General features: G+C 29.9%; 10 protein-coding genes and 1 non-coding gene across 14 annotated transcripts; 9 read left to right on the plus strand and 2 right to left on the minus strand.

Annotated features, from left to right (window-relative positions):
- Positions 1-15,566: 15,566 nt before the first annotated feature.
- Positions 15,567-17,273, minus strand: LOC108465296 (cytochrome P450 94C1-like). The gene has a single exon (XM_017765617.2). The coding sequence runs from the start codon at positions 17,236-17,238 to the stop codon at positions 15,685-15,687; it is 1,554 nt and encodes a 517-aa protein (XP_017621106.1). The 5' UTR covers positions 17,239-17,273; the 3' UTR covers positions 15,567-15,684.
- Positions 17,274-24,706: 7,433 nt separating this feature from the next.
- LOC108465298 (60S acidic ribosomal protein P2B-like) lies at positions 24,707-27,114 on the plus strand. Of its 2 annotated transcripts, none has more exons than XM_017765620.2 (4): positions 24,707-24,911; positions 25,797-26,023; positions 26,110-26,173; positions 26,996-27,114. In XM_017765620.2, exons 1-3 carry the CDS (start codon positions 24,824-24,826, stop codon positions 26,134-26,136), a joined length of 342 nt encoding a protein of 113 aa, XP_017621109.1. In that variant the 5' UTR covers positions 24,707-24,823; the 3' UTR covers positions 26,137-26,173; positions 26,996-27,114. The 2 variants fall into 2 exon arrangements, with proteins under 2 accessions (XP_017621109.1, XP_017621108.1); XM_017765619.2 differs by having other exon boundaries at positions 24,708-24,911; positions 26,110-26,177.
- A 1,112-nt stretch (positions 27,115-28,226) lies between these two features.
- Positions 28,227-29,945, plus strand: LOC108465299 (60S acidic ribosomal protein P2A-like). The gene is made up of 3 exons (XM_017765621.2): positions 28,227-28,470; positions 29,463-29,686; positions 29,773-29,945. Exons 1-3 carry the CDS (start codon positions 28,383-28,385, stop codon positions 29,797-29,799), a joined length of 339 nt encoding a protein of 112 aa, XP_017621110.1. The 5' UTR covers positions 28,227-28,382; the 3' UTR covers positions 29,800-29,945.
- Positions 29,946-31,589: 1,644 nt separating this feature from the next.
- On the plus strand, positions 31,590-33,269 carry LOC108465293 (uncharacterized). 2 transcript variants are annotated; one of them, XM_017765613.2, is made up of 3 exons: positions 31,590-31,724; positions 32,745-32,901; positions 33,017-33,269. In XM_017765613.2, the coding sequence occupies exons 2-3, from the start codon at positions 32,746-32,748 to the stop codon at positions 33,062-33,064; spliced, it is 204 nt and encodes a 67-aa protein (XP_017621102.1). In that variant the 5' UTR covers positions 31,590-31,724; position 32,745; the 3' UTR covers positions 33,065-33,269. The 2 variants fall into 2 exon arrangements, with proteins under 2 accessions (XP_017621102.1, XP_017621103.1); XM_017765614.2 differs by having other exon boundaries at positions 31,600-31,724; positions 32,742-32,901.
- Positions 33,270-34,919: 1,650 nt separating this feature from the next.
- LOC108465292 (uncharacterized) lies at positions 34,920-36,642 on the plus strand. Of its 2 annotated transcripts, none has more exons than XM_017765609.2 (3): positions 34,920-35,062; positions 36,069-36,225; positions 36,342-36,642. In XM_017765609.2, the coding sequence occupies exons 2-3, from the start codon at positions 36,070-36,072 to the stop codon at positions 36,387-36,389; spliced, it is 204 nt and encodes a 67-aa protein (XP_017621098.1). In that variant the 5' UTR covers positions 34,920-35,062; position 36,069; the 3' UTR covers positions 36,390-36,642. The 2 variants fall into 2 exon arrangements, with proteins under 2 accessions (XP_017621098.1, XP_017621099.1); XM_017765610.2 differs by having other exon boundaries at positions 34,951-35,062; positions 36,066-36,225.
- A 1,193-nt stretch (positions 36,643-37,835) lies between these two features.
- Positions 37,836-39,690, plus strand: LOC108465297 (protein LURP-one-related 8-like). The gene is made up of 2 exons (XM_017765618.2): positions 37,836-38,348; positions 39,214-39,690. The coding sequence occupies exons 1-2, from the start codon at positions 38,109-38,111 to the stop codon at positions 39,574-39,576; spliced, it is 603 nt and encodes a 200-aa protein (XP_017621107.1). The 5' UTR covers positions 37,836-38,108; the 3' UTR covers positions 39,577-39,690.
- A 782-nt stretch (positions 39,691-40,472) lies between these two features.
- On the plus strand, positions 40,473-42,014 carry LOC108465295 (UPF0481 protein At3g47200-like). Its single transcript, XM_017765616.2, has one exon. It carries the CDS (start codon positions 40,482-40,484, stop codon positions 41,970-41,972), a length of 1,491 nt encoding a protein of 496 aa, XP_017621105.2. The 5' UTR covers positions 40,473-40,481; the 3' UTR covers positions 41,973-42,014.
- Positions 42,015-43,931: 1,917 nt separating this feature from the next.
- On the plus strand, positions 43,932-44,581 carry LOC108465294 (stress-response A/B barrel domain-containing protein At5g22580-like). Its single transcript, XM_017765615.2, has 2 exons — positions 43,932-44,153; positions 44,218-44,581. The coding sequence occupies exons 1-2, from the start codon at positions 44,035-44,037 to the stop codon at positions 44,414-44,416; spliced, it is 318 nt and encodes a 105-aa protein (XP_017621104.1). The 5' UTR covers positions 43,932-44,034; the 3' UTR covers positions 44,417-44,581.
- Positions 44,582-46,541: 1,960 nt separating this feature from the next.
- Positions 46,542-49,755, minus strand: LOC108465291 (probable 2-carboxy-D-arabinitol-1-phosphatase). The gene is made up of 9 exons (XM_017765608.2): positions 49,323-49,755; positions 48,755-48,860; positions 48,387-48,603; positions 48,148-48,266; positions 47,652-47,747; positions 47,524-47,577; positions 47,349-47,447; positions 47,157-47,264; positions 46,542-47,062 (listed from the first exon to the last, which is right to left on the minus strand). The coding sequence occupies exons 1-9, from the start codon at positions 49,676-49,678 to the stop codon at positions 46,688-46,690; spliced, it is 1,530 nt and encodes a 509-aa protein (XP_017621097.1). The 5' UTR covers positions 49,679-49,755; the 3' UTR covers positions 46,542-46,687.
- Positions 49,756-52,746: 2,991 nt separating this feature from the next.
- Positions 52,747-55,803, plus strand: LOC108465288 (arogenate dehydratase/prephenate dehydratase 6, chloroplastic-like). The gene has a single exon (XM_017765606.2). It carries the CDS (start codon positions 54,322-54,324, stop codon positions 55,612-55,614), a length of 1,293 nt encoding a protein of 430 aa, XP_017621095.1. The 5' UTR covers positions 52,747-54,321; the 3' UTR covers positions 55,615-55,803.
- Positions 55,804-69,092: 13,289 nt separating this feature from the next.
- TRNAL-UAA (transfer RNA leucine (anticodon UAA)) lies at positions 69,093-69,175 on the plus strand. Its single transcript has one exon. It is a non-coding gene; the product is annotated as a tRNA-Leu (tRNA).
- The last annotated feature ends 1,366 nt before the right edge of the window (positions 69,176-70,541 follow it).

Here is a 70,541-nt window from a genome sequence, read left to right on the forward strand (position 1 = left end):
TCTTCTTTTTATTTAAATGTTTAATTAATTTTAATTCAATTTTTAATTTTACATAATGAGATTCTTTTATTTTGTGTTTTGAAGCTCATATTTTCTTTTTTAATATCCATTCGTTAAGCATATCTCAAAGCACAATTTTTAGACACGGACTTCCTTTGATATTAACAAAGTTTTTTTTGAAATTGAGGCCTTTGTGAAGACTAAGTCATGCTTTAAGCATGATGTCTCTATCGAATAATTCTTAACCCTAATGAAAAGTTAAATGTAAGCATATTTCTTAGTGAAACGGAGGGAACTTCAAATAAATGTAATCATTTTTGCCATTGAATTTCATATTATTTGCCATATGTTGATCATACATTAGATTTTTCTATCCCTTAATAAAATAAAATAAAAACTAACACCGCTAATGTTGGGGGTAATTTTTATAGCATTTGACAAATTTAAATACCAATTAGTAAAAACGAAAAAACTTAGATACCAAATTAAAAAAATGTCAAGTTCGGATGTCAAATATTATATTAAACCTTTAAAAATAATACACATACAAGAGTAGTATTCATGATTATTTCTTAAATCTACTATTTGTTAGATGATTGTTTGTAGTGAATTCGAAATCCTAAATAATTTATTAATTTGAAAATTTTAATTTATTTATAATATATGCATTTCATTCTTACAATTTTATAGCATATGAAATCTGGAACCCATCATTAATTTTAACTTAATTTTACATGTCAAAAGTCAAAGCACTAAGAAAATAAACATATTATTTTGTAAAAAAAATTAATTAATTAATTACTTGTTCACGACTAATTATTAATTTTTTATAATTTCAATTTTTGATTTTATAACTCTAATTAAATCATTAAATCTATCAATTTTCGATTCAATCAATTAATTTAAGCCGATTTTTAATAAAGTTTAAATTTTTTGTTCTCTTCTAGAAGGAGAATAACATTATTTGACAATTTAACATGTGAAAATTTATGTAATTCTCATTTCAACAAAATTCCAAAATTGTGAAACAATAAAAATAATTCCCAAATTGTGAAAGGGACAAGAAAAAGCTAAGCAATTTCTATAGAACCAATTAAAGAAATAATTTTGTGTCACATTTATTGCATTCTTTATTAGTGGAAACAAAATATGAAAAGCATTTAGTTTCATTTCAAACCCATGACTAGAATGTAGCCTTAAACCTATAAATTATTTTTAATTTATTTTAAATACCATTTATATTAATAGAATAGCTCAATAATATAATTAATTACGTTAAATATTTATTTGTGTCAAATTATAGAGTAAAACTTAAATGTTAAAATATGCTTTAAGTCTCTATACATTTCAGTATATTTAAAATTTAGCTCATCCACTTTTACTTTTAGAAATTTAGTCTCGTTATTTTTCAAATTTACAAATCCAGGTCCCCTTATTATCGTCATTAAAATTTTTCTATTAAATTCATTGTTGTAGATTTTAAATTTTTTTTTAGACTAAGTAATGGCATCGTAAAAATAAAGAGACTAAATTATGTCAAAAATCAAAGTACATGTATTTAATCCAAGTTTCAACATGGTATAGGGTCCAAAATTGAAATTTGGCCATTGTCTTTAATGTCAAAAAAAGGCAATGCAAACCTGAAAGATGTGTCAGTCTCTAAGATCTTTAGAACATTCAAATTATATATAACCACGAAAATTAAAAAAAAAAAAGAAGTTAACAATATTAACTATTTGGACTAACTAATAACATTATAAAAAATAAAGACCAAATTATATTAGAAATTAAAGTATAGAGATTAAATTTGTAACAACCCGACACTCGACCCAATCGTCGAGTCCGAGCTACAATGTGTCACATTTGTTGCCAAAGCAACTGCAATTGTAACATTCAATTCAATGATCAATATACATTTAATTACAAGTAATTCATACATATTAAATGTTATATAATCAATTCTGAGTCTTATACAAGCTTGCTAAAGCTTGTTTTCCAATCTGAAGTCAATATAAACCAAAATATAAAGAATACAAAGTTTTGAGCCGATGTCGCAACTTTAGGGTTTTCTCATCGTGACGTGACTCTATTTAGGGCCCATCATGACCTCAAATCAATGACATCGCTGCATGGACCTTGTTCTGTTTCTCGTCGCGACGTTAGAGGTTCGTCATCGCGACATGACAGTCTATTTCTTCCAAAAACAACATGTTACAAGTTGAAAGGGACCTAAAATCACTTATATACATTCTCATACAACCAATTCATATATCCAAAACCAACTCAAATCCATTCAAACACAAGTTCAAATCATTAACAAAAGACCATTTCATGTGCAACTTAAACATTTGAAACCTTTAGCCTAAAATTCCTAGGTACATGCTAAAAGACTAAAATCAACCACTTATTTAACTATTAGCACTCATTCAGTTCATACTAATTCCATACCGTTCCATGATCAAGCACTCATTTATGCGTTACACAATATGCTAATAGAATCATATCATTCATGTACCAAGACATTCATTTCTTTTGCTTCAGTATTTATACCATTCGAACCGATTCTGGAGTTTGACAACTCCTTCATATTCATTTTGGCCAACAGGGCTCATTTTCAGCTAAATCACAATATAAGTGCATCTTCTTTATTTCAATTCACATAGCTACAAGTTTGGCTTAATAGTATATCATGTTACCTTATTCGAATTATTTACTAACTTGTGATTTATAACTGTTATTAACTTGACTTGGAGCCGGAAGGATACTCAGATCGTCTAACCAACACACCAAACTATCACCGAAATGCATCAACAAATAAACTGAAATAAGGTAAACTGGCACGTATGTGCATACTAGTGCACGAAGCGCATCCTGGCGCACAAATTTGGCACATGAAGTGCATCCTGGTGCATAAGTGCATAATCTCGTACTCAATTCAACCTTACGGTATGCCAACTATATTCGACACAACCCAAACAGCTAATAGGGTACTATATTCAACTCATTACAATTTAGTACAATTACCATTTATCAAACATATTCACTATCATGGCTCAATTCATTAACATATCATATGTAATTCATGTCATCAATATATATTTTCACTCAATTCCATAACACATATCATAGTTCAATTAATTCATGTCGTTTTACATTTTATTCACTTTAGTCCTCTATTTCGAAAATTCATATTCAAGCTCAAACCAGTAGTTCAATTTATGTAACACCCCTAACTCGTGAACGACGCCGGTGTCGGACACGAGGGGTTAACGGCCAAACCCTCTCAAGATACCAACCAATTTGACATTACCAGTCAGGCTGGAAAACTGCGTCACCGTCGCCTTAAAAATCATATCTCGAGTTTCAAAACTCGGAAACTGGTTTCGTAAATTTTCCCTGAATTTAGACTCATATACCCATCCATGGATTTATTTTTAGAATTTTTGGTTGGGCCAATTGGTACAGTTTATTAGTTAAAGTCACCCATGTTACAGGGACCGACTGCTCTGACCTTCGCGCGTTACAACTTGAATATCTCTCTGTACAGGGCTTTAATACTGGTGCCGTTTGTTTCTAATGAAACTAGACTCAAAATGGAATCTTTACATATAAGGAATGACTCCTAATTCTTTCTGGATAATTTATGGTAAATTTTCAAAGTCGCGACAGGGGACCCAGAAACCGTTCTGGCCCTGTCTCACGAGAACTTTAATATTTCCCAGTATACTGCTCATATGGTCGTTTCGTTTCGTCCATATAAAATAGATTCATCAAGGTTCAGTTCCATAATTTACTCACTATTTAATTCTACTTCTACTATTTTTAGTGATTTTTCAATCTCATCTCACTGCTGCTGTCCGCAACAGTTACTGCAGTAGACTATGCCAATTTCATGAATTTTTCCTTGGCCTTAATCATCCATCATACATGACACAAATTATGGCCACCTTATCAAAATTTGAGTTTCTAAGACTCGTGGCTATAGGTTCTAGCATCCCACTCGGCGACCACATAGGCCATTTTCACATGGCTTAAAGTTTACAACCCACAATTCGACAAAATATAATAGCCTATACATGCCAAATGTTCTTCAACAACAAAAACAATACCACAAGATTTCAGCCGGTGTGATGACTTCAACGACGGTTCCGAGCACGCAACAATACGAGTCCAAGAGACCTAAAATGGGTGACAAGAAAACACCGAGTGAGTTTACAACTCAGTAAGTCATAAGCATTCATCAATCCACCGATAAAGTTACTACTACATGTACAACAAATGAGGCTAGGTACTCGTCCATATCGAATCTATACCATAATACCTCGGACCTTTCGGTCCAATCTCGTACCAATTCATACATCCACATTTCATATTCTACACAACAAGATAATCGAAGCATTTTTTTACACATTAACTCATTTTCCAGCACAACCATACAATTTCAATCATCACATAGATTTAAGGCTTACCAAATTCAACCCCAAGCATGAACGTATTCTCTATTCGTCATGAGCTCGAGGTACTTACCCGATCCGCTGTCGGGATTAGCTCGATAAATGTCGCACACTCAGTGCCAATTGTAATGCAAGAGCATATAGTGAATCCGCACACTTAGTGCTATATGTATTCAACTCGCACACTTAGTGCTATATAATCAAACTCGCACACTTAGTGCTGTACAATTTTAAACCCGCACACTTAGTGCCAATCTTGTCACCGTGTCCATTTATACCCGCACACTTAGTGCCGAGACCAATACCTTATGTATTTTGCTGCCTTTATACATTCAACAATGGCATCATTCCATACACATACATTTCCATTTACACACCAACTCATTTAAACACATTTGCATATATATATTGATCATTTAAATCAACACCAAATATACGCTTAATGACTTACCTTGTGTTGGGTAAAACAGTCCAAGTCGGCTACTCGATGACCTTCGTCTTTCCCTTGCTTGATTCTCCTTCTTTAACTCCTTGAGCTTAATCAATAAATCAACTAGTTTAACCCTCTTGCTAAACATTCATAATTCAATTACACATGCATATGTATGTTTGTATATTCGCAACCATCCTCACTTATTACCCATTTGGTCAACAATCTAAGCCAAGATAAGGCTTCAATATGGTTGCCTCTAACCGAATACATGCACACCAATCTACTTCCTTTGGCCGAATATGCATGTCTATGTGGAGGCTAATTTTACACTTAATACTACACAAAAAAACAGCATACATTTTCCTAATTAACGCATTACATATTGTAGTTCTATACACATCTCTCATTTATTTCATAACCGAAACAACATCACAAGCAAATAGACACCTTAAAATAGTATACATGTCATACCAATTCATCATGTGCAAACATATATTCATGTAGGTGCAATGGCGAATTCTCAAGTGGCTTATATCCAAATATACACACATATCCAAAGCTTAAATCTTACTTACCATGCAACATGCATGAATCATACTTATGGATACAACATGGCGAATACCACAACACCATACCGTTTCAATTTGGTCATGGTTAAACAAAGAACTTAGTATCTCATTCAAAAATGCTAAAAGAAAATCTAAGAATCCTCAATCCACCATCACATGAATCATTATCAAGCTTGATATTTAGCATGCAATGGCATTAACACCATATTCACTTTGGCCGAATTTCATTCCCATGACATAACAAAGATTTGAACCATGGGCTAACAAGAACATCAAGCTAGCAACTAAAATATACATGAATCTCATGGCAAAACATCAAACTTACCTTAATCTAGGTATAAGTATGGCCAAACCTCCTCCTAAACCTCTTCCAAACCAACATGAAACAAGAATTCCTTCCTTCTTCCTTAGAATTTTCAGCCCAAAGGAAATGAAAATGATGAACAAAAATTCTTCTTTCTTTCTCCACACTCACGGCAATGGGCATGCATGAGACCATTTTTTTTTTTTTTTTTTTGTTCCTTTCATTATTAAATTCCCATGCTCACTATTTTATTTTTTCTTACATACACCATTGTTCCAACATGTTTTATGACATGTTTTTACCCATAATCTCTTGTCATGGCGGCCACTAACTATTAGGGGGGGAAATTTGACATGCAAGTCCTCCCCTTTGGCTACATGCACTATTAGGTCCTTATAGATTAGGCTATCACTTTTCAAAAGTGTCACACAAGTCCTACTAACTGAATTCACATGCTATCGGCTAAATCGAAGCTTGAAATTTTCACACATTCATAATTACATATTCTAGACAATAAATATTACGTTCAAACATTTTGGTGACTCGGTTTAGCGGTCCCGAAACCACTTCCCGACTAGGGTCAATTTTGGACTATCACAATTTATCACTAAATACTCATCTTGATACTCTCATATGGAAATAATGCAATCAATTAAAATGGCCTTAAATCATAAATGTGCAAATCGAGATTTTGTACGCCACTCATTGATCGTTTTCGCTTTTCCTTTCCCTCTCGACAATTCAATATTTTCATTAGCTATGAATAAGCATAAAGCATATCACATTATCAAATTCCAGCCAAATCAGAATCAAATAACAAATTTCACATATTTTGTAATTTATTCAATTTAGTCACTAAAATTGGGATAAGCATAACTTTCAATTTAGAGCCTCATATTAGAATCCGATTTCACCAAAACTCATTTGGGACCCTCTATTTTTTATCTATTTTTTATCCTTACAAACAATTCATGATATTTTTTACTTTATTCAATTTGGTCCCTAATGTACGAAACTAACAATTAAGCTTTCCAATTTAGTCATTTTCATATACTAAACTTAATTTCTAACAATTTAAAACCTAATTCATTCAATTCTCAACTGTGGAAACTTTATAAAACTTTAACAATTTTATAAATTAGTACATGGGCTAGCTAAATCAAGCTCCTATGATTCACTTTCCATAAAAGTAAAAGAAAAATGGCTAGGGACTTACTTGAAATTAAGGTAAAAAAGCTTGAAACCCTACAATGGCATCCTCCTCTTTTTGTTTTGAATTTTCGGACGGTTGGATAATATGAATTCATCTCTCCTTCCACTTATATATATTTACTTGATTAAAAGATAATTAGTTTAATTAATTAGGTTTTAGCTAATTTAAACCTTAATTACATGAACTAATTAACATGCACCGCCCACTAACATATATCTAAAATATGTCTATTTTCTATTTTTGTCCTTTGGTTAATTACTATTTAAGTCCCCAAGTCTTAATCTAATTAAAAATCTATAGTGATTAAACTTTTACAATTTAGTCCTTGAGCCATAATTACTCACAATTTCGGTTAAATTGCTTAACGAATTTTTAATTCAACAATATAATGACTCTATAAATATCTCTAGATATTTACAAACTCAATTTACGAAAAGAAGGTTTCGAAACTGCTTTTTCTAATTCCACTGGAAACTGGGTCATTACAAAATCTCAAATCCATGCATGATAGAGGGGCTAAAACTAAAATTTAACATTTTCTCGTAATGTAAAGAAAACAAAAAGAGAATAGCACATATCAACAAAAGGAAGGACCAAATTAAATGGAATTAATAAATGAGGGGTAAATCCCACATGTGATTATAGTAAAATGATTAAAATTGAAATTTAACCATATATCTTTTATGGACAAGAAAGCAGACGACTATATTAAATGAAATTAATATAAGGATTAAAACTAAAATTCACTATTTATCTTTGAATGAAAAAAGAAAATAAAAAGAGAAGTGGATGAAGGAAGGCCCTTTTATATATAATTTATTGATACTAGTTTTAAACCATGCCACTCACGGAGTTAGATTATATTTAAAAAAAGTTATTTAACATTATTATAAAGATAAATCCTTTTTCATTTACATTGAAATATTTACACAATAAAAGTATTTACTCATCAAAGTAAATAAAAAGGTAAATATTAAATTAAATGTAATTTAATTTTGAAGTATTTATAAGGGATAAATCTTAAAATTATACATGAACTTTAATTTAATGTGCAATTGTATACATAAACTTTAATTTGGTGCAATTATACCCGTGAAACTCTAATCGTGGTTCAAATGTATATTTGAAACTTTAATTTTGATTTAATCATACACATTTAATGAAATAAATACATCAATTTATTTTTATATTGGATAAATATAATTATTTATGTATGCAATCTATAAATATAAAATGATGTTATATCAATAATTGTGTTAATAATTTACAAGAATTAGATCAAATCAAAATTTCATCTATAGAATTGCACAAAATCAAAATTCATGTATACAATTGCACGCTAAAGCATAGTTCATTATAATTTTGGGATTTATTCATTTATAATTAAAACTTATGGAAATTAACATTTCATAATTTTATTATAATTTTCGTTGAAATATGTTTATTGTTAATAATAAAAATGAACAATTTGTATTTATTATTATTTTAAAGTTTAAAATACATGAAATAAAATAGATTGCATTTATTAAAAAATTGAAAAAATTATAAGCACCCTCTCGTAGTGTCGAAACCATTTTCAAATTGAGTTTTGGAAAATTGGAATCGATGTTTAAAAAAACGAAAACGGGAGTCGCCACCAATCTTCTTAGGTGTGATTGGATCACCTTTAAAACATTTTGTTTTAAAATCATTAGTTTTGGTCCACGAAATAACAGAATGGGTTCGGGAGTCGGTTACGTACGAGGAAGGATTAGCACCCTCGTAATGCCCGAAAATTGGTACCTAATTGATTATCAAATGTCTTTAATGTCGGAAATTTAAAAATTTTAAGATATAATCCTCTTTAAAATATTTGAAAATTTGGGTTTACTTGTATCAAAGTATCGACTATAAGTTAGCCCTTAGAAATCTCTATCTCAAAACAGCAAAATGTTACATCCAGTAAGTTAGGACATATCACTTTGCAATTCCAAGACAGTTATTTATATTTCGAAATCCTTTAAAAACTTTAGAAGGGTACTTGACTATTCGAACTTAACGAGAAAAGTTGCAACCCAATAAGTTAGGACACTACTTTTTCGAAATTTCCAAACACCAAGTATTGCCTTTATATTTTTTGAAAATTTTAGAGCCTTGTCTTTTTAAAGATGATGCGTGGAAAATCGTATTACATTATAAATCATAATAATATATTATTGTACTAGGTAGATAAAAAAATGAATACTATGATATAAAGAATAATACATACGAAGCAAAAAAATGCAAACAAAGATATATGTATAACATGTATTGAAAATGAATAAACAAAGTATATAAACACACGAAATAATATTTAAATGATGCATGATATAAAAACATAAATCAAATAATGTATGATATACAAATAAAAGAAATATAGTGCATATTATAATAAAAATAAACTTAACACATACGTGATACATACAATATAAAACATGTGAAAAGAAACTAATATATAAAAGGAGTAATTGATTGCTAACAAAATATACATACAATTAAAAACAAGACATTTCATAACCATTTTAAAATAATATTTAATAGATAATATAATAAAAGAATAATAATTATATGATAATATATTAGTTTAGAAGTATGTAAAAGATTTCATAATATAACAACATTCGTTTTAAAAGAAATAATATATGGTAAATAAATAAATAATTAATAAGAATATGTATATAGTGTGGTTAAAAATATGATTTAATAATAATGCTTTACATTTTTTAAAATAATATATATAATAATATAATTTACGATACGTGATATACATAACATATATATAAAAACAATAAATAATATGAAAATAAAACATAATAAAGATTATATAATAAAATGTAATATAAACATATAAGAAAAATAATAGATATAAAGTAACATATAAAACAATATATATATATATGTATAAGTAATTAATAAATATAATATATGTGAAAATATAATAATATATAAAAAGATGTAAAATAATAATTTAAGGAAAATAATATATGTAATAAGTAATAACAATATATAATTAAAAATAATACTCATAATAAAACAATCTTATAATATATAATATAAAAGTAAAATTAAAATAAATAAATAATACAATATATATATATATAGAATAATATAATAAATATAGGACTAAATTTGATGTTTAACAAAATTATAGGGCAAATTCACAAAGCTAAAACGGAATTAAAACCCAATTTGAAACATTCGCGAAATCAAAGGGAGTCATTAGGCAAATAGCCCTATTCCCAAAACGTCACGTTTCCCCTAATACGATTGTAAATCATTGGGAGGGTCGAATTGAAATGTAATTAAAATATTAATACCAAATAAGCAAATAAATAAAATGAAATTAAAAGTATAAAATTGCGAGAGGACCAATTGGGCAATTAACCCAATTTTAAAAATCGCGGATCCTCCACGGTAATCGGGTCAACACGCGGATCACGGGGTCGCAGAAGCAGCGCCATTTTGTTCAAGTTATATAAGCTACCATCTCAGCTTAAAATTCATTTGCACCCCGATTTTAAAAAAAAACTAAAAAAATTCTCTCTGAAAAAGAGAGAAGAAATGAGCTCCGGTTCTGGCCTTTGTACGCCACGCGCCCACACGCCGTTCTAAGGGCCACTGTATACGAGGATCGGAGGGTTAAAAATCCTCGTCTCTTAAGATCCAGAACAGGTAGTCCTTCTCCTTCTCAAATACCCCTAGTATTTTGCTAAACAGTTCATATATATGTGCCAAAAAAAGAACAAATCACTCGATTATCACCTTTGAAACTGCTTATATTTGTTTTTTTATTTCTGTATCTGTGCGCGTATCCTGTTACAAGAGTTACAAAGGGCTTTTTATAGCCTACGGATTTGTTACATAAGGAAAGAAATCTCTGATTCTTATTGTATCTTTGACTGATGTGCTACGATTTCCTTGCCATTTTCTATTCTGCTTTTTTTCGCGATCTGCTTTGTTTGTTTCCTTTTCTTGCAGGCAATCGAGCGAGGGATCCGGCAGTGACCATGCTGGTGTAGACGCATGCACTGATCACGGCGCTGATGGAGGGTTACTGAACCGTCGTGAGAGACGAAGAGACGATCCGTTGAAATTGCTTCGGAAGCTTCGCTTATGACACGAGGAGAAAAGCGAAACCCTAGGGTTTCTGCCTTGGTGTAACAAGTTTGGACCAATTGGGCTTTTTGAATTTGGGCTAGCTAGTTTTAATTGGGTCACGGGTGTTTGTGGGTCTGCTGGATAGTTTGGGCCTGATTAGGTTACAAACGTAACGGGCTATTTGGCTGTTGGGTCTGTGTATTTGGGCTTTGTAAAAAAACTTTTATGGACTGCTTAAATTAAATAAATAAATATTTAATTATTTATCTATTAACTTTTTAGTTTTAATAATCCGGGCAAATTTTGGTGATTACACGTAGAATTATTTTAAATTTTTATTTTAGAGATTCAATTTTAAATATTATGTATAAGATATGGTTTCATATTTATTAATAAATTTATTACATAAATATTTCAATGTAGGTGTATCATATTTGATAATATATATTTATATATAAAAGAAATTTCAACGTATCAAATCGAGTCAAACAGAAATCCAGTTAAGTTTAGGGCGAATAAAATTATATTGAAGTTAAAGTTAGGTTGATTCTGGGGCATGAATATATTAGGAAAAAAAAACAAGCAATGGTCGCACCCATTGGATAAACTAATATATAACTATATTTTTAGTCGCTTTAAAAAATGAATAATTCAATAAAGATTTTTAGCATAAAATGTTTTAGTTTTATTCATACCAAAAATCGACAAAGGGGAGAAGTCGATAAAGATGCAAGGCAGCTCACCATTAAACGGTGGAGAGTCATTGTACGTAGGAGGAAAAAGGAAGAGAGAGCGATTGTTTAAGGAGTAGAAAGGGAATAAGGATTGTCTGTATGCCCCTTCTATTGAGGTAAGATGATTTTTATATGAGATGCACGGGATGTCATGTGTAAATATTTTATTGGAGAAAGGATTACATTATTATCCCTTTGTAGAGATAATGATGTAACAATGTAAAATGATTTTAGAAGCGGTAGTTATTCTATCATAATTAAGAGGCTCTTGGCCCTTCTAATAGAAATAACTAATAGCAAAAATGCGCCTAATGATATGATGCTCGAGAGTGACATGTGAAGGTGATATACCAAATTTAGCTCTACCAAACTTATTTTTATAATAATAACCACGTGAATAAACTTAATTCAAAGTATTATTCCAAAAACAACCAAACAACCTTTTTATCCATTTATAATTTTACAAATTAATATGGCAAAATGGACAAAGAATTAATAGATAATACATAAGGTGGTGATAAGGTTTGGTGGTTTTGCATGATGGAATCCACGTAAGGCAACCAAAAACCCTAAAAAGACAAATATTAAATATTAAAACCACGTAGAAATCCTAAAAGAAAGACAAATATATGGAAGGATTTCATATTAGAGTCAGAATTTTTTTATCCAAGTTATTTTTTGAACTTCACACATCTTTTTATATTAGAGTTTAAACTTTTTTTTGTTTGAGTTAGTCTCTGATATTTTCTTAAAAAATCTTAAAGTTTAGCCCCTTATGTGAGAATAATTGTCAAGTCCAAACCCCTAATATAGGAACAATTGCCAAATTAACTTGGATAAAAAAATGTTCAACCCGAATGTGAGAATAATTGCCTAGTTCAGGTCAGAAACAATTACTAAGTTTAAGGACTAATTTGAATAAAAAAAGAGTTCAAACTCCAATGTGAAAATTATTACCGAGTTGAATCCCAAATAGTAATTTAACCTAAATATATAAATGTATTTTTTCTAAACTCACCCTAATATATAAATATTAAAACCGACAACCACCTTTAATCATGACTAGTTTTTGCTTGTTCGAAAATAAAACCGCCTGTTGTTTTGGTAGTGTTAGGCAGGTATTTTAGTTTGAAGGTAAGAAAACGTTTATTAAATGTCTCTTCTAATATATAGTTTGCATATAATTCCTTTTTTTCGGGTGGGAATTGATCCAATGGTCCATTTTCGTATGTAAAAATGGTATAGCCTTAATCAAAATTAAGTCTAAAAGATTGATTAAAAAGAACCATTTTTGTCAAAATTAAGTAAAGCATGAGTCGTGTGAATTAATGATCTACAAAGATGGTGAGATTCCACTTTTTGGATTTTCTTTTGGGTTAATTTCATTCATACATTTTTAGATTTTAAATTTATTTCTATACTTTTTAAAAAAATTCTTGGAACTCTACTGAAACCGTCAAGTCTTCGATAAGTTTGGTCACAATATTTTGGAATGCTCAAACAAGATTTTTTTGTAAGTTTTATCGCATTTCTGATTTGATAGGTACTTAGTTTCACTTATTTACTGATGGCGTTGTTAAGTTGAATGCAAGGTGGGTTGCTGTCGAAGGGGTGGTGTATAGGCAAGATGAGTAATGGATCACTAGATATAATTGGTATTTGGGTTTTTATTCAGTCTTTGATGCCGACCTGTGGGGAATCTTAGATGGCTTGACCTTTGTTCAAAGGGAGGATGCAAGGAAGTTTCCATTCACATTGACAATTTGGAGGTGGTTAACGCTCAACAAGATATCCATACGACTGAATTAACTTCGACCTTGGTTAGAAGAATCCATATGATCTTTGTCATTGCCTATTACATGGATAGCTTAAATCTTATGTGTTAAAAAAAACCTTCAAAATTTTACTGAATTTGTCTATTTCTTATAACACATAAAATCCAATTTATCCATGAGATAAATTCTGATAAGTTCATAATTTGATCCATGTGCTTCAAACATGTTCCACATTATATGTGGACTCCCATTTAATGCTTAGAAATTATAACTAGATTGACAAAATGAACTAATTGAGACAACATTAAAATAAATAAAATAGACACATATTATCATCTTAATACTTTTTATATATAATATTTTAAATATATCTATAAATAATACTACACATACACAGAGCGAATCTAAGGGGTTGGCAGGAGCCCAACCCCTTAAAATAGAAATTTGTTATTTAGATTTTTAAAAATTTTAAAATTTTAAATTAATAAAAATAAAATTACACTTTAACTTCTTAAAATTATAAAGAATTAATTTAATCCTTTAAAATCATAAATATATAAATTAATAAAAACTAAAATTTTATTTCCACACCTCTAAAAAAAATTTCTGACTTTCTTCCTACACATACATTAATCTTACCAGTCAACTGCTAAAGAATCTTAAATTCCTTGCTGCCATGCACGTAATTCCATGATATTTCATGTTTCCATATGCCTCGTGATTAATTAAAAATAAAATATGATTTTAAAAATATTAGTCTCACCTTTTCATAGATTAATTTATTTAAATATACAAATAATCAAAACTTTATAGTTTGGAACAAAATTAAAATATTGCCACTATGCACATGGGTTTAGGGAAAAAAATCAAATTTGTAACTTTATATTATGTAAATTGACGTGTCTAAGTCTAGACCATAAATATAATGTCTAAAGTTTGGTCTCTTTTGTCTTTTATTAAATGTACAAAAGTTGTAAAATTATTATTGAAATTTTGTAGAATTAATCTCGTGTTTATTATTAAAAAGAGATACCGATATTATTTTTCAAAAATTCTTATATAATTTGGTTATCTTATATATTAAGATATCGATTAATATTACTTGTCATTTTGTGGATATATCTTTTAAAGCAACAAATTATTAAAGATTAAATCATTTGAATCAAACAAACTGAATCCTTTATTTCGTGAAAATTAATTTGGTTGATTTAAATATTTATCATGAAGATTTTAATTTATTTTGGGCTTTATGAGAATATTTTATTATAATTTTGATTATAATTTATTTTTTAACTCTTATATATTAGAAATATGTGTAAGTTAAAAGGGTACGGAGTAGTGTAAATATGAAGTTGCTATATCGGAATGATATTTTTAAAATTCTAATTTTGAAATTTCTTTTCAAAATTCTAGACTTTTATAATTTTATAATTTTAAATAATATTTAGAAAATGCCAAAATTTACCATGTGGCACGACCTGAAGGACTTACACAAAATTGATTTTTGATGACTTAATTAATTGTTTAATTTAATTGAAGAACTAATTAATTATTGACCTTTTATTTAAGCTTTTGTATATTCATTTTCTTGCTTCTTGTTATGTTTATTTTAAAGAACTTGTCGGTAAAGCATGCATGTTACCCCTTGTCACAGGAAAATAAATAGTATATTTAAATTAAAAAGTATACATCGAATCTGGGGGCGGTTGCCCATATTATTCTTGGTCTACAAATTAATTTACTATTTTTTATGAATTAACATGTGAACCTTCTCTATTGCTTTACGAGTTGAAAATGATGATATAAAATTGTAATTTCATGTTAATTTTAAAAATATTTGATTTGTTATTCTTTTATTAAAAGAGATAAAGATGATGTGAAATTATAATTTTATATGATATAATATTTTATAATAATAATAAGATTCGAATTTAAATCTATTGAATTAATAAATTTGACTGATATTAATTTTTTTTTGGAATTTAATAGGTGAACTCGCGTCAAACATTTGTATGAAATTAATCTAAATTTACTGAGTTCCGATCTAATTCAATTCTAACAGTTTGTGAAGGAATTCTCTTAGCAATTAAGCTTCCCTTCGTTGGACTAGAACTGGTAAGCCGCCTCTCACGGTGGCAGTGAGACCCGGGGCGAACTTTGGTGCTTGATTGGGATCAGCAACCTGAATGTTGAACCGTTTGATTATGGCTAGAACCACACATTTCATCTCCACTAATGCCATTTCCTTCCCTAAACAAACCCTTAACCCGGCTTGAAAAACAGGGTACTTGTATGGGTTTTCGGGTACATATATACCGTTTTTCAACCATCTTTCCGGTTTGAATTCAAGACAATCGGAGCCCCAAACCCGTTCCATCCGACCCATCGCGTAGGGATGGTAAGTGACCCTAGTACCTTTCCTTACAAAAGTAAAATCAGGCAAAACGTCGTCGTGTTGTGCGAACTTCGAGTCGAATTGAACCGGCGGAAACAACCGTAAGCTCTCGCATAATGCCGCGTGCAAATAATGCATTTCACGCATTTGATCGAACATTACGAAATCTTGATCGTTGCTCGGCGAAAACCCGGCAGTAACCTTTTCGAGTTCGTCTCTAATGGCGAACTCGACTTTCGGGTTTTGAGATAATAACCAGAAGAAACTAGTTAGACCGGAAGCAACCGTATCACGTCCAGCCAAAAGGAAACTAACGACAATGTCACGAAGATACTTGTCGTCGTCGATCATTGTTGCCATAAATCTCGACAAAAGATCACTCTTGTCGGAAAAACCAAGTTCCCGTCGTTGATTAATCATACGTTGAGCAAATTGATCCACCATTTTAATGGCGCTTTTAAGCTCTTTTTCAGACCCTAAATTCAATACCCTTTTAACTTTCCATATCAAAGACGACGGCGACAACCCTCTTTGTGCCGATAACTTCGACGCCAAATCAAAAGCCTCCGCAAATTCCGACGACGGCATCGGCAACGATAATTCAAGGCAGCAAGGATCAAACCCGAATGAAAATTTACAAATATTATCAAAAGAAAACCTTCTAAACACATCTTGTAAATCTAAAACCTGACCGGAAACTGAGTTTAAAAGAGGGATAAGTCTAGTTTGAATCTCCGATTTAACGATATTAAAAGCATGCATTCTAATGGAAACACTACCAAGTTCAAGACTAGCCATTTTTCTTTGAAATTTCCAGGAATCACCATCGACGTTAAATATACCTTTGCCGAGTAAATCACCGAGGAGAATCGAGAATGGTTTTCCTTTTGGGTAGTTTTCGAACTTTGTTTTTAATATGTGTTCGACGTTTTTAGGATCGGCGGTGATGATATTGCCAAGGATATGAATATGGATTGTTCCCGTCGGCGATTTTGAAAGAAGGTGAGTATACCAATCACAAAGGTTATTGAAATCTTTGGACCAACTTGAAGTGAGGAATGATTGGCAAGTTGAACATTTACACCATAGTTTTAATCTTAAAATGAAGATTGATAATGAAAAGAGGGAAAATGAGAAAGTAAAAGTGAAGAAGATGAAGGAAAAAATAGTGCATGTGGAGTTGAACCATAAAGAAGAAGAAGAAGAAGAAGAAGAAGAAGAAAGGTTTGGAATTGAATGATTCATTTTGATTTATGGGAAAGAAAATAAGAAGAGATTTATGGGATTTGAAAGAGAAAATGATGAGGTTATTTATATGTAGTTTTTCTTGTGGGGGAGATTGTTGTTTGGCACGCGAGAAAATTGATTTTCATTGTTGCATGAAAAACGCGTGCGCAAAACTAGAAAACGACGGTCTTCGATGGGTGATTAGTGGGAATCACGTTATTCCAATTTATTCTCGATTCAAATTTAGTTCAGTTTCAATAACTCTTATACTGAAGTGACATAAATATACAAACGCAACACTTCAAAATTATATTATGTCATCCTTTAAAAATGTTTAAAATTTTTAAAATTTTAAAACAATAAGAATATATCGGCTATTTTATTCAAAAGACTCATTTTCAAAATTATTTATAGTAAATAATCAAAAATTAATTCATTTTCGTAAATAATTTTAAAATAAGTTAACGTGGATAAAAAATTATTCGCACCGCTTACATTAATCGAAAATTCTCATTCTTTTTCTTTTTTACCGTTCAACTATTTTTTTAAAATAACTTTGAATGTTATGGATCTGCAAATTAAAATCCAAATAATTTTCTTCTTTGATCTTTGACATTGATTGTTTTTTTTTTTTCTGCTTCATTCAAATTGCACTGTTGTCTAAGACGAACAGAGCAACAACCAAAAATTCAAAATTACAGCAAACAATCTTAGAACATAGTCTAATATAAAAAACCTGCAATACAACAAAACAAGTATTCACTACCAAGCTTTAAACATTTGAGCCCAATTAAAATCAATTTGAATATAAAATATATTCTTCTACTCATTGATGGATACCAATTCGTCATATCAATTGTCAAAGAGTCGCTTAGAGCTTACTAGTCGGACCTTTCAAAAAGAAAATAACCCAATGACTTAAATAAAATACTTTTAAATTGTTCAGTAACCATTTTGTAATTTGTTAGTGTAATTTATCCTTATTAATTTGATTTGAGGGTTCAATGTTCCAAGTACTATCGCAAATTGTCAATTGAAAAAATCAATTTTATTTATTATTAGTTTTTATCCAGTACGATGCATAAATTTATTGTATATATAAAAATAATGTATACACCAATATAAAAAATAAAAGAATATATGTATCATATATATTTGATACGCTATTTATATGACTTTCTCTAAATGTAGTATTACCATATTCTCATAATAATTAAATATATTCATTTAAAAATGTTTAAACTAACCTAAAAAACTTTAATCTAATTTTTTAAGTTTTTTTAAATAAAAATTTAAAATTCATTTACATTGTTAATATATATGATTAGAGATAATTTTAATTAATTTGATTCAAAATATAATTAAATAATATTCAATTAATAATTATTTTAAAAATTTATTCAAATTGTCGATTGAATCTTAGCTTGATCGGCATGAGCGTTGTTGTCAATGCAAGAGAACGTTGAATTATTGTTTTAAAAACCAAATTGGTGGTCGAGCCTAACAAACCATTGATTTGACAGGTTTCAATTATTGTTTTATTTTCAATTAAATAAATTATTAAAATTTAAAATTATAAACCTATTCGAAATCGATCAAAAATAAAAATTATAATTCAATCCTTAAAATTATTAAATTATAATTTTATATATAATAAAATTACACTTAGCCTCGAAATGAAAAAATATTCCATTTAGTTGTTTTAAAAATGACGAAACCATAAACTAATACATGATAAAATAATATTTTAACCTATCAAAATTTATAATTTTGATTCCAACCTTCTTAAAAAATGTTCTAAATTTGTTTTTCGGTCCACTAGTGTATCTAGGGGGCTAATAGGCCCTGGTCCCCCTAAATTAGAAAATTATTCATTTAGGTCATTTAAAAATTTTAAAATTTTAATTTGATAGAGTTAAAATTACACTTTAACTCTCTAAAAATAATAATAATTTAATTTAATATTTTAAAAATTATAAAAAAAATATAAATTATTAAAATTTAAAATTTAATTTCCACGATTTTCTTACTCCACCCATGAGTTGGTCCACTTCTAACAATCATTGTCCAAAATTAACTTGATTCAGGATAAATTATATCTGAATTCTACTCTATAATATGTAATTCGAATAAACAAATATTTTAGACTAGTATTTGATGTTAGCTTTGAACTTGTCCCTTTGCTGCCGACTTTATCTATAAAAACATGTCATGTAATGGATTGTTTTTAACATGTTTACCACGTGTTCTTAATGCATGTAATAAATATCATTTCTCACATTGTTCCCCTTTATCCAATAGTATTCTCTCATATGTATGCTTGCAGGTTTTGGAACAGTTGGTCTAAACCAAACTTCTTTTTCGTCCATGTTTTATCTTTCTTTTAAGGTAAATTACAATTAAAGTCACGGAATTATTAGTAAATTTACGTTTTAATTACTTAATTTTAAAAAGTTATAAAATAGTTATCGAATTATTTGAAAGTTTTTATTTAAGTCATATGACTGTTAAGATCGTTGTTGTATGGTTTTCTCTATTCACACCGCTTACATTCTCTTCTCTTTCAGTTTTTTTTTACATGAAATAATTTTGAATGTCATTAATCCGTAAATTAAAATCCAATCAGCTTTTTTCTTCGACCTCTTATACTGATCGTCAAATTATCTTGGATCTAAGGTATGTTCTTCTACTCGTCGATGGGTACTGATATACTATATCAATTGTCGAGTCATCGCATGGAGTTCGCTAGTCGAACTTTAAAAAAAAAAAACCTTAACAACTCATTGATTTAAATAAAAACTTTCAAATAGTTCAGTGACTTAAAAGAAAACTTTCAAACAGTTTACTGACCAATTTGTAACTTTTTAAAATTAAGCAATTAAAATGTAAATTTATTAATAGTTTAATGATCTTAGATATAGTTTACCCTTATAATTTTTTTTATTTATATAGTGAAAATAAGTTAATAATTTAAAATTTATTTTTATGTTTTGGATATTGTTTTTTTTAAAGAGACAGAAACTTCAAATTTCATGCAACTTCTTGTTTGAATTTTTGTCATGGTGTTTTGATTTTAGGGTTTATTTGAAAATAGTTTTAAAATAAGATATAAAAAATAATTATAAGTATTATATGAATTTACATAATTTACATATTTTACACAAGGTTTATGAGCTGAGTCACTACTTTTTTTCATGAGTTTTTCACAAGTTTTAAAAAAAAAAAAACAAAAATAGCTGATGATATTAATATCAGGAGAAGTGACCATTATACAGGGACGTAGTTAGGAGGCTGGTAGGGATCCCACCCCTGTTAAAATAAAAAATAAAAATCATTTAGACTTTTTAAAATTTTAAATTAGCAAATGTAGAATTACACTTTAGCCCCCTTAAAAATAATAAAAATTTGATTTATTCCTTTAAAAATTATAAATACATAGACTATTAAAATGATAAAATTATATTTTTATTATCGTAAAAATTAAATTTTAATTTCGTCTCTAAAAATTTTTCTGCTTTCACCATTGCCATTACACTACCCCACGCACCTCAAATCTGATTGACAAAGTGGGTCGGTGCATTAAATACCAAACTTGAAGAAATAGAACTAAACAGACAGAAAATATCTGAATAACTTAAAAATAAAAACAAAACAAACTTGACCATATAGTTACATTAGCTGAATAGTTTGATGCATTATTTATTTTAATTGAATAATAAATTAAAAATAGGATAGAATAGTTTCTACCTTTTACACATGATTTTTCTTTTAAAACCTTTTACACATGTTTATTATAAAAAAATTATTAAGACAATTTTAAATAATTATTTATTTATTTAAAATCGAAACATTTAAACACTTTTCACTTTGTTTTATTATTTCTATCATACTTTAAATTTTATATAATCTTTTTAATTAAATTTAGTTATTGATTTGTCGTAATTTGATATGGCAAATTCGGCTCTTCACTGTACTTGAAGAGCTTATTCTTGAGCAACTTGTCTTTTGTTATTTTTGTTTTAGTTTTTGTTTTCATCCTTAATAAATGGTACTTGTGTGTTTTATACCTTTTTGAGACCCGGGGGACCTATTGAGGTTGTTGAGTGGATGTAGGACGTTAATAATGGCCAATTAAAGTAAGTGTCTCGACATTGATCTTCTGGAAGTCGCGATACCGAGCATAGACACCTCGAGGATGCCAAACTTCAACGAGCAATCAACATAGAGCAAATTGCTGATAGTGATGCGACACCCCGCCAAAATCACGATACCAAAGCACCGAGGTCGTGATATCTCTAGAAGTGGAGCCAAAAGTTGGGTGTCACGACACCAGGAGAAGTGATGTCGCGACAACAAAGAACCCCCATGAGCCAAGTTGCTTACTACTCTTGGTATCACAACATCACGTCATGGGTCTCACGACACCACTATTTTAATAGACAAAAAATGACTACAAGGGTAGTTCTTGTCCAACCTTAGCCCCAGTAAAAAAAATAGACGTCTAGGGGCATTTTGGTCCAAAAATATGGGTTGAATATGATGTTTAAAGCCACTTTTGGTTGGATGAAAAATGAGGCTCTTTTATTCCTTTTGCTTATCGTCTTTTAACTTAGTTCTTTTCTCTTATTCTCTAAAGTTCCTTAAGGTTTTGTGTTTCTCTAGTTATTTTTAGTGCTTTAAATAGTTAGTTAGTTAACATTGTAGGTTGGTTTTAATTGCTATTTGGTACTCTAAACTCTTTTGTAATTTCAGTTTCATCCTTAGCCATTACTATAGCCTAGTTCCATTTTTAGTTTTTTAGATAAAAATCTAATTTTTAGCGTTCCTGTGCATTAGCTTTGTTGTCATTGTCTTCTTCTTCAAGCATATTTCAAGAAAGTCTTAAGCTTTTTTAACCATATCTCTTGCACTTAACTTAATGCATGCTTTGAGTGTTTATTTGACAGTTGTTTGTTTAGAAATGAGGACGAGTGGCTAGATCTAAGGTGCTTGGTTGATGGAAGTGTTGCTTGGTTAGTTTTTTTTGGTACAGGGACTAAATCATAAAAACTGGACTAAATTGAATAAACTTCAAAACTTAGGATTGACGTCCCTAAAGGAGAATTTAGATAAGTAAGACCAAGAGGAGATATTATTTAACACCAATTCGATAGTCTCGAATTAGTTTGGTAAGATCGAGAAATAAACCATATTAATTTGTCTAATTTAGTAAAGTGGATACCAAAAAAGTAAAATAAGCCAAATTAGGATTTTAATGATTTAGATCCCTAATCCAAAGGTTAGTTAGCAACATGAAATTCAACCAATCATTATTTTTCATTTAATTGCTATATGCTTAATTTTATCTATTTTACAATTTAGTCCTTTTTCAATGCTAAGTAGTTGATTAAATTAATTAACCTCTAAATTATCTGTTGCCATAATATAGAAATTAGTGATTAGCTAGTTAGAATCCTTTATTGCATGCTTGTCGAGTAGGAGTCATTAAATCGTTGACTCTCTTAGGTTCGATCCTTTGAATGCTGGAGTGTTCCATTAACATTATAAATATTACAACTGCTCTGTCTTGCAGCATATCGCCTATATTAAATTGTTTTATAGTGTTGATTCTCAATCTCGGTGCACGCACCCCGAGAAGCTGTTAGTTGTCACACCAAATTCAACTCGAAATTTTATGATATTAAATTATAACACTTTTGAATAAATATTTTCGCATATTTAAGGGCAATACTAAAGAGAATAGGTTGGGAGCTTGATTTTTGGTTGATTCTTTCAAACATTTATCATTTTTTGTTAATAAAATGATAAAATTATATATAATTTTCCTTTTAAAAATTATAATTCAATCTAGAGGTGTTAATGCTTAGGTTAGACTCGGTTTTAAAGAAAATTTTTAGTTGATTTCACCCAAATTACTCTTGTTTAAAAATAAAAAATATTTTTATTTAAATATAATTATAAAAATATATAAATATTAATATAATATATATTATTTTTAAACAATAAAACAAGCTAGGTTGAGCTTGAAAATACTAAACTCAAGCCCGACCCAAAGTAGGTTGGGGTCACTCAGCTTATGATTATGAACACCTCTAATTAGACCTGTTCATAAGTCGGACAATAGGCTCGAACCCAAAGGCCTGACCGAAATTTGTGAGGGTTTGAATAAAAATACTAGGTCTAAATTAGGCAAAAAGAAAGCCTATTTAAAATATGAGTAAGGCTCAAGCTGAACATTCAAGGCCCGAGCCCTGTCTGGCACTTTTTAAGTTTGTAATGTTTTATCTTATGTAATTTATAACACATAAAAATTAAATCTATTGTGGTGTATAATACTAGTATAATGTAAACATTAAAAAATGTTAAAATAACTATATATAAATTTTAATAAATAAACTATTAAATATTAAATTAAAAATAATATAAATATAATAAAAAATAATGAGTAGACCTAAAATAGGTTTGGGTTAGCTATATACAAATGTGGACTAGTTTGAGTAAAAATTTAAGTCCACATTTTGAATTGGGTTGGGCTTAGGCAAGTATAAATTATGTTAATCTCATACCTAGTCCCGGCCCATAAACACCTTTACCTCTAATTTGATATTGACCCTTTAGTATAAATATTTTCTTGTTTCACCGCTCTTAGTTATAGAGGCTAAATTATAAATAAGGTAAATTATACATGTAGTCACTCAACTATTTGTTTGTCTTGTTTTTGGTCACCAACTATGAAAAGTTGCAAAATGATCACCCAACTATTTTATTTTTTATTTTTTGGTCAACAACTTTTAAATGGTCAATGAAGATGATATGATATCTTTTAAATTTGACATAATATCAACTTTAACCATCAACATTTAAATGTTTTGTTAACTTAATATTGATTCTAAAAAAATTAACCCCCAACATTGACACATTGTGTAATTTAGTCTTTTTCTTCAATTTTACTTTTCTTTGTGACATTTTCACCTAAAAAATCTATCAACTAAATTTGATTGGAAATATAACAAAGATGAAAATACCTGAAAATCTATAGTAATTTTCATCTTTTATCATTTTTGAAAAATTAACCCTTAATGTTACAAAAAAAGTAAATATGCAAAAAAAGGACTAAATTTCACAATGTGTGAATGTTGTGGGTTAAAGTTGTTATTATACCAATTTTAAAGTTGCCAAGTTATCTTTTCAATAGTAATTTAATGACTAATGACCAAAAATAAAAATTTGAAAAGTTGGTGATGAAAAAAGAAAATTTTGATAATTAAGTGATCATTTTGTAACATTTTATAATTAGATGATAAAAAAAAATTTATTAATAGTTGAGTGATTAACAATGTAGTTTAATCTAAAAATACCAGCTTCAGCCCAAATATGATATGTTGAAGCTTCTAAGATGGGCTCAAAGAGCAGCCATCAATCCGTAAAATCGGGCCTTTAATTTTAAAATCAACGGCTGAAATTAAATCAAACCGCCACGATGTAAAAAACAAAAACCCTAGCTAGCAACACACATTTTCATCCTTTCACTGCAAACCCTAGCCTTCTTCCTTTTCCTCCGCGGCTACATTTCCACTCTCGTTCCCGCGATATCAAAGTAAAAATGAAGGTGGTCGCCGCCTACTTGCTTGCCGTACTCGGAGGAAACGCTTCTCCTTCCGCCGATGACTTGAAGGTTATTCTCGGATCAGGTCATTTTTCTCACACTTTTCTCTTTTACTCGATTTGCTCTCTCTGTTTTTGAAATCTGACGGTGCTTGTTTTCGATGATTAATGGTCAATTTAGCTACGGAATTTAGGGAAATTTTCCATGTTGTAATTTTTGAAATCTTTTTAGTTTATGTTCATTTTTCGTTGTACTTGTTTACATTAATTTGGAATGGTCAAAATATGTAGTCGGTCATTGTGTTTTAGCATTATTTAAGAATCAGTCCCTGTACTTAGTCTTTTATTTTCAATTTAAAAATTCTAGTCTAGTCGATGACTTTAAAAGTATTTTCATTTTCACGCCTTTGTTGGATATGAATGGAATTTAGGGAAATTTTCCATGTAATTTTGGATTCTTAATTTTTTAGTTTTTGTTCATTTTTTGTTGTACTTGGTTATATTAATTTGGAATGGTTTAAATATGTCGTTGGTCCTTGTATTTTAGCAAATTTTAAGAATCGGTCCTTGTTCTTAATTTTTTTTTTTCAAATTAAAAACTCTAGTTCAATAGATGACATTGATAGTATTTTTCTGTTAAAAAACTTACTTTCAAATATGCTTATTGATTTAAAAATAATTTGATTCTAAAGTTTGTATGATTACATGTGTATTGATGGCAAATTTGGATTGAAATTACAAACTGTTGTCAACAATTGGATTAGGATTCTAAATTTAAAAAAAAAAAGGGAGGATTTAGTTATAGATTTCTAAGTATAAGGATTAAATTCAACTGCATATTTAACCATTTGGAATCGTGAACTTTATTATATAGTAGGCAAAATGATGAATTGGGAATGAAGTTCTTGGCGAATTCTTTAGCATTATGAAGTCAAATAAATGTGTGATTGTGTGTGTTCTAAATTCTGCAGTTGGAGCTGAGGCTGATGATGATAGGATAGAGTTGCTATTGTCTGAAGTTAAAGGCAAAGATATCACCGAGCTAATTGCAAGTGGAAGGGAGAAGTTGGCTTCTGTTCCTTCTGGTGGTGGTGATGTTGCGGTTGCCGCTCCTACAGCTGGTGGTGGCAGTGCTGCTGCACCTGCCGCTGAGGCCAAGAAAGAGGAGAAGGTTGAGGAGAAGGAAGAATCCGACGATGTAATCACTTCCTGCTTAGAAGTTACAACTTGCATTGATTCTTAAATTGGCGTGTTCTTCACTAATGCAATTTCGTTTCGATGCAGGATATGGGTTTCAGCCTCTTTGACTAAGCAAGCAAAGCAAATATTCAATGCTCAAAGATCCCTCGTACGTAAGTTCCTTTATTGTTGATGTTTTTGGCTCTGTAGTTGAACTTGGTCTTGGCTCGGATCATTTTTCTTTGAGAATGTGTGGTTAATGAAATTAACATCTCGGTTATAATTGTGGATTTCTGGATTACATGTTTGAGTTTTGCTGAATGACTGTTGATACTTATATCATGTTCTAGCTATAGATAATGCGGTTTTGACCCGCCGGTGGCTGAATAAATCTCTGGTAGTCTTTTTTTTATTAAGCTAAACTAACATATTCTAGGCCTTATATATTTCGTGTCAATTGCGTTGTGAATTATGTGTGTTGGGTTAGTTTCATATTTGGGTTTAGGGTATGGTTTTTTTTTTCATTTCATGTTTTGGTAACTTTTGGTTCCTTGCAATATTTTAATAAGCGGACCAGAGATCAAACTGGTAAAAATATCATGGAGGCCCTAGAAGTTTGATTGCATTTTGTTCTCACTACCCAAAAAATGAGCAAATTAGTCCGTATATGTTTGATTAAAGAGCAAATTGGTCATTTCTGTTAATAATTTTATCAAAGTGTACAATTAAAAATTGGTGTGATTGACGGAATAACCAGATAATGACACGTGTGTTGATGTACATGGATAAAGTTTTAATTTTCTCTTTGATCTAATGTACAGAGTTTAATTTGCTTATTTTTTAAATAGAGGGAGCAAAATGATTCCCACTTCCAATACGGGTCTCCATGATATATTTACCTGCTTTTCTCCATTGATATAATTATTATAATATTAATTCTCCCATTCTTCTCCTCAATGCTGATTTTTTATATATATATGTATGCTTGCAGGTTGAGGAACAGCTGATCTAAACCAACTTCTTTTTGGGCAATGTTTTGTCACTTTTTATTTTTATTTGTTATGATAATGATATAAGTTAAGAAGTTAAGAATTTAAGATTGTTTTTTCATTATGGTATTTTGATTTTAGGGTTTATTTGAAATAATTTAAAATAAGATATAAAAATAATATAAGACAAAGTATGATATGGATTTATATTATAGAGGAAATTTTAAAATTATATGATATTGATATAAAAAGTTATATTAATATCGAATGTGATTATCAAAGGTTTTTGTATTAAGTGTTAAATTATATTTTATTTTTTTACTCAAAAATGAGTAAATTAATTTTTATATTAAATTAAAGAGTAAAGTAGTCTATTTCATTTAAAAATCGGCATGGTTCAATAATCATACAGTTTACATATGGCATGTCTCATGTGTTATATGTTAACATATGACAATTGATTTTTGAAGAAAAATAGATAAAAATTTTAATAAAACGATTAATTTATTTATTTTTAGGTAAAAGAATCACATATAGTTTAACTGTTAATGTACCGGTCTTGGTGATGCTTTTACTCATTGTAGCATATTTGTGCTTCATAAGAATTTTCTTAATTAAATTGATTCTAACACAAAATTCAACTAAAATTAAATTGATTCTAACACAAAATTCAACTAAAATTTATATGATAGATTGCACTCGATGTCACTAAATTATTAGAGTATATTTTGGTTAGTTAATTTTAAGAAGTTAGAAAATAGTTATTGAATTATTTGACAATATTCATTTAAATTATTAGTTTGTTAAAATTGTTGTTCTTGTTGTATGATATTTTATGATCACATAATTTAGATCAATCGAAAACTCTCATTTTTTCTCTTCTATTATTCAGTTTTTTTATTAAAAGTTTTGAACATAATAAATCTGAATTAAAAATTAAACAAATTTCTTTTTGATATCGAAAATTATTTGTCAAATTGATTAGAATATAATGTATGTTTTTTTACTCGTCAATAAATATTGATCTGTTGTACCAATTATTGAATCATTACTTGGATTTTATGTTCTCCCTCAAATTTTATAATTCAATTTCTCATTATGTAATTCTCTATATTAATTATAGACTTTAAATAAAAAATATGGGCTTGAACCCATTTACGCAAGTAGAAACTTCAAAGATGGGCTAAAAGAAAGCCCATCAAACCGTAACATCGGGCCTTTAAATTCAACGGCCGAAATTAAATCAGACGGCCACAATAGAAAAAAAAAAAACAAAACAAAAACCCTAGCAACACACTATTTCATCCTTTCTTACAGCAAAGTGCAAACCCTAGCTTCTTCGTTTTCCTCCGCGGCTCCATTTCTCGTTCCCTCAATATCAAAGTAAAAATGAAGGTGGTCGCCGCTTACTTGCTCGCCGTACTCGGAGGAAACGCTTCCCCTTCCGCCGATGACTTGAAGGTTATTCTCGGATCAGGTAATTTTCCTCACTCTTTTTCTTTAATCAGTTTATTTTATCTTTGGAACGTATTTGATCTGAGGTATTTTGCTTGGATGATTTATGGTAGATTTAGCTATGTTATTTTATTTTCATTTTTATGCTTTATTTTTCGATTTGAAATCTCTCTGACCTAACGCTATTCTTTATTTTTATTTGATTAAATACTTCTATTAGTTTCTGTACTTTTCAAAATTATGAATTTAGCCCTTATACTTCTATTTGATCTATTTTAGTTGTATTTTTCTAATTTGAAATTTTAGCCCTCTTCCAAACAGTAATAGTTAAATTTGTTTAGTTAAATTCAATTGTTAGTCCTCTGTTTTGCGTACAATCGTAGATTTGTTCATTTTTTTTTAATTAGACCATTGTAAGTCTTTATAACAAGCTGCATGTCATTAGACATATGATAATAATGCTTATAGCATTAGATTTTAGAAATGGAGTAATTTAACAGTTTGTTGAGCACTAAAATTTTAATATTTAAAAAATACAGGGTCTGTTTGCAGAATTTAACTCTTTCTTTTTAGTTTAAGCTCATTTTTAATTGTACTTAATTCTAGCAAAATTCAAGATTAAGTCCTTTGTATTTAAAAGTAAAAATTAAATCTTCTCTATTATTATTTTTAATTTTAAAATTCTAATCCCATTGTTCGTATTTTTCTATCAGAATTTGCTTATTATCAGGCATGCATATTGTGTTTATACTTCATAATGATTCGCTTCTGTATTTTGTACAATTACATGACTATTGATGGTAAATGTTAATTAAAATTACATGTTTATCAATTTAATTAGGATTTTAAATAAAAAGTAAATATTTTTTAAGTATAAGGATTAAATCTCAAACTTTGTCGCTTATTGTGATAATTTGGGATACTAAACTTTATTGAGTAGTAGGAAAAGTGGCAAATTAGGAATTAATTTCTTGGTGAATTACTCGAATGAATTTATTTTTTTAAATGTTGCAGTTGGTGCTGAGGCTGATGATGATAGGATAGAGTTGCTATTATCCGAAGTTAAAGGCAAAGATATTACCGAGCTAATTGCTAGTGGAAGGGAGAAGTTGGCTTCCGTTCCTTCTGGTGGTGGTGCTGTTGCGGTTGCCGCTCCTGCAGGTGGCGGTGGTGGTGCTGCACCTGCAGCCGAGGCCAAGAAAGAAGAGAAGGTCGAGGAGAAGGAAGAATCTGACGATGTAATCACTTGTACTTAGAATTTTTACGACTTGTATTGATTCTTAATTGGCTTGTTCTTCACTAATCCGATTTCGTATCAATGCAGGATATGGGTTTCAGCCTCTTCGATTAAGCAAGCAAAGCAAATATCAAGGCTTTCTAGGGTCCTTCGTACGTAAGTTTTCAATGTTTTGGATTCTGTAGGTGGACATGGTTTTAACTCTTCTCGGATTTTGTTTGAGAAAGTTTTAGTTAATGACATTAACATTTTGGTTATAATTGCGGCTTTCTGGAATACATGGTTGAGTTTTGTTGAATGATTGTTGATTCTTTTATCGTGTTCTAGCTATGATAATACGGTGGTGATCTGCCGGTGGTTTGATAATTCTCTGGTAGTCGTTTTTATTAAGCTAAACGCACATGTTCTAGATTTCAGATATTCTTGTCATTAGAACTATCAATTAGGCGGGTTGGGTCATTTTGGGTTTTGGTAATTTCTGGTTACTTACAATGTTGGAGCTCAAACCAGTCAAGCTTCTGGTTTCTAGTTCAACATTAACTAACGGAAAATTCAACACTCCACTCCTCAGTTCGATTGGTTTGTCCTATCTAGTTCCAACATTGGTTTACTTGTTCAGGCTGTTTTACTTTCGAGATTGAGGCCCTGTTCTTCATTGCTTTTGGGATCAAAATTACGGTGGAAAAGTGTTTTTTTCCACCCAAATATCATGTCCGAAGATGACAACACAAATCTTAAGAATGTGAAGGTAATAGTTGAAAGTTATAGGGTTCGTAATGTGAAGGGAGAGTGCTTTCAACAACTGAACTTGAATTGATTTGAATCCGATTCAACGTGAATTTTAAGAATGTGAGCTTGAATTGATCAGAATCCGATTCAATGCAAATCTTGAGAATGTGAACTTGAATTGATTTTAACCTAAAATAATCTAAACACGAATGACTTTAAACATGTAACCTAATATTTTGAAAACAAACTTGAATTGATCAAAATTTGCCACTCGAAATCTAAGCTATTATTAGAGTATACTTGTTTTAGGGTATTTGAAAACTAAGAAAGAGGAAGAATCAAGGATGGATCCAATGATTATATTTTTATCTTAAACCTTAAAATTTCGTACAATGAGTAATTTAATAAGCGAATTTTGATTTATCGTGAAATTTGATTTGTAGTTTAAATATATAGCATGAATTTTTTTTTTTTTATATTTTGATAACAATAATTATGTATATGTGCAACATGTAAAGGATAATGTTATATACCAATAATGGTATTAATGATATGTGGAAATTAATTTAAATCAATATTTTAAATATAAAAATTACATATGGATTAAATTGAGATGTAATTCATACATGTTGTAAATGAGTGTTAAAGATGTATTAATAAAGTTAATCGCTATATAATTATATGAATTGTACCAATATTTTAATTTGCATATGGATTTTAATTACCTTATAAACGAATATCTTAAAAACCATATGTATTGCAAATGAGTGTAAAATTCATTATATTAAATAAGGCCGATTAATCGAGAATGTGTGATTTATTCGATTCCATAAGTTTATTAAAACAAATTTTTTGTTAGACTTTGATTTTTTTAAAAAAAATTAGACTTTTCTCAATTTATGAACTTTAACAAGATTATATTACTACATATATATTTAATGTAGTCCTTGTGCTTTTCGGACTCTTGGAATTCAATTATTCTACTTTAATTTATTTAAAATTCAATCGATAACACTATTATTAATTACCAGTGCTATTAATAGGATTTTAATTTTCAAATCAAACAAGTAAAGGGACTAAAGTTCAAAAATCGGAAGACTACATGGACTAGAATCATATTAAAACCATTTATGAATTGGGCCTGTCACTCTCAGCCCATGCAAACTTTTGTATATTTTTATAATATAAGACACCATTTTACCAAACTTAATCCCAATCCCTAAAGGCTCAAAAAAGTCGTTTAGAAATTCTAGGGTTTTTTCCCATAATCTAAGAAAGAAGAGGAAGAATCAAGCTTGATTTTCTCTCAGGTATTCTTTTTATTATTATTATTATTTTCTTCTCATGAATCTGATATCGAAATGTGCTTTAATTCAATTTTGAGGAATTGATTTTTTTTTTTTTTTAAGTTTTCTTATCTTTGAATCTGCTGTTTTGATTTACTGGAAACGCTTTCCCTGATTTTGGGTTTCTTTTTGGTAATTAGAATTGGGTTTATTGGATTCAGACTATGGTATTTGTGGCTTGTGAATGTATTGATTCAAGAACAAAGCAATCAACCTAGCTTCTTTTTTTTTTTGGTTCAAAATAGTGTAAATTAATATTTTAAGGTTGTAAATCCATGAGTAATTGAAACCATATAATCCTTGTTCTAGCCAAATATTCATAAGATTCTCCCCCTGGTGGACTGTAAATTGAGTTTAAACTAGGCTTATTGATCCCCATTTTGTCTGTTCTTATTGCGTTTCTTTAGGAAAAAGGGCACTGATACAATGTGGTTTGTTACCGAGTATTGAAGAGTTTTTTAAGCTTATTCGAGTTAGAATGTATGCATATATGAAAACATTTCTTTATAGGGGCTTCTAGGCTATATTGCAAGGTTGTTTGAAGCAGACTTGGCTGGCCGGGCTACTGGTCCAGAGAAGGGTATTTAACCAGTTGACCCGGGAACTGGTACGGACTGGCTGAACTGAACGGTTAAAGCTGCTGAACCGGCGAACCAGTGTCCTGACTGGTTTGACCACCAGTCTGGTTCTGAAAACCTTGCTATAGTCTATTGTCCACTCTTGTTTAATGTAGCTTTTGTAAAATAGGGGGGAAGACGGGTCGCTGCTGTTTTATCTTGTATTTTGTTGATGTGAGTACTATGGATGTCTGCTTGTTGATGTAAATTCAATTGTTTTATTGGTTAAAATAGATGAAGATAGATACTATGCATGAATGTGCCGATTTGGGGAAAGAGAATAAGTTGGGTTGAGGCTTAGGGAGTTTTGGAAAAATCTTATTCTCTTTTTCGATGTATAACCGAATGTTTAACTTTGTGACAGCAGGATGTCGGAGGCACCATTCAGACCTAGGGAAAAGCTCATCGAGTATCAGAAATATTTTCAAGGCATCCAAAAACACACTTACTTGAAAGGTCGTTACGATAAGATCACATCTGTTGCCATTCCCGCCACTCTAGCAGCAAGTTCCCTGTTTTTAATCGTGAGTTTCATTCGTAATTGTAAAACTATCTTACAACAATTTTAAAACCTCCCATTTGCCAAATAAAAGATCAATGAAACTATAGCTTATGTTGTGTGCTTGTTATTTTTTTCAGGGACGAGGGATCTATAACATGTCTCATGGGATTGGAAAAAAGGAATGAGAGCTCTCACTCATGGTTAGAAGACATGTTTTTCATTTTTTGGGTTTCATTGTAGTATGAAATTGCTTGTTTATTTGCTCTAATAATTGTTTGGTTTTTATGCCAAATGGAGATCTTAAAAGATACCCTTTGGGGTTATGTTTTTTAGTTTGGTTTTGGATTCTCTTGAAAGCTAAATGATAAGAAGCTCAAGGATTCAACATGATATTTTATGATTATTATTGCATAATTTGGATTTGGATTTTGAGTTGTTGGTAAACATGAATATATATCTCAATATGATAAGTGAATTGAAGTTCTTAAACAAAAAAGGTCTTAGTGTTTATCACTTATGTTTGAAGATGATTTACATGTTCTAAAATTGATCTAGTTCGACCGAAGAAATATCGACATTCCTTCAATAGATCCCATTGGCCAAAATGCTTTACCTATCCTGGATTCAATTCAAGTCATGGAAATGCAATAGCTTCTTGGACGTTAAATTCAACAACAGCGTGCTTCAAGTCCTGCTCCTCACCGTCGACAATATCACGAGCTCTATCTTCCTCAATTGCGTCGCTTTCGAGCAATGTTACCACCATATAACGAACCACGTAATGATGTACGCGACCTTCATGGGATGTTTAATCAATGTGCCGAGAACTACTTTAGGACAGACGAAGAAATCACTTACTTGTTTAACAACATATGCAAGGGCGACCCGTTTGACATAGAGAAGAGCTACCAATCGGAAATTTTTGAGGACGTTAACAAGTCTTATCGGTATGATGGCATGTTTGATGGGTCGGATTCAAGCACATATATTCCGACACGTCGTTGTCTTTCCGAATTGACGCAAATTTAAAACAATCTAAATTTGAAGCTATTTGAAACTAAAACGATCTAAACACAAAATAACTTTATCTTAAAAAAAAAAAAACTCAAATTTGAGTTGAACTAGTTTTAAGGTATTGGAAAATTAAGAAAGAGGAAGAAACAGAGGTTAGATTCATCGATGACAAAATTTTATTTTCAAAATATACATGAATTTTCGTGTAAGGAATAATTTGATACGTAAAGTTTAATTTATTGTAATTATAAACATGAAAATTTGATTCGAGGTTTAAATGTATAATATGAAATTTTGATTTCATTTTTTTAAATTTGATAAGGATAATTATCCATATATGCAATATGTAAGGCATAATGTTATAACGATAACGATATTAACAATTTGTGAAAATTGAATTAAATCAATATATAAACGTTTTATATGAATTATGTCAAGATATAATTCTTATGTATTGTAAATGAGTCTTAAAAATTCATTAGGTTAAGTAAGTCAATTGAGAATCATGATTTGTTTGATTCAATAGGTTTATTAAAACAAATTTTTTATTAAAAAATAGATTCTCTGCATATTACAAATTTTATGGTTTTATTAAAAAATAGATTCTCTGCATATTACAATTTTTATGGTTTTATATATTTTTAAAAAATTCCTAATAGATTATGAGATTTATGAACTTTGTCAAGATTATATCACTACATATATATTTAATTTAGTCCTTGTGTTCTTAGGATTTTTAAATTCAATCACTTTACTTTAATTTTCAAGAATTTAATTTTTTATTTTTTCAGATTTAAAATTCAATAGCTAACACAATTAATTAACTTCTACTATATTGAATATATGTTGTCTTTTAATTTTTAAATCTGAACTTTTCAAATTTAATGAAAATTAATTATCAGTGTTATAAATAGGATTTTAATTTTCAAATCAAAAAAGTAAAGGGACTAAAGTTCAAAACTCTGAAGAGTACAGGGACTAAGGTCAAATTAAAACCTCGTATGAATTGGGCCAGCCACTCTCAGCCCATACAAACTTTGGTGTTTTTTTTTTTATAATACAATACACCATTTTCCCGAACTTAATCCAAATCCCTAAAGGCTCAAAAAAGTCGTTTTTTTTCCTAATCTAAGAAAGAAGAGGAAGAATCAAGCTTGGTTTTCTCTCAGGTGTTCATTTCTCTTCTCCTCTTATGAATCCGATATTGAAATGTGTTTTAATTCAATTTTGAGTAATAGATTTTTTTTTTTTTTAGTTTTCTTATCTTTGAATCTGCTGATTTGATTTACTGGAAACGCTTTTCCTGATTTTGTGTAATTAGAATTGGATTTCATCTATGGTATTTGTGGATTGTGAAGGTATTGATTCAAGAACAAAGCAATCAACCTAGCTTTTTTTCTTTTTTTCTTTTTGTTCAAAATAGTGTAAATTAATTGTTTAAGATTGTAAGTCTATGAGTAATTGAAACCAAATAATCCTTGTTGTAGCCAAATATTCATAAAATTCTCCCCCTGGTGGACTGTAAATTGAGTTTGAACTGGGTTTATTGATCCCCATTTTGTCTGTTCTTATTGCATTTCTTTAGGAAAAAGGGCACTGATACAATGAGGTTTGTTACCGAGTATCGAGGGGATTTTAAGTTTATTGGAGTTAGAATGTATGCACATCTGAAAATCTTTCTTTGTAGGGGCTTCTTGAATCTCGAGACGCAAAATTTGATTTCTAGGCTATATTGCAAGGTTGTTTGAAACGTACTAGACTGGCCGAGGTACCGGGCTAGAGAAGGGCATTGAATCAGTTGATCTGGGAACTGGTAATGACTTTTTGAACAAGGCAAAAAACTGGTTGAACTGGCAAACCGGTGTCCTGACTGGTTCGACCACCAGTCTGATTCTGAAAACCTTGCTATAGTGTATTGTCTGCCCTTGTTTAATGTAGCTTTTGTAAAATAGGAGGGAAGATGTTTTCTTGTATTTTGTTGATGCGAGTACTATCAATGTCTGCTTGTTAATATAAATTCAATTGTTTTATTGGTTAAAATAGATGAAGATAGATACTATGCATGAATGTGCCGATTTGGGAAATGAGAATAAGTTGGGTTGAGATTTAGTGAGTTTTGGAAAATCTTATTCTCTTATTTGATGTATAACCGAATGTTTAACTTTGTGACAGCAGAATGTTGGAGGCACCATTCAGACCTAGGGAAAAGCTTATCGAGTATCAGAAATATTTTCAAGGCATCCAAAAACACACTTACTTGAAAGGTCGTTACGATAAGATCACATCTGTCGCCATTCCCGCTGCTCTAGCAGCAAGTTCCCTGTTTTTAATCGTGAGTTTCATTCGTAATTGTAAAACTATCTTACAACAATTTTAAAACCTCCCATTTGCCAAATAAAAGATCAATGAAACTATAGCTTATGTTGTGTGCTTGTTATTTTTTTTCAGGGACGAGGGATCTATAACATGTCTCATGGGATTGGAAAAAAGGAATGAGAGCTCTCACTCATGGTTAGAAGACATGTTTTTCTTTTTTTGGGTTTCATTTTAGCATGAAATTGCTTGTTTATTTGCTCTAATAATTGTTTGGTTTTTATGCCAAATGGAGATCTTAAAAGATACCCTTTGGGGTTATGTTTTTTAGTTTGGTTTTGGTTTCTCTTGAAAAGCTAAATGATAAGAAACTCAATTCAACATGATGTTTTATGATTATTATTGCATAATTTGGATTTGGATTTTGAGTTGTTAATCTTTGGTAGACATTAATGTATATCTCAATATAATAAGTGAATTGAAGCTCCTAAACAAAAAAGGTCTTAATGTTAATCACTTACGTTAAAAGATGATTTACATGTTCTAAAATTGAACTACATTGGGTTTATTATTATTAGCCTTCAATTTTTTTAATCTTTGGTTGCACACATGAAATGTACCCTTAGTTTGCGGTGATTTAATGATTGAATTGAGGTAGGTCTTGGTTGAAGAATGTTTTTCTGGTGACTCCATTAGTAGCAAGGATGTTTGAACTGGACCAGACTGGTTAGTCGGACTGGCTTGGATTGGGAACGGATCGGGGCATTGGTCTGGAAAATGTCTTTGAATCGGTTAGACTGTGAACTGGTACAGGCTTGTTGGACTAGCGGTTGAATTGAGTTTTTTTTTTCCTGAATTTTAATAATATCAGTGACCCGATAATGTAGAATTATTTATGAAATTAAAATCCATTCATGAAGTTTTTTTGGGGGGGGGGGGGGGTGCTTTCATTACGAAATAGCAAATTGATATATAAGAACACAAGTCCTAACATATCTAAAAAAACAATAAGAATGCCTTATCGAAATTAGACCATATTGGACAAACACTTGTTATTTCGGATTTGAGAAAAGAAAAACAAGAACAAAGAAAAAGGAAGAAGGGAAAGGGTGGAGATAAAACCCCACGAGGGATAATATCTATCATTGTCAGGGTGGACAGGTTGATTGTTAGGCAAATGACACTCCTAAAAAAGTATTAAACCATTTCATGTTCCAAGCCTGGAAAGTTTGAGTTTTGAGCCTCGTTCTCACATACTTTCTGTGAATTAATTCGGCTTTGATTTGGAGGTAATATGAATTAATTGGGCTTTTATTTGGAGGTAATATATGAAAAACACACAAATTACACGTGTGAATTTATGAGTGTGTGGTATGTCCACGTCTAAGACGCGTAAAAAATGAAAAAACGGCTGCAAGCTCGTGTCATTTTTACTGGAAACACTATCAAAGGATTGGTCTATTGTAATTTCATCCTCATCAAAATATCTAACACAAAGCCCTTGTCTGATCGACAAGTGTTCCATTGCTTCCCACCGTAAAGCAGTTATCAACCACACAAAAAATTAGCCTTTATTTTATTACTCATAATATTCGTTGTCTTTGAAGTAAAGCTTAGCTATGGCTATGGGCCTGCCCCCTGTTTTTTTGTCTTGTCAACTGTACCCGACATCCCTTTCTTTTTTTTCTTCAACTATTTCCTCCGTCCAAATCCATTGTTGGGATTCTTGTCTTTATCAATGGTAGACTTTTGTCTATATATATATATATATATATATATATATATATATTAGCTCTTCTTAACTCATGTATATATGAATATCCAAGCACAATACGTACTTGCTTTGATCCTTTTTTTGGAGTTAAAAGAAGAGAGAAAGGAAGGCTGGAATCGTTTACTCGAATGACGAAGGTTTATCCCAACGCTAGTTTTACAGGCAGGGTGCCGCCGTGTAAGGCGGAGATGAAGGAGGAGGTTATGACGGTGTGGAAGAAGTCGTTGATATTCAACTGCAATGGGTTCACGGTGTTTGATGGTAAAGGTGATTTGGTATATAGGGTGGATAATTATATGGAAGGGAATAAAGGATCCATCCTTCTTATGGATGCTAATGGCAAAGCACTACTCACTATCCGTCGTAAGGTATTATTATAAGCTTACGTTTTCTGGTTTAATTCTTGATTTGGTCCTTCTATTATGCTCGAATTTAGGGTTTAGCGTCTATATTTTTAGTTTCGCAGAATTTGATCTCTTGATAATTACTTCAAATAATATTGGTTTGAGACCAATATTAGATTGCGACAAATCATAGATTATGCGAGTCAAAGAAAATTGTGTAAAAACATATTTATAAAGAAATTATGTAAGAAACAGATGGATCAAATGACAAAATTGAGGCTTTGAAGATCTTGATGTCTTAGGTACAAAGATTACTCATATGTGAATTCATTTCGTGTTTAAATTATTTTTATAGATTTTATATAAAATTTATAAAAATATAAACACCCTTGTAATAATATTTGCTACTTTTAAATAGACGAATTTTGTAATTATTTTTCGTAGAGTTATTATCTGGTTGATTTGCGACATTAACTTAATTAAAGTCTTAAATATAATATAGATAATTAATAGTCTAGCTAATGACATTATAAAATTGATGAATCAAGTTTATATTAAAGGAAAGTATAAAGACTAAATCTGAAATTTAATAATATTAAAGGGATCAAAATCGGGATTTTACTTTCAGCTTAAATCTAAGTCAGTAAGTCATTCATCATTTACATTAGGTTAAAATATGCTACTAATTTTTATACTATGACAAAACTTTGAGATTTATTTTCTGTACTTAAAAATTAAAAATTATGTTACATTTTCAATTTAGAAATGTCCATCCAAACAGTAATATCATTAGTATTCAAAATTTTGGTAAGATTTAATGTATTTGGAATAAATTTCAATTTTGGTAAACAGGGCCTAACAGTATAATTTGACCTTTCTATTCTGTCAGAAAATGAGCCTGGGACTGGGTGACAATTGGCTAGTTTATGAAGGAGAAGAAACCATGGCGATTCCTCGACTTTCAGTCAAGAAATCAGTGAACATCTTTAACAACAAGTGCTTGGCTTACGTTACCGCCGGCGAGAGTGATGGTCGGAATAACAAAACAATGTACGAGATCGAGGGGTCTTATACCCGACGATGTTGCGCCGTGTTGGATGACAGGCGGAGGATAGCGGCAGAGATAAAGCGGAAAGAGGGTGGCAGCGGGGTCGCCTTCGGAACCGACATTTTCCGCCTTGTTGTTCAGCCTAATAATATTAGGACGGATTTTGCAATGGCTTTAGTTATTCTTCTTGATCAAATGTTCTAAACTTTAGATTCATACATATATACACATGTATGTAAAACTACGATAGAGGTCTCTGGATTTATTGTGAAATTATATTTTACCCTTTTTTTTTAAAAAATAAATTACATATGAAAATCTTAAACTCTCGAAATGATTGTTACACACAATAAAATAAAATAAATAAATTAACAAGTTTAGACAAAATTTGCATTTTGAACAATACATTAGAAGAAATTATTTTATATACCTTTCCCACTATATGCATTTATAGTCACTTTTCAATTATTTAATGACATTTCAGAAATTTTTTCTATATTATTGATACATAATTTTAGTAAATTTTACCATACATCCTAAACTTTGAATCTTAAACTCCAAATCAAAAACCTCTAACTTTAAACTCTAAACCTTAATCCCGAACTTTAAACCTTAAGCACTAAACTAAAACATCAAATATTGAATCTTAAACCTTAAACTAAGTTCAAAGTTCAAGATTTATGTTCGGAGTATAATGTTTGGGGTTTAAGATTCGAAGTACAAGGTCAAAATTCAATTTTAGGTTTGAGATAAATAATTATCAAAATTATGGGTCAATTATATAAAAAAAATTATTAAAATGTAATTAAATAATTTCTCGTAGTTTCTTCCTAGTTTCCCACGGTGTTAAAAGGCAGAAGACAAATTTTGTTATCTCGTAATCCTCAAGGATAATGGTTGGCACTAAGTGAAAAGTGTAAGAAAATTTTTGTAGTTTCAATGCTATGAATAAAATAAAAAATGAAATGTCAAGTAGTTTACATATGAATCATGTTCTTAGTTCCTTCCTTCATAGCTTCATTGTAAAGATGTTGACTCCCACTATTATTATTTACATTCATCTTTAAAAACCCTAAGTTTATTGCAGTTGCTTCATGCAATTCAAGCAAATGGGCATACAAATGGTGTCAATCGAAAAAGGAAAGAGTGAAGAAATGGAAGGCACTAGCCATGGAGAGAACTTGCATCATGTTATCACAATCATGGAAGAAAAAATCAATCAACCGCCTAGACGGTTGAGTGAAAATGCCGGTAACGAGTTTTGTTGCAGTTTTCGAGTCCCCGAAAGCTTTGTTGGGATCAATAAAAAGGCTTATCAACCGCATATTGTTTCCATCGGTCCTTACCATTACGGGAAAGATCATCTCGAGATGATGCAAGAGCATAAATGGAGGTTCTTGGGATCGTTTCTTCGTCGAACACGGCGACACAATGTTGACCTCGTTCGCCTATTTCGAGCTTTGGAACAGATGGAAGAAAGGATAAGGGAATGCTACTCAGAAATGATCGAAATCGACAAAAACAGTCTCGTCAAGATGATGGTTCTCGACGGGTGTTTCATTGTTGAACTCTTTTGTATTGTTGGAGGATTATCTGATACTAATATTGATGATCCAATATTTAATATGCAATGGATTTTGACGTTTATAATGCGTGATCTTCTTAGGCTAGAAAATCAAATCCCCTTTTTCGTACTCGAAACCTTGTTCAAACTATCGATTTCGGGTTCAGATCGAAAAAATGTCCGTTCGTTAACTCAGCTTAGCCTCGAGTTTTTTAATTACATGGTACAAAGACCCGTCGAAGTCATCGAGTATCACGCTGATCTAATCGGAAAACATTTACTCGATCTATTTCGTATGAGTTTTCTCCCATCTTCTTCTCAAGTAACACCAAGAAATCGTACTACTTCTTCCTCCGGAGAACTGTCTAGGAACACTAGTTCTACTGAGAGAACATCAACGATTAGTCCTTGTCTGTCCGAAGAAACATCGAAAATGAGTACTAGTTCGACCGAAGAGCCATCGACATTCCTTCAATTGATCCCGTCGGCCAAAAAGCTTCACCTAGCCGGGATTCAATTCAAGCCGGGGAAAAGCGATAGCTTCTTAGACGTTAAATTCAACAACGGCGTGCTTCAAATCCCGCTCCTCACCATCGATGATTTCTCGAGCTCGGTCTTCCTGAATTGCGTCGCTTTCGAGCAATGTTACCACTACATAACGAACCATGTAACAACGTACGCGACCTTCATGGGATGTTTAATCAACACGCCAAGTGACGCCGGGTTCTTATGTGACCACAAAATCATCGAGAACTACTTCGGGACCGACGAAGAAATCGCTCGCTTCTTTAATAACATACGCAAGGACGTGGCATTCGACATAGAGAAGAGTTACCTATCTAAACTTTTTGAGGACGTTAATGAGTATTATCGGAACGACTGGCATGTCCGATGGGCAGGATTCAAGCACACGTATTTTGACACGCCATGGTCTTTCATGTCGGCCATGGCCTTTCATGTCGGCCATGGCTGCCCTTATACTCTTAATATTAACCTTGATTCAAGCCTTCTTTGGTATGTATCCATACATTTTTAAAGTTATAAAATTTTAATGTAATACAATAATAAATTGCACTTCGACGTTTTAAAAATAATAATTTTTTTTTTTGTTATTTCATCCTTAACGATTATATGAATCAACATAATGTTGCAAACAATAAGACAAAGATTGGCACATTGTCCTTGGTTTTCTGAGTTCATCTCTAGGATTTGTTGTTCTAAATTGATTCCAAATTCCAAAAAAATGTTATTAACTTATCAAAATATTTGTATTATATCAATTTGGTACTTTCGTCACCCTAACTATATTAATTTGGGCTTTGAATGTCAATTTAAGTCTAAGGTAGAACATATTTAAGATATATGGATCAAATTGCAAATTTATGTGTATTAACTGCATAGATAACTTTAATCTAACATATATAAAAAAGAAAAGAAATTGGCATTATAATTTTTATTGACAATATGTTTTTTAACAGATTAAATCAAAGTTGCTCATGCAATAGGTACATGCATTTACAATTTATTTCAAGTGTTTTAAATTTATGATCGATACGTTATTAATATTTTGAGGACTGAATTAGAATATTTAATCTGAAGACTAATTTAAAATCTGAGCTATAATTTAAGATGTTTGGTGGATTTAATCCTAAAAATTATTAAGCAATAAAATAAAGAAGAGTAATTTGGACTCCATTTGGAAATTCAAAAGAGGGAAGAAATTGTTGCTTAGAAGCTAAACCATTTAACTTTGACTAACCATTAATTTGTTAATTAATTGAAATCTGTCAAATTGCATTGATTCATGAGTGCATGTCTGAATTTCTTAGAAATTTATGAGGAAGACCATATTAAAATTTTTTTAAAATTAAATACACAGCAAATTGCCGAATGAGTATTAGTTTGATTGGCATGGACATTGTTGCCAATGCAAGAATACGTGGGTTTGAGTGCGCTGAAGTATAATATTATCTTCCTATTTATGGATTGGGGAGAAGCAATGGGTAATTTTAAGTATTGTATAATAAAAAAGAAACATTAGAACCTATAATGAAATTTCATTTTTTAAACAAGTTGGTCAAATTGCAAATCATTTTTAGTTTGACTCTAATTTGTTTATATGGTAAGTATACATATATACTTACAATTTGATCCATGTATTTTAAAGTTATTTCACGCAAAATCTAAACTGGTATTTAATACATTGATTGCTATACTAAAATAAGACTTAATTGATATAATATGTAACCCAAAAAGATTAATTTTTATTGAATACAAAGCCGACACTGAACTATAAACGTACCTATTACCCCATTTGATGTGCAAAAAGAGCCAAAAGGAATACGATTATCGTTGAGGACAATTTCACTGTGATGAGGTGAGACTAGAGGTAAAAAGACTTTGCCTTTTTGGCCCTTTCAGTAATGGTTCCCATTATGCCAATTACTACACCATCAAAGTTGAACTGAAGTTTCATCTCTTGATTTACGGCAAGTTCAAGTATTTGAAGAGACTATTTAGGATATGAACTTACAGAATTGGAACACCTTACAAAGTTAGATCGTAGTGACACACGATCACCAAAGGAAACGATGTCCATTTTGCCTAGAGGTTCAAACCCTACCATAGACAAAATGACCACCATTTCATGACCATGCACCATTTACGATCTGACTTGGCGAGACTCTCAACTCTATGAACCTGCATCCAAAGCGATCTCTTTAGTCTCCACAAAGTCGGGAGACAAAATCTCAACCTGACCTAAAGATAGTATGAACCTGTTGAGCTGCCCATCGGCTTTAGACAAACGAACATCAATCCACTGAGGGGTTCGTCAACTTCGGATAAACAATACTTCAAAGACTTCTTTAAAAGGAATCGATCTTCCATAATCAGTGGGCAAAAGTTGGTCACGTGTCAAGAAGAATCTCATACCTTATCCATACATAAAGTTGACTCGACATTTGTCTTGACAGAAGTAACTTGGTACACAGTGAATAGAGTGGACTGGAAGTTGACACACAAATAATTGGTGCTGGTGTGTGTATATGTATATGTATACATAAATTTATGAGGCTAATAGGTTATGTAAATAATTAATGGCAGGGTTCAAGCATCTTGTTATCGTTAAGTTTAAGGAAGATGTGGTTGTGGAAGACATACTTAAAGGGATGCAAAAACTTGTTTCAGAGATTGATGCTGTCAAGTCCTTTGAATGGTAAAGAAAGAAATTTTTTTTGGCTTTTTTGGTTCATTATGATTTTTACTGATTTTTCTTACAGGGGACAAGACATTGAAGGTGAAGAGATGCTTAGGCAAGGATTTACTCATGCTTTTTTAATGACATTCGAAGACAAACAAGGTTACACTGCGTTTGTTGGTCACCCCTGTCATGTTGAATTCTCTGCAACGTTTTCTACGGCCATTGACAAGATCGTATTGCTTGATTTCCCATCTGTTGTTGCAAAGGCTGCAACATGATTTTTATGAAGAAATTAGTAAACGACTGTTTTTAATTTCTTATTGTATATCTCTCTATGCATCTACGTGTTATGGCTTGTATGAATGGATTCGATATATATTCCGACATTTATACAACTAATCCTCTATATATATATATATATATATATATATATAAATTGAGCATGTATTTGTATTCAAGACTGTTGAATTTGTCGAGGGATTTTTTACTTTTCGTCTGTTTGAAGCTAGTGAATCTCTTAACTAGTTGTTTTTGTGGGAATTTTGTCTTTTGACTCTGTCAAAATCTCGAGTGCCAAAGAGGCAATAGATATGCAAAATGAGAGTGTCTCATTAAAGGTCCGAGAAGGTGAACCATGCACAACAGCCGTTATTTGAGTTGAACCTATATAGTAAAGCATAGTACTCATTTTCACCAATAATTGCCCTTGTATATGGGTGAGAATGCTATAAACTTCAGGGCATCGGATTGTGTTCAACCATACTAACTTTGCATGATTCACCTTATCATGCACCGATCAACAAAGGTAAAATCAGAAAATTTTTAGGGTTAGAATTATGTTATAAATTTTGATAAGAGTTAAAATGTAATTTCACCATTGTATTAGCTAATATCTTTTTTATTAAAGGATTAAATTAAAATCTTATCAATGTAAAATTTCAATTATAGAGGTCAAGACCCTTGCCTCCTCCCCCTTGTCGCGCCCCTGCTTGACAGAGAGTTCTTGCTCTTTGAACTCATTGCACTTAGACTCTCGATATAGTCTAGAAAGAATATTGAGATTTAAATTTTAAATTAATTGAAAATTACTTATAAATTGATTAAGTTAGATTTTGAGTTCAATTTTTGAGATAAACTTAAAAACTAAGTAAGATTAACATGAGATTTGCAAATCATGTCTTGAGTTTAGTGCCAAAACTCATGTAAGTTCAAATAGATTGATATTAGAGTTTAAGAATGTATCACCATATTTCTAATCCATTCCCCTTCTCTATTATAATGTAATTGTTTTATATCGAAAAAATCATCAAAAATCTTATAAACATCATTTCTTTCGTTTTGCTTTAAATTGAATAATTATTTTATACATTGAAAAAGAAAATTTTTATTCTTATTTTTGTATGATGACAACTATAGTGAGAATTTTTAAAATGAGAACCAAAAATGATCTTAGCCATTAAATCAAAATAAACCGCTTAAATTTTGTGTTTATCTTACCTTATTAAAATAAAACCAATAACACCCAATCCTTCTTTTTGATTTTATTCTTTTCACAGTGTAATTGATGCATCAAGATGAAAAATAAAATAGATAATCTTTACTTTAAGATTTATTTTCCTTTTTTTTGAGAAAAATTTAGAATGGAAGGCAAGATATTAAGGTTATGAAGATTAATCAATTTGTGTATTAAGTATTTGTTTTTATTGAAAAATCGGTCAACCATCTTATTCTTAAAAAATTAAAATTTTTTTTATTTGTTGAGCAAAAATAAGTACTTGAAATCAACCTAGAAAAAAACCCCAATTTTTTAAAAATGAAATGGTCGACTATTTTTTTCAATCAAGAAAACCAAATACCTAATACCTAACTTGATTGATCTTTTTTTTTTTTTTTTACAAAAGAGAGGTTAACTCTAATTAATATAAAGTGAGATTACACTATATCAGGAATATCATCATGTATAGATTGAAGGATTTCATTCGAGGGCGGTATGAATGTAACAATGTAACATTGCCCAAAAATCTTGAGATTGTCAATTTTGCCAAACCATCCAATTTGTTTTTAAAAAAAATTAAATCCTTTTTTAAACAGAAGACCTCAATTACATGATGAAAAGATTAGGTGTTGCTGGTTTTATTTTAATAAAATAAGATAAATACAAAATCTAAAGCTTTTAACACAATAATCCCATAAATAGGAGGATAATACTTTTCAACATATTCGAACTCATATATTCGTACATTAATAATAATACCCATATCGATCGAGGCAAAACTCAAACAGCATGATTACTATCTCTTTGTATAGCATTGTTTACTTAATTAAATTTGTTAATTATGTTCTGAATATTTTATGTTTGATTTTAGAAGAAAATACTATAGATAAGGTTTCGAAATTCACAAATTATATAAAAAAATTTTAAATATTGTCATATATTTCATATTTTATAATATTTATTTTAAATTACACTGCCTATACATCATCAATAATTCAGTAGTGAAAGTATCTTGCACCAGATAAGTATGTAGGATTTAAGTACATATTGACAATTAAAATGAATCATCGTCCACCGTTGATCTCGTAATCGGTATAGACCATCTCCCTAGATGCGCAGTGTAGTTTATGCACCGGATAATGCCTCTACCAGTTGGACCGTCCGGGAAATCTACGACACTAATACTCCCTGCATCAAGATGGAATGATCCCAGCCATTCTTCTGTAAGGTTTAGGCAGTGTCCTATCAACGCTATGTGCGCTACGGGGTGAGCTACGGCAACAACGATCTTTTCTTCTTCAGATTCGTCAGATAGTTCGGTGAGCAATGAATGCCAGGCTTGTCCAGATCGCTCCCGTAGTGTTGATGTGACTCTATCATCTAATCCATTTAACCAACCAGGGCGTAGATATGAAACATCGGTTGTGTCCTGCAGGTATCATCTATGACATTAAATGATTGAACAGTCAGATAATCGAGATTCCTAATTCTTCGTTCCCTAAATGGAAATCGAAGTATCGTACCTTTGTCGATGGCTGAAAGATTTCGGCAACATCAAGGTCCGGTATATTCTTCATTTCTACATACCGAGGAACACAATCGGCGCCCAAGCAATCAGCAGCTTCTTGTACCTACAATGTAGAAAGCTTTTCGGAATTACAGAACTCGAAAACTTACTAGCATTGTCTTGTTTGCTGAGTTAAACAAGAGCTTACTTGGGATATGATAGTTGCTGTTTGAGCACAGGCATTGTTCGGGCTGCTAATTATGGTACTCACTTTCAGATCGAGAAGCAGCTCGGCGGTTTTCTGGGCCTGTTAAGAACAATGAATTGAGTTCAATAATATGACTCGAGAAAATTAATCGACAAATGCTACTAATCTTATATACCTGTATAACCCCAAGCATGTTCATTTGTTGATCACCTAACTTTGAAACAGTGGCCTGTGGAATAATCGAGTCAGACTATTCATTCGGTACGAACCGAAGGGCAAGCTACCGAGCTATTGTACGCATACCTCTGAATCTTGTGTTGATCCTTGACAAACGAGTATAATCCGTCTACTGGTCCTTCTTCCTGCAGAGCTCCCGGTAGCAACAGGTGATCCCGGTGTCTGCAACAAATAATAATCAAATAGAACGAGACCGACTGCAGTTGCATAAACAAAAAAACACTTCCCGTAAATTCAGAAGTTCAGCTCATAACCTATTGATCATGATATCAGAGGAGAAGGCAGGGGGAAAGCAAGGGCCTTAGCCCCCTCTAAAATGAGAAAATTTGATTTAGACTTCAAAATTTATAAAATTTAAAGTTAGTACCAGTAAAATGAGACCAATCGCAGTTGCATAAACGAAAAAAACTTCTTGGAAATTCGGAAATTCAGCTCATAACATATTGATCATGATATATACATGTTGAGATCAGAATGCCAAAGGTACCGAGTACAATTTGGTGACCAACAATATGCATGAAAATAGCTATAGAGTTGCCATTCATCGGTAATTGTACTGTACCTGGTTTAAACGATTGAGACAGATAAGCGGAGACCCTCCATCAGGACGTGGGATGAAATCGAGCACACTTACGCCGCAATTGCTCTGAAGTAAAATCCTAAAGTACTCAGTTCCCAATCCTGATACATCAACAAAGGTGAAAACATAAGTAAAAACCCACCGTTCTCTTCAGTTACGTCTACACCAATTTGAACCAACATTCCCTCGCACTCTACGTAACAGATATATGTAACTATTACCAATTGCTGTAGCAACAAGAGCTTGATTAACAGCATTGTGAGCAACCACAAGAACAGATTTGCTTTCATGAGCAAGGATTTTAGTCCAACAATTCCTAGCACGCCCCCATAACTCTCTGACGGGATAATGACCATCGATGTTGAAATTCGCAGCATCGACTTGCCATTGCCGAAAAGCCGGACCGAACTTGGCTTTCCCTTCATGCTTTAAAAGGCCCTAAAATCCGCCAATAAACTGAGATAAAAAATTATCATCACAAGACATTAAACTTTCCTAACCAAATATATATACACTTGGCATTATGAGTTTCAATTAACACAAAACACACATTGATGATTGAAAGAAAAAAAAAAAAAAAAAAACATACTTGAAATGAATAAAGATCGATTTCTCTTAAATCAGAGTCTGTTATTATCTCGTCTTCTCGTGTCCCCCATATGATTTCAGCTGTTCTTTTTGACCGAATCAGAGGGCTGAAAGACATGAAAGAAAATCAACCCTTTTAAGAGTTCATAAGAAAAGAAATCCTATGATTTGAACTCAACATGCATTAAATCTTTTATACAATTGAATTAACACAGTAATTAATTATCCTGATTTTTACCTATTTATTAACAATACATTTCGTGTTCATATAAGATAAAATTTCATATTTTAATTCTTCAGAAGATTATGATCCTAATTGCCCAAATATATGTATGAACTTCACTCTTTTATGCAGCCATTTACCATTCTTTTTTATATTATTTAAAAATGAGTTTCAAATAAAATGTAAATATTCAAATTAGATTTTGCTAAAGTATCCCAAGTGACCAAAGTGTTTTATTATACATTGTAAATTTTAAAATAATTGTCAACTTTTAAATTAAATAAAATTATATTATTACTTTAAACAGTATACCAACACTAAATCTAAGGAAACTGAAAAGAAATACCTGGAGAAGCAAATATCAAAGGAATCGTCGATGAGCATTTGGCGGGAAGTCTCAGCCTGAGCTTCACCTTTCTTAGTCAAAACAGAGAAATTAGAGCTCCCTTGGATCCTACCTTCCTCATTCCACGTGCTCTGCCCGTGTCTAACCAGAACCACTCTCTTCGCTGCTTTTATCGGCGGAAACGGAACCGACACGCAAAGCTCCGATCTCAGCTTACTGTCTTCCGCCATCGTCGGCGATTTGTCGATCTCTTGGAGACTCGACGATGACCGAACGGTGAACGGACTTCGACGCTTTGTAGGGAGATGGTGGTCTCGGCCGTGGAGAAGCAGAGAAGCATTTGCGAGGGATATCATTTTGGATTTATTATTATTTTTAATTATTGGAGAATTTTGGTTTTTATATTACGATTTTCAGTTTTTTTTTTTTTTAATTGTATGGTTACCGTTGTTTCTATCGAGTTCATGAGCTAAACCGCCACCTAGATTTTTTTTTTTATTAAAGAAAAGAGTTAATATATTATTTGGTATATGAGTTTAGATTAAATGTTCAATTTGGTACTTAAGTTTGAATTTAATATCCGCTTTGGTACTTGATTTTTTTTCAATTTGATACTTGAGTTAATTTTCTTGTCTTGGTTAAATATATAAATTTGGTTCCAATATTCAATTTGGTACTTGAGTTTTTTTCTGTCTCAAGTAAGTACCTATGTTTTTTTACTAGAGAATACATGTCAAACATTCATTGGACCACATTATACAATTCGGATTGGATGCTAAATTAAACATTGAAGTCAAACTTAGGTACCAATTTAAGACTAAATAAAACACATATACCAAATTAAACATTAAAACCAAATTCAAGTACCAAATTATATATTAACCCAAAAACATAAAATTAATTTTTCCTATGTTTTGTAGGTGAATTTTTCAAAGATTTCTCAAACTATTCTTTTTTAATTTCAAAATTGATCTTTAAATTTCAAAACATTCTAAATTGAGTGCTCATAGCATCAATATTTCATCAATCAATTCTTTTACCAATTTAACATTAAATGCCAACTCGACTTTGACTTGGAGTATATTTAAATCATATGAATGAGATTGTAAATTTGAATGTATCTACTATTTGAATAATTTGGATCGACATATAAAAAATAAATAATTTTTTTGTAGCAATTAATATTGTTTTGATCTTAAATTAATACAGAGTAATTTAATTTTCTTTCTTACCGAAATTTCAATTTGTTTCCATTGTTTCGATGTGTTTTGATCCATTTCAACTAATACCGATTTGCATCAATGTATACCAACTAATATGTGGGTGCAAGATTTTAATATTTGTAATGTAACATTTAAAAATAAAATATAATCATTTACTTAAACTAAATTAATGATTTAAAACTCATATTTGCATATAAATATATTTATATGTATATATTAAAATATTTAAAAAAACTCAAAATAATACGTCAAAGCACACATATACCAATACATATCAATATTAAAATAAAAACAATACATCCATCAATGTGGTACTAACTACCCGGTATCAATAAAATTTAAGATTGATAATATTTAACACGTCATATGCAAATTATTCATTAAATATGTCTACACATTTTTATAAATTGATTTGCAAGTTTTAGATATTATCTATGTCGATTGAGTTAGCGTTTAACATTCAAGCTAATGACCGGGCTAATAGAAAGATTTGATTAATAAAATATTAATGTTTTAAAGACTCAATTAAAATGTTACGAAGCTCTAAGCTCAAAAGCCTATGTTCAATTCAATAATATTGGTATCTTTAAGATAATGTAAAGCTTTAACCCAAGCTCGAAACTTGGTGTATAAAAAATTATTGACAAATAAATATTAAAGATACGATGAAGTTTAACGTTTTTGTATTGATAAAAAAGTCTATTGAATATTGAATAGCGTATAACAAGATAACATAGTCTATCATGTAAAAGTGTAAAATTACATTTTCATAACCTAATAAAATAATAAGATAAAAAAAGAAAATTAAGGAAAAATTGAAAATAAAACAAACAAATTCCCTTAAACCGTAAATAAAATAAATATTTTTTTTTTCAAATTAAATAAAAAACAAAGCAAAAGACTCTCCTATCCCTAGGCCTTTGCCTTCGGAGTTGGGACCCCTCCTCACGTGATGCCCGAATGGTCCTTAGTACTTTTGGCCCATCTTTGGGCAGACAATACATGGACTTATCACAACTATGTTAAGTCCAATTTTTTTTTTCTGTATTTATTCGACCCAAATTATTATTTAAATAATAAAAATATATTCAATTATTTAATGATCAAATGAATAATTTGAGTTAAAAAAAACTTATAATGCGAGTGAAATTTAAGAGGATTTTCTTTTCCTCTTCGAATGGTCGGATTCAAGTTACTTATACAATAAGAATACAAATATTTACAATTTAATTCGTATATTCTAAATATGTTTTATGCTTGTATAGTAGGTTGATTCCTATATTCTAAATATGTTTTATGCTTGTATAGTAGGTACATATTTTTATGTTTTAATTCATATATTTTAAATATATTCCATGTTAAATTTGGATATACTTGTAAAAGGCCTATGATCATGGGTGAATTTGGAAGTTCCTTTAGGGGCTAAAATTGAATCGTAAATTTTTTAAAGGTCAAAATATAATTTTATCACGTGTTAATTTTTGATTTCATCATTTTAAAAGGGACTAAAAGGGACTAAATATTTTAAACATTTTTTGATTCTAGTCCAACAATAGAGAAGAAGAAGTCGACCCCCTTGAGATGGATCAAAGGATCTGGAGATGGAGGAGATTCTGGTTCAACAGTAGAGAAGAAGAAGTCAATCCCCTTTTGAGATGTCTGTAGAATCTTATTATATAATAAGAGTCGAACCCTGGGTTGGATTTTGGGTCAGGTTATTATTATAATCATATAACAAGGTGCAATTTTATTTACATTAACTCATAAATTTATCATTTTTAAATGAGCTAAATTATAATTTTTCATTTGGACATTTGGGGGACGGAGATAGGACCCTTGCATGCAGGGGTGAAGCCAGGGGCCCCGGCCCCCCTAAAATGTAAAATTAACTTTTAGGCCCTTAATTTTTTTTAAAAATTTAAATTAGTAAAGGTAAAATTACACTTTACCCCTTAAAATTATAAAAATTCAATTTAATCATTTACAAATTATAAAGATTAAACTATAAAAAATTAAAATTTCATCCAGCCCCCCTAAAAAAAATTTTTTAGCTTCGCCCCTACTTGCATGCATTTCTTGTATTCACCCTTGCCCATGCCAATAGTTAAGCGGATGAATGACTTAAATGATATAATATTGATAATGATATTGAGTATATTACCATGCAAACCTTTATATAATTGTCAGTACTATCGTCATCAAATAAGGTATTGTATTTCCCAAGGGAAGGTCCAGAGACGTCCCTCAAAAATGAGGTGCTCCAGGGAAGAGTTTACATTGAGGTGTCGAAAGTCGAAAGTCGAAAGTCGAAAGGGTTCATACCATTGTGTTAAGAGCTACAAATTAGGGGCAATCCACGTAATTGGGCCGAGAACCACAAGAGAAATCAAAACAAACCAAACTATAAAAAGGGAAGAGTTTATGCATAGCAGGATATGAATCCATGCCTTGGTGGATGCAAGAATTAATTTAGAAGTTGAACCACAATTTGAAGACTTTTTATGCAATTAACCCTAATATACGGAAGAAGTGAATTGAGTAAAAACAATAAATACGTTCACTTACATCAAAAGAAAATATTATTGATATTTAAAGAAAGGAGTTTTTTTCTTGAAAGGTTTGTGTTTAAGGTATTTATTATTTTAATAAAATAATTATACGAAATATTTTGTTATCAAAATCTTTTATGACTTTTATTTCAAACCAGTCCTCAAATTTCAAATCATTCTAATTATATCCTCAAATTATTAATATCATATCAATCAAATCCTTACATTGCTAAAATCATTAATTTAACTATTAATCTAAAATAAAATTTTAAGAAAAATTAATATTGTTAAAATAAATTTTGTAAAAATATTAATTTTGAGGTTTTCAAAGTATTTATGGATGTTTTATTATTCATTTTCTATTTTTTCAGTTTTAGTTTATTATTAGTTTTACTTTTAAAAGTTATGTTGCAATGCCTTATTTTTTTTTAAAAAGTTATCATTTTAAATTTAGTTACGTAAGATTTGGCATGCCATGATTGATATAGCCTTGATAGTTTGGGGATGTAATTAAAACGTTCTGAAGTTTGAGGACTAATTTAAAATGATAGTATAATTTAGGGATATATGATTCAGTTAACTCTAAATATAAAAATCAAATACTGAATACAATAAGGTTAAAATATGCCATAAGTCATTATACTCTTCATAAATTCGGAGTTTAGTTCCTATACTTTTCAGATTTCAAAATTTAGGTCCAATTATTAATATCGTTAAAATTATTTTGTTAAATTCAAGTTCATTACCAGGTGAATAATATTTTTATTTCAAAATGTTATACCAACAATAAAAATTAACAATATTAATAATTGGACCTGAATTTTGAAATCTAAAAGATTAAATTATTAGAAATAAAAGGACAAGGACTAAATTTCAAATTTGTAAAGAGTATAAGGAGTTATGACAAAATTTAACCTTACAATAATGTATTCGTAACTCCAATATTGACACAAATTTTTTTACATATTTGTTTTAATTTGAAAAAATAATAATAATAAGAGAAGGTGCCAGGGGGTAGGTGTGAGATTTGACCGAACCAACTTGGCAGGCCCTTTTCTTAATATAAATTCCCTTCTCCCTCTTTCTTTCTTCTCAGCTTGACGTTCCCTTCTTCCAAAGAGAACAACAAGCTTTTCTTAATACTAAAATTTTAACGCTTTCCTTTCCTTCGTCTTTCCTTTGCTTTCCTCTGTGTGATTTTTAATAAAAGGGAAACGAGAAGGAAAAATGCAGGCAATTTCTCAAGTGCAAAATCTTAATTCGTACCTTATAATTCGCCGGTCGAAGCCTCGGTTTGATAAGCCGGTTCGGTTAGCTGTACCTGTACGTTGTGTGTATCACTCTGATTCAGTTCCATTCCCCAATGGAGTCGGTTCAAGCCGGGTGGATTGGCAAAGCTCGTGTGCTATTTTGTCTAGCAAAGTCTTCTCTCAGGATCAAGATTCCGGTGAGAAATCGAACACTTCCTCCGCCTCCGATCACCTGGCGGCGGCAGTTAACGGCCATAAAACTTCCTTGGATCTGAACTTAGTTCCGCTAGATAAGAAGAACAAGCCTCAGCCACCTGCTAAACAGCCTCCACAGAAGCCGTTAACTATTACCGATTTGTCTCCTGCTCCGAAGCACGGTTCTCAGTTGCGTGTGGCTTATCAAGGAGTTCCCGGTGCTTACTCGGAAGCTGCGGCGGGGAAAGCTTATCCAAATTGTGAAGCTATTCCTTGTGACCAGTTTGAAGTTGCGTTTCAAGCGGTTGAGCTTTGGATTGCTGATCGAGCTGTTTTACCGGTGGAAAATTCACTCGGAGGTTCGATTCATCGGAACTATGATCTTCTCCTCCGTCACCGACTCCATATCGTCGGTGAAGTTCAATTACCTGTCCATCACTGTCTTTTAGCTCTCCCGGGAGTTAGGACAGAGTATTTGACGCGCGTCATTTCTCATCCACAAGCTCTGTCACAGTGTGAAAACACTATCACCAAACTCGGCCTCAACGTCACGCGCGAAGCAGTCGATGATACAGCCGGAGCCGCCGAATATATCGCGACGAACAACCTCCGTGACACAGCAGCCATAGCGAGCGCACGCGCCGCCGAACTCTACGGACTCAACGTCCTCGCCGACGGGATCCAAGACGATTCAAGCAATGTCACGCGCTTCGTTATGTTAGCTCGTGATCCGATCATTCCACGCACGGACCGGCCGTTCAAAACGAGCATCGTCTTCGCACACGAAGAAGGAACCAGCGTGCTTTTCAAAGTGTTGTCGGCGTTCGCGTTTAGGAACATCAGTTTGACGAAGATCGAGTCACGGCCACACCGTAACCGGCCGATCCGGCTAGTCGACGACGCCAATGTAGGAACCGCGAAGCATTTCGAATACATGTTTTACGTGGATTTCGAAGCGTCAATGGCGGAGGTCAGAGCTCAAAACGCGTTGGCGGAGGTTCAAGAATTCACCTCTTTCTTGAGGGTATTAGGCAGTTACCCAATGGATATGACGCCTTGGTGCCCATCCAGTTGAAACCCATGAAAATAAAAAAATAAAAAAAAACAAAATAATATGCACAAAAAAAAAATTGTTGAACTTAATTTTTAATTTATTTCTTTTTCTTTTTTGTTATTATCATCATTTTTAATTCAACAACAACCAAAAATGACATTATTGTTGTTGATATTGTTGGGTAAATATAGTCAATTTAAGTCCTTTCAATGTTTGTTCTTCTTTTTTGTGCTTGAAATGTGAATATCATCTCATCCAACTCTATTCTTCTTCTTTTTTTTTTTTATTTTGTTTTTAAATTTCAAGTCGGTCCGATTAGACTCCTAAACAAAGGATAAATCAGAGGTAAGTAATCAGTTAAATCAGTCGATAAAGCGATTATTTTAAGAATTAAAATATAATTTTATTGTTACATTAATTTGTGATTTTCTACAAATTAAAAGAATTATTTAAAATTTTTTTATTTTAGGGGCCAAATCCATTGCCTATCTCCCTCCCATACGCCATTGTCGATCAATTTGTTATATTTTTTTACGTTTAACTAACTTAACCGTTATTTTTCTACTATAGACAACCCAATCGACCTAATTAAAACAATTTACCATTCGTCAATATTGTCAGCTAATCGGCTTGTTTTCAATTTTTATATTATATATTTAAAGTAATTTAAAATAAATATTAAATTGGTTAAGTTAAACGATTCGATTATCTCCTAACCAAGATTAAAATTGATTTAACTATAAAATTAAGTTAATCGAAATCGATTTAAGCGAATTGGTTGATTTTAATCAACTTATACTCTGTCCTTAATTAAGCTTTTCCAATCCTATTTTCTCCATTTAGAAAATTCAAACATAACCTTTACTTAAAACATTTAACTTCCTATTATTAGATCCAACATACCTTAAGCTAATTTAATTTTCTATAATAATAAAAAATAGTGGTGACAATAAAAAAAAAAATAGTCTATCCAAAGGTAGGATTGTTCGTTTAACCCTAAATTATGATTTAATCTAAATTGGCACGAGTTTAAACTGTATTATCGTATTTTCATTTAATATTATATAATTTATTTTATTTAAACTTAATATAAAATATATAAATATAAAATAATTGTGTGTCTGTGTGTTTTTTTTAAATAAAAACAAGCCACCGAGTCAATAGGTCAACTTAAGGAAACAGATCACAAACAAGAATTATGACTGCGTTGAATACGATATTCAGTCCGTCAACAAATTTGAATAAGTTTTGATAAAAAAAGTTTTGAGTATAATTTTAAGGTTGAATATTTACGCACATAAAAATAATTTTATGTAAAAAAATATATATTTATTAAAAGTTATGTAAAAATAAATTTGTTTTATTAAAATAGAAAATTCGATGGATTAAAATTTAAAATATTTTAAGTTTAAGCCTCATCACATTCAAGATTTTATTTTATTTTATTTTAACAGTTTTCATTATAGGTTCTGAACAATATCTGTTCTTTTTGACACTATGTCTAGATCTGCTCATAGTCCCTCCCTAACTCATAATAAGAGGATAACGTGTTTCAGTGCATTCAAATCCATGTCCTCCTACATTGGTAACAATACTCATACAAATTGAACTAAAATTCAATCAACCATGTGAGATTTTACTAATTTTATATAAAAAGTTATAAAAATTAAAATATTCTTATAATAATATAATTTAATATTAGAAAAAAAAGTATAATGAGCTTTTAGCCAAACAACAAAGGATGAGTTAGGAAGCAAAGCCTTCAACAAGTGGGTAGGTGAAGACTTCTCATGGTTAATTTTAAAATGCAATAAAAAATTATTTTAAATTTGGTTTAATAAGAAAATCTATAAATTTATGTAAATGGATTAATTGATATAATCACATTAAAATAATAAAAAATGTTTTTTAATTTTAAATACTTTTTATTATATTTCTTTGTAAATTAGATTTCCATTACAATTGCATCACAACTAACATTTTTAAAATAGGACTAGTAATTAAATCGGTCAAGTCATAATTAATTAAATGCGATTCGATTAAAAAATCATTAAATATATTTATAAAATATAAAAAAATTTATTTCAACCACCAATTTAATCGATTCGTACCGATTTGTGAGTCAATTAATCTGATATCGCTCTTCAAACCAATATCTTAATTGGATCTGATTCATTATTATACAATAAACTAATTAATAAAGATGCTTTGGTCCCCTAGATTTGCATTGCATGATAGTATTATTAGACACTAGACTTAACTAATTAATAATGTAGCTTGGTCCCCTTTCCCTTCAATTATTTAGGTAACTTATACCAAACCTAAAATAAAATAAAATTCTAGATCTATATTAATTATTATTCATTGAAAATTTTCTATTTCCAACATAATTAAATAAATTCTTTTCATTTTAAAAATTCTTATATTATATTATTAGAGAGATTCATTTTCATCGGTTAGTTTTATACACTTTTATAATTTTTTATGATTAATATTTTAACAATCAAACAATCGAATTTATCAATATAATTGTACTTATCATGTATGCAGATTTTCGAATTGATCTAATACATTGATCTATGTTGGGGATCGACTTGATTAAGCAATAAACAAGTAAAAATAGCGGAAGAAATTAAGAATTTGACCACACAAATTTAATGTGAAAAAACCTCTCCAAAAAGGATAAAAAACCATGGGTAAAGATAATTTTACTATAATAACAAAATAACGAATAGTACAAAAGATGGAGATGAAAGTAAACCCCGAAACTCGAAAACAAAGAACTTGAAAAACGTAAACACAAAATTTCTCTAAAAGTGTTATGAGTTCTAATATTTAAATGGAGGTTGTAAAAGAGTTTATTTATAGGCTAAATTCGTAGGTCAAATAATAATAAAAATAATCTAAACTGATCAGAGTTCGACTGAAACAAATAAACAAAATTTAACTAGAAGGTTATCTCTCAAATAATCTAGAATATTGTTTATATCAATATATAGTTAGAAAATTTTAATTTACTCCAAACTACTACTTTAAGTGTTATGAGTTTTTTCTCACACAATGTTTAGAACTACCCATAGCCCTTCTCCAACTCATAAATAAGAGGATAATGAGTTTCAATGCACTCGAACTTAGATCCTCCTACATTGGCACAGTACTTATACCAATTGAACTAATACTTAATTCACTTTTTAAATAAAAACTTATATAAAAATCATACATGGTGAAATAATTTCTTATAAAAGTATTCTTCAAGTTAAAAGTGTAAACAAAACTAAAGAAATTATGTCTTAAAAGGTTTAATTATGCATCAATCTTTGTACTCTTGATTTTTGAAATTTAGTGAATTTGCTTTTAAGTTTAAGAATATAGTCCCTCCATTTAATCTATTTTAAAATTTAAAGTACAAGTGATAACAACATTAATGAATTTATGTTCAATTTAAATACATGGTATTTTAATATGTAATATTTATTTTAAAAGTTGAAATTTAATTAATAAAATATATTATCAGTTGGATTTAGAAAAAGGTAAAAAAAATATTTAGTCTTGGAACTTGACAAGTTTTCTCAATTTAGTCCCGAAACTTGGATTCTGTTAAAGTATGTTGATGTGACATTTTGAGATTGTCCTACACATATTCTATGTTGTCACCTTTTTTTTTAATAAAAATTTTATTCTTATTTTATATATTTTTTAGATTTTAAATAAACGTGGCATAATCTTAGTGTTCACATCATCATATTTTCACAAAATACAAATTCAAAGATCAAATTGAAAAATTTTGCTAAGCTCCAAAACTAATATGGACAAAAAAAATTAAAAATCAAGTTTGAAAATTACTAAATGTTGCTTTATAAAAAAATCGATAAAAGGACCTCTCTAGTGCCTTTTTATTTTGAATTTGAGCAAATCGGTCCCTCTTTAAAAAAATCAAAGCAAGTTAACCCCTCTCAATTTTGAAAGTGGATAATTAAGGACAATTAATCAAGACTCTAATGTCTTCCGTAAATTGTACATAATCGTGATTGGTATAAAAACAAATTTAGCCCTTGTTGTTTAAATTTTTTTTGTCACATTGGTCTTGATTTTAAAAAATTCAACACATTTACGCAAATGTCGCAGGCTAAATTTGTTAAATCAGGACAAAATTGACAAAATGTGAAAATTTTGAAGGATAAATTTGTTATTATACCAATTAAAATTATGTACAATCAACCGAAAATATTTTTTTCATGCTTAAGTAATTTATTTAATATCAAAATTAAGAGAGATTTGAAAGGTCTTTTATAATAATAAAAAACATATTAACAAATGCAGTGGCAACCTAAAATAGAAAAATTTTCATTTAGGCTTTTTATAATTTATAAATTTTAAATTAGTAATGGTAAAATTATATTTTGACCCTTTAAAAATGATAAAATTTTGATTTAATTCTTTAAAATTATGAAGATATAAAATATTAAAATAATAATTTTATATTTTACTATCGTAAAACATATAATTTAATTTTACCTAAAAGAATTTTTTAACTCCGCGGCACAACAAATGGTTGGGTGAAAAGAAAGTTTTACTATTATAATAAGGAAATGATGATTGAAAATTGGATTTGGGGTAATTTTTTTTATTAATAAATATATAGAGGCTAAATCTTGATTAGGTGCTTAATAAAAAATAATAGTAAAATGAAAAAGGGGAAAAAGAAGGTTTGGTGAGGGAAGAGAAGACCATAATGAAAGGAGGAAAATGGGGTGTGTGTGGTAGGTGGAGATGTAGGCTTTGTGGTGGCTTTTAGTTCTAGTGGTTGAAAGCCAGTGACGATCCTCTTCTCTCTCGCTTACGTACGTCGGCATTTCCTCTTGGTCGGCTCTTCCACTCCGCTAACTTCCGTTTATGTATACGTTGGCGAATTTGAGGAAGCAAGCAAGCGCCTTGAAATCCAAAAGATGAAAATTTCCATTTCTTTCCTCTTAAAAATATTTTGTTTTATGGAAAAATCATAATTAAATTCCGGCCCTACTAAAAAATTTATGTATTCGCCCTGTATATATACACATTATTAATATCTGGTATATTGTTAATCAAAATTTTAAGGTTAAAATATATTATAAGTCTTCGTATTATTCGAAAATTTGAAATTTAGTTTTGTTTAGTTCTTTTACTTTTCAAATTTCAAATTCAAGTTCAACTATTAATATTATTAATTTTTTTGTTAAATTCAATTCCATTATAATATTATTTTTTAATAACATAGTTACTAAGTTTTTATTATTATTTCAAAATGTCAAACCAACAAATTTAACAAAAATAATTAACAATATTAATAGTTAGAATTGAATTTTAAAATTTGAAAAGTAAAAGATTAAATTATTGAAAATGAAATTACAAGTGATGAATTACAAATTTTCAAAAAGCATAGGGATTTATTGCACATTTTAACCCTTTTTTAATTCTATAAGCGGGATTTGAATACTATCATTTCTTTTTTACTTTCATGAGAATTATAAATGATCACGGGCTGAGGCAAAGTGGGTTCAGGTCGGGCTTATGCATGATATTAGTGTATGTTATGCTCGGCCCGACTTGACCAGCAATATGAGCCTAAACTCTACCCATATTTATAAATGATTATTTGAAGCACGTTTTGGGTTCGTCATATTATTTTTTAGAAATATACTATTTTAATTTAATATTAGTATTTTATATGAATTTTATTTTTATTAAAATTTTAACTTTAAACAACTTTTAACATTTTATATTATTATATATTTAATTTTATGTGATATAAATTACATAATATATAAAGATAAAATAAAAATAAAATATATTACACAAGTATAAAACGAGTTGGTTGATTGGGGCTTAGGTCTTAAATGTTGAAGTCCAAGCCCGACTCATATTTTAAACGAGACTATTTTTTACTCAAACACATTTTTCGAGCCTCGTATTTTTATACAAACCCTCATATATCTTGGGTGGATCTTCAAATTTAAACGAATAATCGAACGTATCTACAAATAGTGAACCAAATAATATATATAAGTATATATATACATCAACTCAAAATATATGTTGAAATATGGAAGCTATAACTAGATTCATTAATTTTGGATGAAATATAAATACAATATAAAAATATATCATATAAAATAAACATAAAATATCTTAAATCTAAATTGTAACACCCCAACATATAGGGGTTAATTGTAAAAAATGACTAAGTAAATGGTTAGGCTTGATGGTTAAGTGTAAAAATTCCGTAGTTTAAGCTACAATTTTCCCAATTCTTTTCTTTATTTTTTAGCAACCTATGATTAAAGCCATACTTGACTATATATTAAATAGAGTAGAAAATAATTAAGAGTGGATAACAGCCCAAATGGTTAAGACTTTGCACTTTCCCCTTGTTTTCCCAAATTCAAGTTATGTCACTCTCCTTTGTTTTTCCCTTTTAATTTCGGCAATATGAATAATTTACCATGCAGCCCCTCCAAATTTTGTTAAGCCAACCTATTTAATCCATTTTTCTAGTTATAGTAGAATTTTGTTTCCCTTTCCAACTTAAAGAGAATTGTTTCCCTCTAATCTTTTTATTTCCTCCTGTTTTATTGTCTTCCCTTTACTTTCCATAATAATTTTCTCCATTTCTAATAATTATTTTGTTTCCTAAATCAAATCACCTCTCATTCCGTCATGTTTTTATCGGTTTAGCAAATCGTCGTCAATTTCATCCCTAATTTTGGCAAGAGTCGGTAAGTTCAAATTAAATTCCAATAATCAATTCCAAATAAATGGATCTTTTACGAATTCTTGAAAACCGTTATTAATTCTAGCGTAAATATCGTTTGAAGGACTCGGTTTAGGTACCCCAGACCAGATTCGAACATGAGGAATGTTGATCGAGACCTCGATGACAAGTGTGTGTTCTTTTACAAGCAAATCGGGAAAAATAGTGGCTAGGATTAGGGCCGAACGACCAACCATACGGGCGTGTAGACCACTAGTGTGAACCATACAAACCCTCGCACGACCATGTTCCCCTGAAATCCTAGGGAGACCAATTGTATAATTTAACCTAAGATTTTTCTTTGAAATGATGACTTAACGTGCCACGTCAGCTTACCGTTACATCGCTAACGGCAATTAACGGCTCAGTGACTAGAATGTTATAACACATTAATGTAAGTGACTAAAACGTAACATTTCAAACATAAATGACTAAAATGTAACCTGGGGAAAACAAAAGTAACTATTTTAATAGTTTACCCTTTTTAAATTTATTTTATAGATAAAAACAAAGCTTTTAAAATTTTAAAATAATATGATTTAAATATTTATAATTTTTATAACAACAACTTATAAAATAAAATATAAATTTAAACTCAAATAAAACTTGACATGTTATTTTATAAAAATAATATATTTGATCAAAAGGACATTCTTGGGGACAATAAAAAACATTATTATTGATAAAGTCATTTTCTTGAAATTTTCAATAAATATTATTGAATAAATAAAAAACAAAAATATTGAAAGAATAAAACACGTGTTTTATTCAAATAAATAAACGTACATATTTTCTAAGCCTCGAAAAACTATTAAAAACATCACATGAAATTAAATTTATATTATTTCTCACTAATCAAATCTGACATGTCATGTGCAATAATTATTTTTTTCTTTTATTTATTTATTTAAATATGTTGACATTTTTAATATTAAAAAAAGTAGGTTAATTGATGTTTATATATTGTTGAGTATTTGTTTTGTCCTGGGTCTATTTTCGTATTTATAAAATACGATCTTTTGATGTGATGTATTAGGATTAAACAGGCCCTATACATGTTAATACGTATAATTTTCTATGTACTTTGCTACCATGCAAGGCAAACTCATCAATGGCAGAGTCTAATAGAGGCCTGAGGGGCCATGGCACCTCAAAGTTTAAAATTTTTACAATTTAGCCCTTTATAGATATACTATGGCCCTTCCAAAAATATAAGTAGGCCCTTCAAGGCTTAAGATTTTTGCAATTCCCTTCTTTGTATATATATTATAGCCCTCCCCCAAATCGACTGTTTATATGTTTAAATCGACCATTATATTGGAATATTGTTTCTTTTGAATCGACTGTTAGTTTGGCTCTCCAAGATTAACATCCTAACTCCGTCACCAGAACTCATACTTGGGGGACACATTTTAATCCTAGGAGAAGGTACGTGTTAACATGCATGAAGCATATTTGATACTAGTACGTCACATCAAAATATCGTACTTTATAAATACAAAAATAGACCCTCAAGAGAGAGGAAGACAAACAAATACTCAACATATATGCTATTTAAGAATAGAGTTAAATATATCATAGAGTTTTGTATGAAAATATACTTATACTATAACCCACTCACTTACGTACAGTGCCTGAGCCAAGGGGGGCAAGTAGGGGCCCCGACCCTCTAAAATGTAAAATTTTTCATTTAGATCCTCTATAATTTATAAAATTTTAAATTAATAATGGTAAAATTATACTTTATCCCCGAAAATAATAAAAATTTTATTCAACCTTTTAAAAATTATAAAGATCTAGTCTATTAAAATGGTAAAATATACAATTTATTTCTACTCCAAAAATATACAATTTAATTCAAATTATTTAACGTAAATATATTATTAAAAACCAGTTATTTATTACATGGTCAATATCATTTAACATTTCAAGAGATTAATTAATAATTAGATTATGTAAAAAATTATAAAAATTATATTGTAAAATAAAAATATATATAAAGGGGTGGTAGATTTCTAGAAAAAAATTACAGTTTTTTTTTAAATTTTATATATAGTTTTTTTAAATTTTATATTTGATTTGATAGTCGGTTAATTCGTGATATTACTATTTCTAAAAGTCTAAGACCCTTGCGTACAAAAATAAATTTCGATAATTTTTCATTTAAAAGTATTATGGAGGTCCCTGCGTTAAGGGCCATATTACATTTTGCTTTATCTAATCAAGAAGTGGGCAAATTAGTCCCTACACGTTAGATCAAAAAGCAAATTGGCCTTTTTATTAAAAACTAATCCTTATACATCAGCATGATATACATGTGGTGTGTCACGTGTCATTGTTCGGTTATTTCGTTAGTCATCCCAATTTTTGACAATAAAAAAGATGAAATTGTTAATAGAAATGATCAATTTACTTTTTAATTTAATTTACAGTGACTAATTTTCTTATTTTTAATAGAAAAATAAAATACAATTTAACTCATAATACAAGAACCTTCATCATACTTTTAGAAGAAAAAATTGTATCCATTGACTCTTGACCACAAAACTATGGATTATTTTTTCCTTTTAGAAACTAAGGTCTCTAGATATTTAATTTTAGTCAAGTAATTAATTATAGACCCACTATTTCTTTTTTTTAATTGGTCAATTTAGTTTTGGACCCTTCTTTGTTTAGCACTTGAGTCGAGTCTCCTTTTCCATGAAATAACATCAACAATTTAATATCCAACAATCATTGTGTCATGTCAATTTGCAATTAAAAAATTTCATGAATCATGTTTGCAGAAGAAAATTCTAGTAAAGTTTCCAAGATCCTTCATAATTTCCAATTTTTTAGAAATATTTAAAAATGGGTCAATCTAATCAATCAAGGGTGCCTTTTTCTTTTTATTTATTTTCTAAATACCCAAAATTAATATAATTTTTACATTTTTCATATTAAAAAAGAAGTCTTTAAACCAATGTTTTAGACCTACACACCTAACAAAACTACTCATTATTGTAAAGGGTTAATATAACCTTTTAGTCCCTGAACTTAGTAATTAAGTTCACTTTGATATATTTATTTTTGGACCAATTTAGTACTTGAACTTAGCAATTAGGTCCAATTTTGCCCTTGAACTTAGCAATTAGATCCAATTTTGCCCTTGAACTTGGATTTCATTTAGGATTTGATGAGAAGGCATAATTTTAGAGTATCACATCATCCCGGACCAAAATAAACTCACTTACCAAGTTCAAATACCAAAATGGACCTAATTGCTAAGCTTAGGGATTGAGATTCATGTTAACTCTTTTCCAAACAATTTGGCAAGATATCTAAATAATGCACAATTTTCCATTTAAATGAAAAAACAAATTGAGAAACATTAGCAACAATTCTATTTTCAAACAAATACTATCTTTTTAACCCAACAATTGGCTTTTTAAAAATGATAAAATTATTGTATGGTCCCTTTAAAAATAGTAAAATTATAAATTAATATAACGACAAAGCTCCATTTTGACCTAAAAAAATTTCTAGCTTTCTCATACTTTTAAAAGTGATTATATGAATAGCCGATTAAGTATTAACTTGATTGGCATGGGCATTGTTACCAATACAAGAGGATTAAGTTCGAGTGCGCTGAAATACATTATTCTCCTATTTATGGGTTGGGGAGGAGCTATGGGTAGTTTTAAGCATTTTGTAAAAAAAAAAAAAAAAAAAAAGATATGATCACAACCTATAATAATATTATTTTTAAAAAAAGTGATTATATCAATAAACCTAACTAAACCTTAAACTCAGAATTCTTGTTCAAAAGGATATTTGCTTGAGGAACTTCCTCAATTGTGTTCCCACTTCATCCTAAAGGCTTTCACATTCAGCATTGGAGCTAAAGAAGTAATGCCTTACCTAAACTTCATTGTGAAACAATTAGGGTTTGAACCAAAATTAGTTGTTGGGAGACTCTACCAAACTTCAAAGGTTATTATTTTTTTCAACACTTTGCTAATTAATCAACTAAATGTTAATTGAAAAATAGGTATTGGAACAGTTCGACATAATGTTAAATTTATCCCTTAACGTTTACATTTTTTGTTAAATTGACTTTTATTGAGTTTGAGCTAAATTTGGCTTTTGAACTTTTAAAAAGAGTTGAATTACTGACTAAAACGTTAAAATTTTAAGCATGACAACCCATATATCAATCCAGATGTACTCAATGCTAATTCTTTTTTGATTTTTTTTATGAACTTTTTATAATTTTTAAATTATTTATTGATGTGACATATAAGTCAAATAGATCAGTATGAAGTCCACATGGATTGTAAAGCGGGTTGCCACGCCAATATCGTTAAAAAATTAATATTTTAGTCAATAATTTTTTTTTAAAAACAATAGATTAAATTTTTTTAAAAGGTTAATGGTCAAGTTGAGTTAAAAAAAAGGGTTAAATTGATAAAAATGTAAACATTTGACATTTAAGTCTAATTAAGCAAGTAATTTTTTTTCTACTTCCTTACATAGTACACACATACCTTGGCGTACACTTAATTTTCTCACTAACTAAAACTTTTCTAAAACATATTTTAATGTGTTTAGAGTTTAATTTATATAAAATAAAATATTTTAAAGGTAATTTTAATACAATAAAATATATTAACATGAGGAAAATACACAAAATTATTAGTTATAAATCATAAATAGATCTCCTTGCTACAAAATTAAATTATTTAAAAGGGCTAATTTGCATTCAATCCTTGTATTCTTTAAACTTTTAAAATTTAGTTTTATTTAATATTTAATTTTAAAATTTTAGTTTTTTTTTACTTATTTGATTTAAAAATTAAAATCTAGTTCATATAGGATTTTCATTAAATTAAGATTTGTATTCCAATTTTAAAATCAAATGTATTTACTTTTAATTATAGAAATTTAATTTTTCTCGATTTAAAAATTATGCCCAATTGACAACATTATTAATTAACCTTCATTAAATTAGGGTTTGTATTTGATGTATTAACATATTTTTTATTGACTTAATTACTCTATCATGAATGATGCAATCAAAAGGTTTGAGAGAAGCAAAACTACATGGTAGATTAAAAATATAATTATAAAATAGTTTAATATATATAATTTGATATATGTATTTGACACTTTTTTTCTAATGTAGTACTTATAGTTTTTTTTCTAATGTGGTACCTGTATTTGATAAAATTATATATTTTAATATTTAAAGGTAACAATGTTAACTTTTTAGTATTTAATTCGAGTTTTAGATTTGATTTGATGAAAATTTGTAATTAACTAATAATATTAACAATTAACTTTCATCAAATTTCTATCAATTAGACCGTATTTGTCAAATTAAAAAAATTAAAAAATCCATAATTAAAACTAAAATTATTTTATTAACAAAATCATGAAAATTCAAGCTATATAATATTAGCGATTAACTTTTCTAAAATCAACCCTAAATCCTGAATTAAACATTAAAAGTTAACATTATTACATTCAGGTACCAAAATATTTAATTTTTCTCAAATATAAGTGCCACATTGGATCAAAAAATAATACATGTACTACATTATAAAAAAATGTCACTTCAGGGACTAAATAATATATTAAACCTTATAAAAATGAGATTTGAGTCCAATATGTCAACTTCTTTAAGCCCAAATGAAGCTGAAAAGTTTCTTAGGCCCACAAATGAAATCCCTTTGTCAGAAGTATTTCTTTTTGGTACCTTCAAAGGATTTGAATTATAGAATTTTGATGGCAATAAACATGGGTGTTTATGTTTGTATGACGCTAATATAGAGGTGTTGATGGGTTGGGCCAAGTCGGGTTTAAGTATAATATTAATAAATTTTATATTTGTCCAAACTTAGCTCGACTTGAAATATGGGCTTAAAATTTTGTTCAAATCCGTCCATAAATGTAAATGATTAATCCAAGCCTATTTTAGGTTCGTCCATATTATTTTAAAAACATATATTTATATTACTTATAATTTAATATATTTTTATTGAAATTTATATAGTCATTTTAACATTTTTTTAAAATTTACATTATAATAGTATTGTATATTTATGTGTTATAAACTATATAATATAAAAGCTGAATGTACTTGAGAGGTCCTTGTATTATAGGGCCTGGATCAAATTAGTTCCTCCCTTGTTAAATGAATCAATCCAGTCCTTGTACTATTAAAATAAGCAAATAAAGTCAAATTGGAATAGGGCTAACATTTACTGTTTAACAAACTTAATATTTTTAAAGTTCTTATGGTTTTGTAGATGAAATATTTGTTTGGAATTGAACTGCAATTGAAAAAATAAATTAATTTCAAGAGATTTTTATACACTAAATGTTAACTTTATTACAAATTGAATTTATTTAATTCTTTTCAATAATATAGGAATATATTGATAAATTTAATAATAGAGGACTAATTTGATATAGAATCTGAGGACCTCCCATATATTTTATCTTAATATAAAACATTACAAACCTAAAAATAAACTAGCCTTAGGCTTTGAATGTTCAAGCTCTACTTATATTTTAAATAGACCTAACTTTTTGCCTTACCTCGTATTTTGAGCCAAATATTTTTGTTGAAATCTTCTAAGGGCAAATAGCTCAGTCTAAGAGTAAGGCTAGGCCCATGATTTCTTTTTATACTTAAAATAGGTTTTAATGCTAACAAACTATCAAAGTAGCTGGTTTGCCCGAGTGGTTAAGGGGGCAGACTTAAGATCTGCTGCACTGAAGTGCGCGTGAGTTCGAACCTCACAGCCAGCAGTTTTTTAATTATTTTTTTTCCCCTCAAACAACGTTGAGTTATTTGTAATTTTTGCATCATAAATCCTCAAGGTTCCGATATATTGTCAAATTATAGCTGAAGTTTTATAAAATAATCTCAAAACTTTAATTAAACAGATAATCTGAGGACAAGTGTAGTAAACCATAAATGCCATTGAAAACTACAATGAAGAGGGTGACCCATGTGCTATGTTTCAGAAAATGGGGCCTAAGACCTTTTCCTAAATTATGGTCTGTATAAGGAAAATGCAACATTTTTGCACACAAAAATTCCGTCATTATAATTATTACACTGAACAATTAATTAAATTTAAAATAATTATAAGTAAAGTAAAACTGGAAAAAAATTAGAGGCGTTCATGAGTTCGATGGAACTTAAAATGATATTAACACATTTTATATTTGTTTAAACCTGATCAGACTCAAAATATGAGCCTAAAATTTTCCTCGAGCTCATCGTATTTGTAAATGGTTAACTTCTATATTTTTCTAAAAATTATTTATATTATTTTTAATTTGATATATTTTTTCATTTATTAAAATTTTATATATTGACAACTTGACAAATTTTAATTGAGTATTATATATTACTAATGATGTATTGTACATTACATCATATAATATATTATCGTTTAGTAAATAAGACAATCAAAACTGGATTTAGGCTTTGAGCTCAACTCATATTTTAAATAGGTCTAATTTTTTTGTCTAAACCCGTTTTTTAGACCAAATGTTTTTGCAAAAATATCTCAAATTTTGAACGAATATCTTAACCCTTAAATAGATCTAAAAATAACACACATTCAAACCTGAAATTTGGTTGCATGTGATTTATGAGTACGCAGAGTTGTCATTCTTGTATTGGAAAACAATAAAAATGGTATAGAATCATAATTTCATACAAATTTTTTTCTCTTTGTATAATATAATATTTGACTTTATTATCGATTTTTTTTTTATTTTCGAATTTTTAAACGAAGGGTAAAATTTTTTCGATTTTTATATACAATTATTTATGTTTGAATATTTTTTAAAAATTTCAAAAATAATTTCAAAATTTACTATCACATTCTTAATAAAATACTCGATAAACCAACAATATCAATATAATTTCCTCGAAATTTTAATCAATACTTTTCATATATATCAAACGTTGTAATGTCACATTCTTACGTTTCATTAAAATCTTAACACGAGAAAATAACAAACCCGATGTAAAATATAAAAATAGGTGTAATAGTAATTAGTTTAAAATGAAATGTCAGAGGTAAAAAGGTTGATGAGTGAAATCAAGGCAGTGTTGAGAAAGTTCACAATCCTGACAATGCCAATTTTTAATCTCTTT

The sequence above is a fragment of the Gossypium arboreum genome, chromosome 8, assembly GCF_025698485.1.
Source record: "Gossypium arboreum isolate Shixiya-1 chromosome 8, ASM2569848v2, whole genome shotgun sequence".
In the NCBI taxonomy this organism is placed as follows: Eukaryota; Viridiplantae; Streptophyta; class Magnoliopsida; order Malvales; family Malvaceae; genus Gossypium; species Gossypium arboreum.

What these genes read in the sequence shown, in the direction of transcription:
- LOC108465298 (XM_017765620.2), top strand. Translation starts at nt 24,824, where the DNA reads ATGAAGGTGGTCGCCGCCTACTTGCTTGCCGTACTCGGAGGAAACGCT. An exon ending in GAAGGTTATTCTCGGATCAG is followed by an intron (nt 24,912 to 25,796) that starts GTCATTTTTCTC and finishes TAAATTCTGCAG; the next exon opens with TTGGAGCTGAGGCTGATGAT. An exon ending in AGAAGGAAGAATCCGACGAT is followed by an intron (nt 26,024 to 26,109) that starts GTAATCACTTCC and finishes GTTTCGATGCAG; the next exon opens with GATATGGGTTTCAGCCTCTT.
- LOC108465293 (XM_017765613.2), top strand. Translation starts at nt 32,746, where the DNA reads ATGTCGGAGGCACCATTCAGACCTAGGGAAAAGCTCATCGAGTATCAG. An exon ending in CAAGTTCCCTGTTTTTAATC is followed by an intron (nt 32,902 to 33,016) that starts GTGAGTTTCATT and finishes TATTTTTTTCAG; the next exon opens with GGACGAGGGATCTATAACAT.
- LOC108465297 (XM_017765618.2), top strand. Translation starts at nt 38,109, where the DNA reads ATGACGAAGGTTTATCCCAACGCTAGTTTTACAGGCAGGGTGCCGCCG. An exon ending in TACTCACTATCCGTCGTAAG is followed by an intron (nt 38,349 to 39,213) that starts GTATTATTATAA and finishes CTATTCTGTCAG; the next exon opens with AAAATGAGCCTGGGACTGGG.
- LOC108465296 (XM_017765617.2), bottom strand. Translation starts at nt 17,238, where the DNA reads ATGAATCATTCAATTCCAAACCTTTCTTCTTCTTCTTCTTCTTCTTCT.
- LOC108465292 (XM_017765609.2), top strand. Translation starts at nt 36,070, where the DNA reads ATGTTGGAGGCACCATTCAGACCTAGGGAAAAGCTTATCGAGTATCAG. An exon ending in CAAGTTCCCTGTTTTTAATC is followed by an intron (nt 36,226 to 36,341) that starts GTGAGTTTCATT and finishes ATTTTTTTTCAG; the next exon opens with GGACGAGGGATCTATAACAT.
- LOC108465295 (XM_017765616.2), top strand. Translation starts at nt 40,482, where the DNA reads ATGGGCATACAAATGGTGTCAATCGAAAAAGGAAAGAGTGAAGAAATG.
- LOC108465288 (XM_017765606.2), top strand. Translation starts at nt 54,322, where the DNA reads ATGCAGGCAATTTCTCAAGTGCAAAATCTTAATTCGTACCTTATAATT.
- LOC108465294 (XM_017765615.2), top strand. Translation starts at nt 44,035, where the DNA reads ATGGCAGGGTTCAAGCATCTTGTTATCGTTAAGTTTAAGGAAGATGTG. An exon ending in GCTGTCAAGTCCTTTGAATG is followed by an intron (nt 44,154 to 44,217) that starts GTAAAGAAAGAA and finishes TTTTTCTTACAG; the next exon opens with GGGACAAGACATTGAAGGTG.
- LOC108465299 (XM_017765621.2), top strand. Translation starts at nt 28,383, where the DNA reads ATGAAGGTGGTCGCCGCTTACTTGCTCGCCGTACTCGGAGGAAACGCT. An exon ending in GAAGGTTATTCTCGGATCAG is followed by an intron (nt 28,471 to 29,462) that starts GTAATTTTCCTC and finishes TAAATGTTGCAG; the next exon opens with TTGGTGCTGAGGCTGATGAT. An exon ending in AGAAGGAAGAATCTGACGAT is followed by an intron (nt 29,687 to 29,772) that starts GTAATCACTTGT and finishes GTATCAATGCAG; the next exon opens with GATATGGGTTTCAGCCTCTT.
- LOC108465291 (XM_017765608.2), bottom strand. Translation starts at nt 49,678, where the DNA reads ATGATATCCCTCGCAAATGCTTCTCTGCTTCTCCACGGCCGAGACCAC. An exon ending in TTTGATATTTGCTTCTCCAG is followed by an intron (nt 48,861 to 49,322) that starts GTATTTCTTTTC and finishes CATGTCTTTCAG; the next exon opens with CCCTCTGATTCGGTCAAAAA. An exon ending in ACATGCTTGGGGTTATACAG is followed by an intron (nt 47,448 to 47,523) that starts GTATATAAGATT and finishes TGTTCTTAACAG; the next exon opens with GCCCAGAAAACCGCCGAGCT.